Here is a 70,094-nt window from a genome sequence, read left to right as displayed (position 1 = left end):
CATAGAGGAGAAACTGGCGGAGACAAAGAAGGTGAGAATGCCCAGCAGGACCTCTGGGGGCCCCCTTACCCTCAGCTTAATGATGAGACCTAATGGAAGGGGTGTGTCTCTGAGATTCCTATTCATCCTTTTAGTCTCAGCTCATGCGCACCTCCTCCAGGAAGCCTGCCCTGATCCCCCTAGCTTTGGGGTCTCCCCATTGCTTCCCTAATGCCCTGTGATTTCTGTCAGTGCCCTTACAACATCCACTTACAGGTTTTCGTCCCCATTTGTGAGCTCCTCGAACATAGGGGCCATGGCTTTGTCATCTTTGCATCACCAATGCCAGGTACATAATTGTTGCTCAACAACATAAAGATGCCTCCTCCAAGAAGTCTCCTGTGATTGCCCTATGACAGGTTCAGTGCTTCTTTCTGTGCTCCCAAAAATTGTGGTTATGCCTTTAAAAATAAGGCAAGTCATTTATGGAGAAGTAATATATACAAATAGTTATGGATAAAGATGGTTGGATATAGACACAGAGCAAAGTGGTTCAGAGGAGAGGCTGGGAGTCTGACTGCCTGGGCATGAATCCCAGGTCCACCACTTGTGACTGTGACCTTGGGCATGGTACTAATCTCTAGTGCCTCAGTTTCTTCATCTATATAGTAAAGGTGGTTAGTATTTCTTGCCTCATAGGGTTTTTATGAGGATGAAGTGGGTGAGTAGAAGAAAAGCACTTAGAACCTGGTCTCACATAGAGCGAGTAGTTCTTGTCCCACTATGTGTGGATTTCTCCCCAGGTGTGGACCCTCTGAGGACAGGGACCGAACTTCTCATCTGTGTGTTGATGGTGCTGGATGGACAGATGGGCCTGCATGGGGCTATCTCAGCAGTCCTGGCCGCTGCTCTCACACTGAAAGTCCCAAATGGGCACACAAGGTGACAGGACCAGCACTCTTCACCCAACATTGACGAAGAATCTGCTTGGGACCAGATCTGGGATCCTGACCCTTCCCAGAGAGGCTCACAGCTTTGAGGGGGAGTGACATGCCCATGAGAGGAGCCTTACCCCCGTGGCTTGGGTCTGGCCAGTGTGTCCCATGGGGTCTACCCGAACAGGGTCTGCCAGGCCTGAGCATTGCGGAGGCAGAGGGACCAGTGCAGCAGAGGCCTGCGCAGCAGCTGACTCAGGCATCCAGGGCCATCACCAAGCAAACAGCAAAAGGAACATGCTCTAGGGTGCCAAGGGCTGGGGCTGGATGGAGTGGACGCCAGAGGAGGCTGATATCCTCCTCTGTATTTTAGGCTGTACGTCCTAAAACACTTCCTAAAACATGAGGAAGTGCAAAGGGGGTAAGGATTTGCTGGTTGGCTAACCAAGCTACTCCAGAATTTTTCAAAATTTCCTTGTGTTTGGGGAGGGGGCCTGGGAATCTCTGTCGTTGACAAGACCCTAGATAAGTCTCATGAACAGGAGGCTCTCCTCGACCAGGGGCTGACTGTGAACTCACCTTCCCCAGCACCCTCAGGTCCCTCTGAGTCTCCGCTCCATGCACACCCAGCCCAGCAGCAACCACTCCAGAACAACCAGTCACTCCAGAACAATCTCCCTGGTGGAGCCTGGAGCATATCCGTCCATATTGCAGCAGGGGGAGGCCTCCCAGGCCAGCCTGGGCTGTGGGATAATTTGATATTCAAATCCTGGCAAAGACCTGCTTCAAATTGCTACAAATTAAGCTGATTTTGTCCCTCCGAATGAGAGATTTGCTCCTGTGGATCAAGCCTTCCAGCGACTTGATGAGGTCAGGATTAGAGCAGAGACAGGGAGAAAAGCTTGAGGCTAGAGGGCTGGAGGCCTGGAGGGCTGGAGGGCTGGAGGGCTGGAGGGCTGGAGGGAGGGGGAGCCCAGGTCCTTTGTGTCTCTCACTGACCCTAAAGTCAGGGAAGCTTTCCAGGGTCTCAAAGATCAGCTCTCAGTGGTGGCAGGGCCTGGGGGGCCCCGATGGGCCCACCGCAACCCCCTGCTCCTGGAGAGTCCAGCCTGTACCTTTCCCAAACCTGTTGGTGCACCTCATCAAATCTTTCCAAGCCCCTACGAGCCTGGGCGCTGCTGGTCAGCCCATTTCACAGGTGGTGAGTTGAGGCCCCACCAGCCAAAGATAGCCTGGACTCAACCACTGCCACCAACTTGCTGTGTGACCTTGACTGAGCAAGGGGCCCCTCTGAGCTTCCTGGTAGGGATTATTGACAACACACGCACAGCCAGGCACAGGGCAAGCACGTCATTAAAAATTGGCCAGGTTCCTACCCACCCAGCAAGCACTCCAGAAATATCGGCCAAGGTTACTACCCAAGCCCTGAAGCTAGAAGGCGACAGGACAGGGATTGGACCCTGGGCCCCAGGGGGTAGGTCCCTGCCTTCTCCTGGAGGTCTGTGCCGGCTCCCGACTTTCCCCCTCCTGACAGGCCCCCTCCCTGGCAGAACCTCATTTCCATCTGTTTTGTCAAGGCCTGTACTGTATATATTGCAGCCATTTCGAATTGCGCCATTAAAGATTTTATGCTGGAGACGTTAAAATTAAAAAGATCTATGTGCAAAGAGTCACAACAAGTTTAATCAACTTGATTTAATAGAAAACAGCAAATGGAATTTATGATGCTCCGAAAGACAAGGAAATTTTTTTCCCAACAAAAATAATAAAAAGCACTTTGTAGAAAACAGAAAGTGGAGTGGGGTGGGGGCTCCCCATCGGAGAGTTATCAGAACCTAATCCATGGCGAACTGCCCCAGCCAGGGCTGTTCGCCCACTAATCCCAGCTGCCATTAAAATATTAAAGATAAATCTAATCGTCTCTTTATCCAAAATAAGCGACTTTTGTGTGGGGAGAAAACATCTAACCCTTTGGGAGGAGAATTAGTCCTAATGCATCAAATGGAATTCGGTCCAGGCTGGGGCAAAATAGGGTTTAGAGGCAAATGAGATGGTAATAGAAGTAAAACCCAGAATAACAAATTAAAAACCCTCATTTACACAAATTAAAAGGGCTCACAAAGGGCTGGAAGCCCAGCCCTCCTCTCTTCCCCATCCCGTGGTCTCACCTGTCCAGCCCATCACCCACCCGCCAGCCCAGGAGAGGACCCGGGGCCTCACCTCCTCTCAACTTGTGCCTCCTGCCTTTCTGCAGACTCCCCCCAAGCCCAAGCGGGCTCCTCGAGGCTCCAGCTGAGCCTTCAGGCATCTCCCCACACCCCCTGCATGGGCTCTGGGGTCGGAACTGGGTTCCTGTTCCAGGGCCGTCCCTCACTACAATGAGCTCTTGGTTTCTTAAACTCCCTGGGCCCCTGCTAATGTCATGGGAAAGTGGGGATAATACTAGCCCCCACCTTCCCACAGCCGCTCTCTCGGCCTTGACCCCATTGCTGTTCCAGATCAACGAGATGACATCAGGACAGCCCCTGGCTCAGTGCCTGATCCATGGTGACCACTCAATGGCAAGCTCTGGTTAAGTTTCCCCTCAAGGTTCCCCAGGCTGTTCGGCCACTAAGGGACCCTGGGGGAGTCAGGCCTCTGTCCCTGGGAGGAAGGAAAGCTTAGCAATGACTCAGCCAGGGAAGCAGAGACGGGCAGACAGCAGCCATTTTAACTAAATACATGGGGTCACCCTCTGAGTTGTCATTCAAGAGGGCTGAGGCTACCCCAGATCTTTAGACTTCCCTCTGAGCAGGCCCCTGTCCCTAAGGTTGCCCGGGGTTGGCCTTGTGGCACCCCCTTCATAATGGGATTTCAGGGGTTCTGACACATGCCCTCCTCCCACCTGGGAACCCCACCCCACCTTCAGGTCTAGGTCTGACTCCCCCACCCCCCACATTAAAAGCAAACTCTCGACCTCAGTGGCTGGATGCTTATCAAAAGAGACACAACCCCCCAGCAGGGTTGAGAACTCCTCCATGAGCCATCGCAGGTTGAAGGGAACAGACAAGTGTGACAAACCCCTTCCTGAGGGCCTGTTTGGGCTGCAGCAGGGAGAGGGCGGAGAGGGGACCCTGCCCCACTGATCTCTCCCCCTACCCCAGGGGGGCTGGAATACACCTCTGCCCGCCCCCAGCCTTCTTAGCAAATCCGCTTGAACAGGAAACTCATGTTGACAGCATTTTATTATGGGATAGTAAGTGGAATTGGATTGCGGGGCTAAACCTTTCCCTGGCTGGCTTTCTGTGTTCAGTTGGCCTCTTCTCCCGCTGTGCCCACCACAGTCCCCCCTCGCTCCAGGGAGTGCTAGGAGGGGGTCTATCTTCCCACCTTCTACACCTCCCTGCTCCCTGACCCTTGGATTAGGCAAGAGGAGATTGGGGGGAGCTGGAGGATATTCCTGGCTGTGTGGGAGTGGGTGACCTTCTCCCCAAGATGACTGAAGGGAAAGGGAAAAAGGGAAAGGGAAAGAGAACGGGAAAGGGAAAGAGAACGGGAAAGGGAAAGGGAAAGGGAAAGGGAAAGGGAAAGGGAAAGGGAAAGGGAAAGGGAAAGGGAAAGGGAAAGGGAAAGGGAAAGGGAAAGGGAAAGGGAAAGGGAAAGGGAAAGGGAAAGGGAAAGAGGTGTGCTGGGTGGGGTGGGACTTTTCCAGAGGTGACCTAACCCTGAGGTTTGATGGGGAAGTGTGGAAAGGAGACATCACAGAAGGGGTGCAGGGGCCCACTGCTGTAAGCTAGCTTAGGACTTGGGGAAGAGGGTGGATTCTCAGTATAACACGTGGTTCTGGATTAGCAAACAGTAAGGAACCATTATACAGGGTTGTTGTAGGATTAGAGTAAATATAACATTTGTGAGCGCCGACCATGTGCCAGCACCGGGAGCCAGAGCGCAGTGAAGGACAGCCTCCAGCTGAGGCCTCCTCCAGATCCTAGGACTGTTTTCCCCAGCTTTATTGAGATATGACTGACACATAACATTGCGTCAGTTTAAGGTGTACAACGTGTTGATTTGATATATTTATAAATTGCAAAATGATTACACCATAGTATCAGCTACCAACTCCATCCCTCCACATAGTTGCTATTTCTTTTTTGTGGTGAGAACACTTAAGATCTACTCCCTTAGCAACTTTCAAATATATGATACAGTTTTATGACTTATAATCACCCACTGCAGTGGGGGTGGCTAGAGCCTGGTCATTTGTGTCCAATTCAAGGCTGCTTCATGGGCAGTCTTTGCTCCAGAGCTCCCTAAATTGGCTGAGACTGTCAGGTCTGCATTGTGGTCTGACTGCCTGTCCAGTCCCTCTTCCTCCCCTTTGACCTGTCCCAGCCATTACCCACCCTCAAATAAATCACTTGTACCCCTAACTCTGCCTCGGCACCTGCTTCCCTACAGTACTCGAGCCGACACAGTCTTATTGCCACACAACCTAATTCACTTGCGGATCAACTACTCGCCTCCGAATTCACTAACTGCTTGACCATAGCCATACTGTGACTTGGTTTCCTCACCTGTAAAAAACCCAAAAACACCCATCTCATAGGATTTTTGTAGGTATTGAATAAGAATCCATGTACAGGGCTGAGCAAAATGCCTGGCACATAGTGAGCACTCAATAAATGTTAACCGAGGTTGCCAGAGGTGTTGTAAATTTCAATAAATAAATGCTAGCTACATATGAATGATACATAGGAAAATACCAAGTCAACAGATATAAATCTCAGGTAAATCTTAAAAGACTGAAGAGTGAGAAAGGTGGGCAGATGAGTTGTAATTGTGGACAAGTATAGAGTAGAAAAAATGATGGCCTGGCCGGGCGTGGCTCAGCGGTTGAGCATTGACCTGGGATCCAGGAGATCGAGGTTCGATTCCCGGTCAGGGCACATGCCCAGGCTGCAGGCTCAATTCCCAATGACTCTCTCATCATTGATGTTTCTGTCTCTCTCGCTCCCTCTCCTTTCCTCTCTCTGAAATAAAGATATATTTAAAAAAAAAAAAAGATGAAAGCTTGCAAATGAAATGGCCTATATATTGAGTCATCATTTGTAACCAGGAAAAAACAACCCCCAAAACCCACCAGATGTCTGTATAATCCTTCACCATTTTCTAAACACTTTCATGCATATTTTTCTCTGTGAGCTTTCCAAGAAAGCCATGACAGGCATCCCCACCCCCATTTTACAAGTAAAAGAACCAAGGAGGCACAGAGAAGCTAAAAGACTCACCCCACAGCACACAAGTAGGAGCTGGAGGCGGGAACAGAGCCTTGTCTGCACTCTCCCTGGGCAGGGAAGGCTAGGCGCCGTGGAAAAGCACCTAAAAGTAAAACAAAGGGCTTCCCTGCAGCAAAGGCAAGGCAGGTGGTACCTAGACCATGACAAAAACTGTTCTAAAGGCCACCACAGAAGACATGGGAGAAGGTTATCTAGATGGCAGGAAAAGAAGATGAAGTGAGCACCACAGTCTATGAGGTCGGAGAGGAGAGACAGAGTCAAGGGACTTCCACCTGTCAGGACTTGGGGATACCCCAGACCTCTGCTGTGACAGCAAGCCCTTCAGTTTCCCCCAGGTCAAAACATTTGACTTCAAATGCCTCTCCGTGGTATCAGTGAGGAATTACTTCTGATCTCTAGTAACAGGAGCCAGAGATCGGTGGTTTAAACACTGGTGGAAAATGGAAAGCTATGTCTTCCTGCATAAAAAAAGCTCCAGGGCTGAGAAGGTGGCTCGGGGTCTTCACGCCCCTAGACTACTATTCTTCACTCTGTCTCCTAATCTTGACTTTCATCTTCAAGGCCACCAAATAGTCCAAAACAGCTGCTGAAGCATTGGCCATTACGCTGTGTTCCAGGCAGGAAGCTGGAGGAAAGGCGGAATGAGCAAAGGGGTATGTACTAAATGTCTCAAGATGCCTGCTCATATCCATTGGCTAGAACTTGGGGATAAATCAGATCTCTGCTATGATCCCTTTATCAAAAGGACCCTCTTAGCTGCAAAGGAGGTTGGGCAATGTAGTTTTTTATTTCTGGAAATCACCACTCTAAATAAAATTATTGTTCTGATACTAAGGAAGAATAGAATGGAAATTGAGTGGGTAACCATCCGCCTCAGCCATATCCATAGGTCCAGAATTTATAAAGAGATCTCTCTCACCTTGGCCGGTTTGGCTCAGTGGCTAGAGTGTTGGCCCTCAGACTGAAGGGTCCCAGGTTTGATTCTGGCCAAGGGCATGTACCTCAGTTGCAGGCTCTGCCCCAGTCAGGGCAAGTGCAGGAGGCAGCTAATCGATGTGTCCCTCTCACATCAATGTTTTTCTCTCTCTCGCTCTCTCCCTTCCCCTCTCTCTGAAAAGCAATGGAAAAAATATTCTTGGGTCAGGATTAAATAAAGAGAGACAGAGATCTCTCTCCAAAGACCTTTTCTTTATAACTCCATACTAATCATAGCTCAAATTTGGCCCAAATTATATTATTAAGGGAAATTAAGGTTCCTGGGTTGGACTGCTATGGAGAGTAGTGTTATGTGCTATACTCATATCTTGTAATAGCTCATTTCTGGGTTATAAACAATTCTGTCTGGTTTGACCCAAAAATGAAATTACTAAAAGATACTGGGTAGCTCAGAGATCCTCCAGGAGTTCTGGAGACCAAAACCAGTGCCCAAAAGCTCATCACAGTACCGGTCTGGTGAAACTACTGTGGTTACTGTCACTTCCACAGGACCCTAGGTGCTGGAGCTGCTGCCACCAAATCTGGGCAAGAAATTCTGCTGCTTAACCTGTCATCCTGCAACTTAGTCCTGTGCAACCACTGCAGCTACCAGAGGAGACATTCCCACGGTTCTTGTTTCTTGTGTCACCGGCTCCTGATTCAAAGTCCAGGATGGTTGCTTCTGATTGGTGGAGTCCAGGTCACATGGGCATGTTCTAGCTGCCAGGGAAGCTGGGGAGGCATTTCCAGTTTCCTTGCTGAATCAGGGCTCTGTCTTCCACTAGGACTCATAAGTTGGGGAATTCTCCCAGATAGGAATCAGGTCCAGAGTTGGACAACCCTCAAAATAATGAAAATAATGTCTATTATAGGACTTAGTAGATGTTGTTTCATGTAAACCTTGCAATTCATTTTATACATGAAAAAATAAAGCTCAGAGAAGTTAAATGACTTGCCCAAGGTCACGCAACTAGTAGGGGCCAAGCTGCCCACCTCAGAGGAGCAGTAAGGAACGCTGATGGTGCTTCTTCACCTCCACCCCTTTCCTTTCCTTGACAGGTGGCAGCATTGTCATGGTTCCCTTGCTCCCACCCGCCTCCTGAGTCTCTGGTAAAGCCACACTCTAGGACATATGCCGATTGCCTCCCTCTTGCAGGCCTCCTCCAGGCCCTCCTGCCCATCCACCATTTATACAGCTGAATATTAACGGCTGCTGCAGGCCGCTCCATTGATCATCTGGACCTCCTTGGATCCAAACCTCACCCCTGATTTTGATAAACAGACGGAGGCTGAACTTCCAGGCACAGGGAGAGAGAGAGGCCATGGAGGCCCTTGAGCCAGGCTTCCTGCAGATCCCACAGGAGAAGTCTTGGGCCTGATGTGGAGGATGCTGGGACTCTATGAGAACAAATAAGTGACCTTCAGAGAGATATCTAAGCTTCAAGCTCTCTGAACTTGAAGAATTTTACTCTGTTTTGGGAGAGCACTTTTTGCTTTCAAATTTCTTTTATATTATCCCAAATCCATTTTCTTCTCTCCATCTCCACTAAACCAAGCACTGCCGTCTCTGGCCTGGACCACACAGCCGCCTCCTGACTGGCCTCCCCATTTCACAACTGCCAGAAGCTTCTGTTCAGGTTAGAAATAACAGCCAAAGTCCTTACCCTGGCTCACGAGGCCCCACTGAGCTCCTCTGTCTTTAGCTCCCCCTCTAGCCTTCCTCACCTCCTCCTTACTCCTCAGAAACACCTACCTGGCTCCCCCCAGGAAGTGGACACCTGCTGTCCCCCTAATTCCACCACCTGCCCCAGCCTCCCACATGGCTGGCTTCTCACCACTCAGGTCTCTGCCCAGATGTTGACTCCCCAGAAAGTCCTTCTTGTCCTGCATCCCAAAGCGGCCCCTCCCGCAGTCAGTCTGCAACCCCTCGCTCTGCTTATATTTGGCCGCCTTAAACCATCTTGCTTGTTGATTTGTCTGTTAACTGTCTCCCACAACCAGAATTTAAATTTCATGAGAACGGGCTTTGCTTTCTTTTACCCCATAGTACTCCCACCTACAGTATCTGCTCATAGTCAGTGCTCAATGCATACTTTTTAAAAATATATATATTTATTGATTTCAGGCAGAGGAAGGGAGAGATGGAAACATCAATGATGAGAGAGTCATTGATCGGCTGCCTCCTGCACGCCCCCCACTGGGGATCGAGCCTGCAACCCCAGCATGTGCCCTGAGCAGGAATCAAACCGGGATCTCCTGGATCATAGTTCAATGCTTAACCGCTGAGCCACACTGCCTGGGCTCAATACATACTTGTTGAAGCTACTTGACTGAGCTGTCTTGCAACAGTCCTGTGGGATAAAACAGAGCCAACACCCTCCACAGAAATCAGGGCTGTGGTCACTCCCACCACCTGAACTGCAGGGACACCGAGACACAGCCAGAGGCATGCAGCAAGCTGACAATGGAGCAAGTCCTCTGAGGCTGCTGTTCTCCATTGTTCCTGCCCACAGGTGAACACCGGGGAAGAGACAAGAACAACCCATGTGGGATGTTTTTCTTTTTCTTTGAGAGGCTAAGGAAGGGTTGTGGGCAGCTGAAACCTGGTGGGTGGTGTTTTGCTGGGATGAGATTCTGGGGTACCTACAGGTGGCACCTGGAAGGTGTCTGACAGGAGACAGGGACTCTACAAGGCTCGGAGGCAATGCCAAGAGTCTGTTCTTCCTTTCCCACTCACTTAGGCCTTCTAAGGAAAGTCCACAGGGTAGAGATTATTCCTTGGAGAATTAGGAGATGGAAACAGGCCCAGGAGTTTGAGGTCAGATGTTTATAGCAGCCCTGGGTTTGGGGGAGTCAGCAGCCTTGCCCTCAGCAGCCTTCACAACCCCTCTGGTGACCTTTCCTTTCCTCCCTCCCCATTCTAATGGGACAGGATGGTAGCTCAAGCATTGTGGGGCATCATTTGCCTCTATTTCCAAACAGGAGGAGCAGGACCTCTGTGAGTCTCTTTGGAGATTCTCAAGATAAGATTTACTCTTAAGGGATTACCCCCAAATACACAGGAGCATTAAAAAGAGTGAAACACAGTCATGGGTGACAGATTCATAATGCAATTATTTTTAAAAATATATGTTTTTATTGATTTCAAAGAGAGAGGAAGGGAGAGGGGAGAGAGAGACAGAAACATCAGTGATGAGAGTCACTGATCGGCTGCCTCCTACACGCCCCCTACTGGGGATCAAGCGCACAACCCGGGCATGTGCCCTGACTGGGAATCGAACCGTGACCTCCTGGTTCATAGGTTGATGCTCAACCACCCAGCCACGTGGGCAGGGCCACAATGCAATTATTGATTCAAATACAGATCCTTTCTCTTCCTTGCATGTTTCGCCCCTCTCCCTCCAAAAATTGCTGTTGATGGCTGGATAGTGACTCAGGGAGACAGCTATAGGGGAGAGTGACTTGGCTGCAGCTGATGCTAAAAATGGCCAGCACCAAGGCAAAAGCCAGAGGTGGCATCCTCCCTCATCCCTAGTCTTCCTCCCTGAGCCTTATTTGTAACAAGGGGGACGGAACTCTTGGCTTGTTGAAGTTGAATGAATTAAATGTGATAAGGGGTCTGACACCCATTCATAATAGTAGTAAGAGCTATGACGTGTTGAGTCCCCAAGGCCAGACACCATGCTAAGTGCTTTACAAACATCACCTCCTTCAATCATGGGCCCACACCCCACGAAGGCCAGGACTAGGTCTGTCTTGTTTCCCACCATATCAGTAGTCCTGGGTATCCTGCACAATGGTAATAATTTCCAATGCTCACAGGACCCTTTTTTCACACACTCATGTTATAGCCTATTACCACATTCAGCCCTGTATACTTCTAATCGTCATGACAATTTTAAGGGATAGTTACTACCACTATCCCTATTTTATGGATGAGGAAACTGAGGCACAGAAGACAGAGAGAGGTTGGGTAATTTTCCCAAAGTCACCAAGCAAGTGATAGCACAGGAGTCTGAACCCAGCCAGTCTGACTCTAGAGTCCATGCCCTTGACCCTTACACTAAATCAGGGGGTCAGGTGATGCTCACAAGCCTAGTGTCAGGCTGATTTATAGGCAAAGCAATTGAAGCTAAAAGAGCAGTTGAATGATTGGCTCAAAGCCACAGAGCTGTTAGGTGGCAGACCCAGGATTTGGATCCAGTGTGACCAAGCTGGATGCCTCTGAAAGAGTACACTTCACTTCCCCCCCACCTCAGCCCAAGCTCTGGGGCCAGCCCTTTCCTACAGGGATCCTCCCAGAGTCCACAAATGTCTTGAGTCTAGGACTGCACTGTCAGGCAGCTGTGGAGGAGCAGCAGTGACACCCCAAAACTCAGAGATAGCCCCCAGGCCAGGAGTCCAGTTCTGAGGGTGGGGCTGGCTGTGGACTGATGCTGGGCCCTCCTTCCACCTGTAGCCCTGGCAAGAGAGTCTCAGAGGGCCTGGGGTTGATGCCATCCCCCACTTCCTAGGGCAGGATGGTGACTGTCTTCCTGGGAGAGGAAACTGGCAGCTTCAGACATGGGGTTTGGTCAAGAGATTTTTTATCTTCATCTCCTGGCAAGAGCCGAGCTTCCATCACTCACACACTTGTTTTCCATCACTCACGTCCTTGCCCGTCGGCTGGCATCTGGCTCATCGTGGATGTCCTGTGATAAGTCAGGGGCATGACAGATGCCATTAACATAACATCTCCATTCATCCTTCCAGGATAGGCTGGCATGGAGAGGAGGCCGAGAGAGGGATGGACAAAAGGAGAACAGCTTTTGACATCAGGCTCGTCTGAGGTTGAGTCTGGCCTCTGCTGCTTTACTAGCTACGTAGCTTGGGACAAGTTACCGAACCTCGATGAGAACCCAAGTGTCCACATCTGTAAAATGGAGATAGAAATATAAAAATTCTTATCTGGAACCAAAGCCACTGCTTTGCACAACTCCAGGGAGCACCATTCGTGTTGATGTCTATGTGAGTGGTGCCGCATGGAACCCAACTCCATAGGCCACAAGATGAAAGATGCCTTGAGATTGCATATCCCCAAGTCTGCACCTGGCAAATAAGAATAGCTATCTTTCAGATGTGGAGCCAAGGTGCTAACAGGGTTCTTGTGAGGACCAGCAATTATGCCATGCAAAGGGGCTGGGGCCTCATCAGTGCACAGTAGACATGGCATTATTATTGGAGAAGTAGGCAGCCCCTGGAGTGAACAGTACACTTCTCCCAGGTACCTCCTGCACTGAGAGATGCCCCTGCCTAATTCTGGCTCATGTGTGGACCAGGTGGGAATGAGTAGAGGCCCAACTCACAATTGCCTTGTTAGCAAGACCTCAATGTCCACGTCCTGTAGGCTCTCCTCTTACCTCTCAGTTTGGCCCCATAGTAACCACATAGAGCATTAGACTCCTTGGCAGAGGTCAGGGATAGTTAGAGGGTTTCACTCTATTGGGATTTGTAGCTGACTGATCAAGAAATCCTGAATGGAATCTGTTCCCCAGCCTGGTTTTTCCAATCTCTGCCTAAAGCAACTGACCCTGTCTTTATGTCTCCTCATAGGGTGTCTTTATTAAAAATCTGCCGGCCCAGCTGCTGTTGCTCAGTGGTTGAGCATCAACCTATGATCCAGGAGATTGTGGTTCGATTCCCTGTCAGGACACATGCCCGGGTTGCATGCTTGATCCCCAGTGGGGGGCTTGCATGCAGGAGCCAGCCGATCAATGACTCTCATCATTGATGTTTCTCTCTCTCTCTCTCTCTCTCTCCCCCTCTCCCTTCCTCTCTCTCTGAAATCAATAAATATATCTTTAAAAAAACCCACAAACCTGCTGTATGGGCACATTCTCCTTCCCAGGATCAACCCCCCCCCCGCCTCCCCACCCCCTTTCTTTCCCCACAGGCACGCATCTCCTAAACTCTAAAGGGCCTGCCCTAGCCAGTTTGGCTCTGAAGTTAGAGCATCGGCCCTCAGATTGAAAGGTCTCAGGCTCAGTTGGAGGCGACCAATTGATGTGTCTCTCTCACATGGTGTTTCTCTCTGAAAAGCAATGGGCAGTGGCAGTTCATCCCAGGCAAACCCCCTGAACCTGTCCCCAAGGCCCCCTTTTCTCCGACTTCTTAGTGAGCCAAAGCAGACCAGCCTAGGCTCGTTTTCCCAGCCCTTCCTTGTTTCACTGTCCCCAACTTTAATAAATGTCCTCTAAAATTCACCTGGACTCCTGTTGTGGAATTTTTCCTGCACGAAGTCAAGAGCCCCTTGGAGAAATGCCTGGTACCTCACTTGGTCACATGGCTCATGGCGGTCTCTCCAGGTCTGTCTACATGACTGCCTCCTGAAGTGAGACTCCACGGCAAAATGGTGACACTGCGGGAATTCCAGCCCAGCCCCACTTTGGAAGAATCAGCCAATGGCCTCTCTACTCCAGTCTCAAATCCTTGTCTCCCTTAGACCAGGCAGAAAGAGACACTTCCATACCCTGATGTAGGCAGGGACTATGGCCATTACCAGCAGGAAACAGTTACTAAAGACACCGTCCTCCCTCATCAGCCCTAAAAGATTTCAGGGATGGGGGAATGAGACAGGCCAGTAAGCCAGGACCAGTGGAACAGGGAAACTGAGGCGGATAGTTACCCAGCAGTTCAAAGCCACCTAGTAAATCCCATCTTTCCTAAACCAAGGACACTTAAAAGTAAATGGTTTGCACTTCTCCTCCCCAGCCAGAGGGTAAATAACTTAAATCACCCTACTCAGGAGACAGCAGAAATCCAATTAGTGCCATTTGCCAACCACACCCAAGGACAGATGAAGTTGAGGGAATAAACCTCATTTTGGTAAATCAGCATAAAGCTGATGAATATTCTATTGAGATCCTTCCCCCTAAGTCCTCCCCTAAACACCCAGCCTTTAAAAGTCCTCAAAATGAGGTCCAGCGCCCACTCTGCCTCCCAGGAGCAGGCCCGCACCTCTCCAACCCCCTTCTTTCCCCACAGGCACGCATCTCCTAAACTCTAAGGGACCCCACGAGGCTTACAGCCGGGCAGCATGGCAGTGGCAGTTCATCTGGGCAAACCCCCTGAACCAGTCCCCAAGGCCCCCTTTTCTCTGACTGCTTAGTGAGCCAAAGCAGACCAGCCCAGGCTCATTTCCCCAGCCCTTCCTTACTTCACTGTCCCTAGCTTTAATAAACATCCTCTAAAATTAAACACACACACAAACAAAAAAACCCTGCTATATGTTTGGCACAGTGGAGATGGGAGTACCAAGGTAGGTAAGACATTCTCCAGCCCCAAGGTCACAGAAAAGTTAACTGAGTTAGCTGAGGTGGTACAGTGCAGGGACTCAGGGGCCGATGGGGTGTGTGTGTGTGTGTGTGTGTGTGTGTGTGTGTGTGTGTGGAATCACCTTCACTTGATGCTTGGGCCCAAGGGGACCATGCTCCGCAGAGCCTCAAGCAGGAAACCAGTAGCTCCAGCGCCCACCTTTGGAATTCAGGCTTCTCTCTTCTTTCCAGGTGAGGGCCCGTCCTGCCTAAAGCAGTTGTTGCCTCCCTGCCTCTCAGCTGGCCCAGTTGGCTGCAATTCTGCAGCTTCCAACACAGGAGCTAGTCAAGAGATTTCCATCAACTGGAGACAGAAGCTCACCTTTTAATTGCCTCTCACACCCTCCCCCTCCTTCTCCATCCACATCAACAATTCGATGCTTTTATTCTGGTTGCTCAGTGAACTCTAAGATATAGCAGACCCCTTGCCTTGTCTATCTGACTGACTGCAGAGCCCCTAGTTCCTAGACCTGATAAGGTGCTCAGTACATGTTAGTTGAATGAATGGATAAAAGAATAAGTGAAATCCTCCCATGGAAGTTGGGCACACTTCATGCTTACTCTAGGAAGATGTTCAGACATCCATGGTTCTCCAAAAGAAGTCACCACTGCTCCTTCTTTCCTACCAGGGACCCTTGTTCCTGACCCCGTTAGCATTCAGTTACTCACTGGGCCAGCATTTATTGAGGAGCCCGTCTGAACTAGAGTACCTGAGATTAGCCTTGAGCTTTCTTCACTCCCTGGCCCCTTCTTTTCTCACACAGGGTGCTTGACCCTCCCTTGTTCTTCCTTCCACACCCGGGTCCCATATTTGGGCTTTCTTTGGCCCTGCCAACCTGCAAAAGAGTTGAGGGAGGGTGGAGGGCTAACGTCTGCCCTCAGCGCATCTTCCCACCCCACCCTAGGGACATGTTCCCGCCAGGCTCTGGCCAGAATCCAAGCCACCCTACCTCCTGGAACAGCCGGGAACCTTGCTGTCTGAGCGCAGACCCTGGGATCCCTGCCCCGGGGCGTCCTGCCCCCGGCGCCCCGGCCCGGGTGCTGCCCGCGGCGGGAGCTGCCAGCTTTTTGGAATTCCTAATCGCTCCTGGCCCCCGTGATTGGCTGCTCAGCTCTGACCCCACTTGGGCTGCCGCCTGGTTGGATAAAAGGGGAATCTCCTTGGGGCTCCAGAGCATTAGACACCGGAGGGGGCACCTGGGACCAACTTCGCCAAGCGGGGAGCCCGGCGGGGGGGTGGGGGGAGCTAAAGACCTGCGGCCTCGGCCCCTCCGAAGAGCCGGGAGATGACGGGAAAAGCCGGGGAAGCGCTGAGCAAGCCCAAATGCGAGACGGTGGCCAAGGGTACCTCGGGGAGCGCCCCGGCCAGGTGCACCGGGTTCGGCATTCAGGAGATCCTGGGCTTGAACAAGGAGCCCCCCAGCTCCCACCCGCGGGCTGCCCTCGACGGCCTGGCCTCCGGGCACTTGCTGGCGGCGCGCTCCGTGCTCAGCCCCGCAGGAGTGGGCAGCATGGGGCTGCTGGGGCCCGGGGGGCTCCCCAGCTTCTACGCGCAGCCCACCTTCCTGGAAGTGCTGTCCGACCCTCAGAGCGTCCACTTGCAGCCGCTGGGCAGAGCGTCGGGGCCGCTGGACACCAGCCAGACGGCCAGCTCGGGTAGGTGAGGCCAACGCTGCGCCGCGACCCGGTTCGCGGGGAGAGCCGGCGCCCACCGTCGCTCGCGCTTGCACCGCAAGGCCTCCTCTGGGCGCAAAAGTTTGTGCCAGGCCGAGGGTGGCATCCCGGCCTGGACCCGCGCGCCCCGGGCAAGGGCCGGAGGGTGCCCCGGGCGCCGCCGGGTTTCGGCCCCCGCGCTCGGGCCGCCGCGCCGTTTTCTCGCCCCTGCCTGGTCCCGGCTCGCGCGGCGCCCGGTTGGGGCCACACTGGAAACCGGGCTTGGGGTGCCAGAGCCCAGGGGGAGCCCCAGCTCCTCTGCTCCGCGGCGGCCTCCGCCTCCCGGACCACCCGCCTCCTGGAGCCCGATTCCACTCCGCGCGGGCGGCCCGGGAACGGGCGCCAGCTCCAGCCCCAGCCCAGGTGCCCAAAGTTGTCTCTTCCTCTCTCCTTTTCGCCATCCAAACTCCCCGCTTTGGTCAGTTAGGGTTTTGGGGTTTTTTTTCACCCCAGAGCTTGGACAACCGGGCCACCGAGGCGGCTGAATCGGCCGCCACCCGACCCCCCGCGCGCCACGGTGCCTCGGTCCCGGCGCGTCGCGGTCGCGGGCCCCTGGTGGCCCCGCCGCGCCCTCCCCAGGCCCACTTCCCGGCCCCGCGCTCGGGCCTCCGGCTCCCGTTGGTGCTCCGCAATTCCCCCGGTTTTTCGTTACCGGTTTATTTATTTTTATTTGGAAGGGCAACGAAAAGAGGCGCGTTGCAGCGTCTCCAGTCTCGAGCGGAGGCTCATTGTGCGGAGACTGAGAGGGGGGCTGTGCCGAGGGGCCCCCCAGCCCTGCCCGGCGCCCGGCGCCCAGCCCCCCGCGCCACTCCCTGGGGCCAATTTTTAGTCCCAGGGCGACGGCGCTGCAGGCGCAGGTCGGGGCGTGGAGCCTGGAGCGCCCCGGGGGTCCCCGCGACACCCCGGAGCCGCCTCACCCCCCGCCATCCCTGTCCCTCGGCGCCGGGCCTTTGCCTCTCTTACAACGAAATCCGCTCAGAACCTCCCGACCAGGGCGCGGTGGGCCGGCCTGCGGGGCTCCCCGGGAGGCCGGGGTGGCGCCCGGGAGGGCTCGGGGCGCCGGTGTTCCCGAGCCCTGCCCAGCGCGCCCCGCATTCTGCCGCATGTGCCTCCGTCCGCTTTTCAGATTCTGAAGATGTTTCCTCCAGCGACCGAAAAATGTCCAAATCAGCTTTAAACCAGACCAAGAAACGGAAGAAGCGGCGACACCGGTAAGGCCCCCGGGGCTCTCTGTTACCTCTCCGGCTCCCCCAACCCTGCCGTCCCCTGTTTGGGGGTCGGGTCGGGACCGTTCTTGCCGCCTCGGGGTCTGAGAGCCGCGGCGGCGCCCGGCCGGGGAGCGGGCGTTCCTGGGAAGCTCCCCGGGCCCTGGCGTCCGGCTGCCGGGCAAGCGGCACCGCTTTAGGCTTCCCCACCGTCGGGAGAAAGGAGAGGCCCGGCCGGGAGCCCAGAGCCGGGGAGGGGCGGGCACCCCAGGTGCCTTCCCCGAGCCGCACGGGGGAGCCGCGCCCGCCTCGCGCCGCAGCCGGTCCCCCGCGCTCCGCCCTGGCCCCCTTTCCGCCCCCGCGCCCTGTGCCGACGACGCGCCACCTTTCCGCTCCCACCGGCCCCGAACCTCGAGCGTGATGATCTGCGCTGATGGAAATTTTTCGTTAGGCTCCTGCTCTTTGTGTGGCCCTGAGAAGGTAGCTTCCCTTCGGCGAGCCTCGGTTTCCTCGTCTGTAAAATGGGGAGAGACGGGGGAGTGTGTGGACTGGATGACCCACCAGCCCTAGCCGCAGCGGACGGGGCTGCACTGGGGTACAGGCTAAAGAGAGTGTTTGTTTTTTTAAAAAATATATGTCTTTAAATAAGCATTACTTGCACAAAGTTAAAATTCAATCCATTCGAAAACATAGATCCTGGAAAGTAATCCCCTCACCCCGGACCCGCAGCCCTCGGGCATCAGCGCCTCTGCGCCGCCGGTTCCTTGTGTAAATTTACCAGAAGCGTTTCAAGGAAATAAAGGAGCAAGAACCAAAAACCTGCCTGACTTTCTGCGAGTGCTGCTTCCAGGCGCTGTCCCTGCGCTCCCCCGGCTCTGTCCCCCCAAACCTCTCTCCGCCCGGGCCCAGGTGGGGTGTCCGCAGGGTGCCACTGGCTCTGGGGACATTTCACCCCCGGAGGTCTGCCCCTCCCGCTTGCCCCCCTTGATCTCCTTTGCCCCAACTTGTTCTCAGCCCCTTTGTACCCTTTTTCTGGGCACTTTTCTGGGGTTCCCTCTTCCCTAGCCCTTGGAAACCCCACTACTGACCCCCGCCTTTGAAACGGGGTCTCCCTGACCTCTCAGACCCCAACAGGCTCCCCCTTGGAGGCGGGTGAACTTTGACTTGGTTTCTCAACGACCTCGTTGGTTCCCTTCAGGCAGCCGTTTGTTTTTGTTTAGTTTGTTTTATTTTAAACAGAAACATTTTTTTAGTCCTGGTCCTGGGTCATTTTTACATTCATTTCCCCAACGAATATTCATTAAAACACCTCTTATGCACCCATCTCATGCTGGTCCCAGGGTGGGTGATCCTGCCAGCTTCTGAGTCCAGGGACCAGGCCACAAGGGAGAACAACTGCTTCTGCATTGGTGCCAGCAGGGGTGGGGAGTGGGGCGTCCCAAGAAGAAGAGCCCTGGGGAAAGCACGCCCCAAATCCTGTGAGCCCCAACAGTGTTTCTGCATCAGGACACCTGCCCATGTGGCACTTGGAGCTGGCTGACCCATAGCCCGGAGTCCATGCTTATGGTTCCTGACTCTGTCCTCACCCGACACCCTCTCCACCAGGGGAACTTTTGGGAGCTTTGGTGGGTTCCCAGGGAGACCAGACAACAACCAGTCACCTGCCAGTTTCTGGCTATTTTTGGTTCATGAAAGAAGCAGATTTTTGGAGCTAGGAGAATGGCTACTGATTGTCGGTGCAGTTTTTAATTAGTAAAAAAAAAAAAAAAGAAAGGTATTTTCCTCAGCTTCTCTCATTTGGGGATTTCAGAAAAGAGAGCCTGGAATCTGGTGATGAGAGATGGGCATCGTTTGATTTCCCAGAAACAGACCAGGCGTAGCAGAGGCTGGAGAGGGGAGAGAAGGTGGGCCGGCAGCCTTGGGATCTCAGAGGTTCCTCTTCTCTTTACCCGGAAAGCTCAGACGGGAAACGGGGGAACCTGAAAGGTCTGGGCTTCTGTAAAAAGCCAGGAGCAGGTTTTCTGGGTCACACTGCGGGAGCGCAGGGAGGCTCCCTGGGGAGCATGTGAGCATGAACTCGGGGAAGGGCTCTGAGATGGGAATGAGGGGAACTTTGGGGGCTCTGAGGCTTTGCTTTGGTTTTGGAATTCGGGCTCTGAGCTCTCCTGAGCAGAGGCTGGCACTCCAACGACCTGGCGCCGGCAGCTCCTCTCGGCTCCGGCCACAGCGCCTACGCGCTTCGGTTTCCCTCGTTTTGAAACGGATTTGCACCTTCTGATGGTTTATTTTGATGATTTGTGTGGGGACCCTTCAGTAAGTGGCCGGAGAGAAATAGAAAGCAGCAGTTCTTCAAAATTCTAAAGAAATAGCTTAGTTTACATAAACATTTCATCCCCTGCCCCCAAGAGAAGAGGAGAGACGATTTGGAACCAAACCAGTCATTTCCTATAAAGAGCAGAATCCTTCTTCCTCACAGTCCCCCGCAGCATGCCCCAAGATATTAGAGAAAACACAGCACTAGGATCGCCGGAGCTTAACTTGGTACTTTTTCTTTGTTGGGTGAGGGTGGTGGCCGCAGTGAGGGACCTAAACCCCCCGGCTGGTCCCAGGGTCCAAATCCCAGCGGCTCAAGCATATTTATACGCTGAGTTTGTGGAACCTGGACTTTCTTGCCCATTGGCTTGTTGATGAGGGAGCGAGATAAAGGAACTTGGTGAAATTAAGGTCTGAAAAGGGAAGAATTTGTAAGTGTGTTTGTTCAAGAAAGGAGGTCCATGAACCCCCTAATATTGGATGTGACATTTTATGTACTGGAGCACATTCATTTGCGGATTTTCCTAGGGCGAGAGCAATCTAGCTTTTACCAGATTCTTAAAGCAGTTTGACCCAAAATAGGTCAATGTGAACTGCTCCGTGAGGGTGGGGGGCTGTGGAGGTAGATTCTCTCAGGGTGACCTGAATGGAGCCCCCCCACTGTGCACTCCCACCCTTACCCCTCCCCCCCTGCTTGTGCGTTGGGATGGTTGGGAGGTGGCCCTTTCCTTCTGAGCTCGGGAAGGGACGGCCTGCATTCCCGGTCACATCCCCCATCCCTGCAACTCCCAGGGCAGCTTTAGGGAGCTGGTGGATCTGGGCAGGTGAGGAGGGGGGAGTGTCGGGGTGGGTTGAAGGGTTGAGAAATTCAGTTCTCAGTTGCACAAACACTGGGGTTGCAGCTGCATTTGGTCTTTGAGTGAGTCTCAGAACTTCGAGTGCAATTTAAAAGATCAGCTCTGTCTGTGAGTGGGTCCCAGTGGGGCTGAGGCACTTACTCACCTGGTGCACCCCTCGCCCTGTTCTGGGAGGAGGAAGAGGGGCTTTCTACAGTGTTCCAAAATTTCTATCCTAATATCCTTTCCCCAAAACACTTCCAGAAAGATTCCTGTAATGAAATGCCTCCGAGGGCTGAAATAATGCCCCCCACCTCCAGGAGGGTAGTGTGGGCCCTTGGCCTTGAATGAAGAGGCGTCCAGAGGGTTAAGCTATGAGTGTGTGTGAACACGTGTGCACGTGTGTGTGCGCGTGTGAGAGTGTGTGTATGTGAGTGTGTGAGGGAGTCTGTGCCTGTTGTGCCGAGCCCCTGGGTTTGGGGTCTATCCAAGAGGCAAGGGGAAGGGCCATTCTGTCCTATCTGGGACAGGCTTGTTCCATTTCCAGTGTCCTGAGTGTCTGGTTTTGTTCCCCTCAGGACAATCTTTACCTCCTATCAGCTAGAGGAGCTGGAGAAGGCATTCAACGAGGCCCACTACCCAGACGTCTATGCCCGGGAGATGCTGGCCATGAAAACGGAGCTGCCAGAAGACAGGATACAGGTAACAGAGCCCCGAGTCCTTCTGTCTCCCATTTTCTCCACTCTTGGGAACATCACAGCCCAGGGTCCCAGATACCCATCTCCCACCCCCTTGCATGAGCACCTGCTTGCTTGTGATCAAGTTCTCATGAGGAACAGATCGGTATTTGCTGACCACCCACCATGGGAGGTGGGCACTGCGGGGGCAGAGACTTAGCAGATGTGGCCTGGCCCCCTGTTCCAGACTGCAGCTTCCTGAGGAGTATTTCATACAGACTCTGAGGGCCCTGTGGTGGGAGAAGGCATTTGGGTGGGTCCTGGGTTCTGAGCAGGGTCTCTGTTGTAGCAGCTGTCCCCTCCTTCCAGCTGTCTGCTCCAAGGCCAGAGGTGGCCCCAGGCCTTTCTGGGTACCTGGGGTTAGGAGAGAGTGGCTCCTAGCCCCACCCGCAGTCTGTTTCCCTTCCCTCTGCTCCCCTCCTTATGAAGAAGTGGTTTTGCTTCCCTTCCTATCCCCCCCACCCCCCATCTATCCACCTGAGGCTCCTTCCTCTTCTCACAACCAACCAGCTGGCCCTGCCCTGAGCTCCTGCTCCTTCATTTTTCCCGGGTCTGGCCCAGAATGTGGCTGGGGACTGTGCTTGCAGGCGTGGCTTATTAGGCCCGCCCCCTCTCCTGGAGAGGTTTGTCACTACCAGCCACTGATCTGGACTGAGATGTCCTCAGCTGTGCTGGGTGCAGGGCCTCCTTTCATCAACAACAGGATCTTTTCAAGACCAGAACCCCTGCACGTCCCCCCCCCCCCCCCAAGCTGGGCAGGAGTGGAGCTGCTTAACCATTTCTCTGGGAGAAGATGAAGTCTGATGATTTCTAGACCGGGCGCATGAGGAGGAAGAGTGAGTGGGGTGGGAGGAACATTTCCAAGAGGTTTGGATTTGCCTTAGCTGAACTGCAACCTTCCAAGCAAGCTGTTCCCATCACCTGGGGCGGCCAGAGCAGTTCACTGCTGAGGCAGGAGCCCTGACTTCCTGAAATCCCTTCTGCTGGCGTCCCTCCCAGTCATAGTCCCCGTGTCCCCAGGTGTGATATGTGTTGGGGGCGGGGGTGGGAACCACATACAGGGTGCGGGGGTGGCTCTGCTCGCTCCCTGGAGAGCCAGGGAAGGGAATGAGGCATGAGCTGCTTTTCCAGAAGAGCCTTTCTCCCCCTTGGAAACCTATTTGGAATTTCGGTCAATGGCTTTAGGCGTTGACACCAACAATAAGCTCAATTATTCATAATCTGGTGATCTGTTTGGTGCATTTATCGTGGTGACCTGGATCCATTGCCCCCCACCCAGTGGGGTAAGGCTGGGTGTTGATTCTGAGTCTCGTGTGTGTTGTGTGGCGTGTGTGTGCGTGTAAGCCAAGGCCTAACTCAGTCAATGTGTGGGGTTAACCTCTGCCTGGCCTTCATTAGCACAAAGTTGGCTATTACAAGCGTCTGGGTGGGTGGGGAGCTGATAAACTCTCCCTGTCGGTAGGCCCCACATTTGCACTATGGACCAGAAGGAAGGCCAGCTTGTCTCTTGCACTGGGTTGTCCTACACCCTGTCTGGCTGTGGTGGTGGTGGGTGGAGTGTTTGTAACTGTGTTGCTATAAGTGCTTCAGCAGGTGATGCTGAGCTTCTTTAAGTTCCCTGGGGGCATCTATGGGCTGGCGTCTGAAGCCACCAGGACCAGCAAGGAGGAGCTGGGTCGAGGAGTAATGTGATTGCCCTGGGACTGTGAGGACTGGCTATGGAATGTGTGCATATGGGCGAACTGAGGCAAGACTCTCTTCAAGTCTTTGAGCACTGCATGGTTCTTTGGTGAAATGCTGCCCCCAGAAGGTGTTTGTAAGCTGTCAAGTAGTCCTGCTGCCAAATGTTTACCATGTGGCTTGGGAAGGCTCTCAGCATGTATTAGCATGTGTCCAATCACAGTTAAAATTTACAGAGCAGTTTCCGTGCGCCAGGTGTTCTAAATATGTGATGTGTGCAGAAGAGGCAGGGAGGTGTGGTGGTTAGGGGCACCCACTCTGCAACCAGACTGCCCGGTGGGCATCCTGGCTTCACCAGTTACCAGCTGAGTGACTGTGGACAAGTTACTTTGCCCCGTAGAGCCTCCAATTTCTCATCTGTGAAATGGGGGTGATAGTGGCACCTGCAGATGCGGTGAGCCATATGTGTGATGTGTTGTTCCAGGCTATGCCTGGCACATGCCCAGTGCTCACTCTGTTTCAGCTCTGATCTCATTAAATCCTGGTGACAACTGGTGGAGACTGTTAGCCTCCGTTTATTACTGAGGAGACTGAGGCGGAGAAACTCGCCAAATCCACACAGCTAATGAGTGGGGGACACAGGGACCCAGGTCTGCATCTAAAGCCCCCATGTTCACCAACTGCCTCGTGGGTCTGAAGCCTGTGCTTTGACCTGAAGCTAGGGAAAAAGATGGCCTGAGGCCAGGTGGGGGCCTTTTGTGTAAAAATAACCAATATTTATTGAGCACCACGTACTATTCTTAAACAACAACAACAACAACCCCCGCCCCCAAACTCACTCCTAAACATTTACTTCAATGGGGTGAAACATGAGTCTCCCTCCCCACTGCCCCCCAGCAGCCCCTCTGGTGGTAACCAGTTTTCTTTGTTTCTTTATAGAAATAGTTTATGTATGTTCCCAAGGAATCAGAACACCCAATGAGCTAGGTACTATTACTATTCCCATTTTACAGATGGGGAACCTGAGGCACAGCAGCCAGACTACAGACCTGAGTCCCTTTAGGCTCCAGAATACTGGCTTCACTACTGCCACCCTTCCAATCATTTCCTCTCAGCATGTTTAGGTCGGAACGATGCTTCTAAAGATGGAAAACTACCTCTCTGGAGCCAGTCCCCTCCCCTCCCCCAGCTTTCAGTGGGAGGCCTTTGTGTGTGTGTAAGGGGGTGGCATGGGGGTAGTTATTAGAGGCTCCAGGTCTGAAGTTAGATGTTCTCAAGGTGGGATGGAAAAGTTATTGACTGGATGCCAGTGGTTCGGATCTTTGTTCTGGCTCTGACACCCACCAGGCTCAGCAGAAGCCAGGTCACTTGCATCTCTGTTACCTCATCTGTAAAAAAGGAGAGGGGATCCCTGCCAGGGAGGGGACTTCTCAGGATCACCTTCCTCACCAGATCCCTGGGCTGCCATTGGTGGAATGGGGGAGCATGACAGGTGGAGTTTAGCAGTCCCCTGTTGACAACTGGGACACACCCTCTTTGGGCCAACCCAAGTAAACCCCTGGGTGTGTCTGAGGTCTACTATCTAATGTCTAATGAGAACCCAGTGTGGATGTGAAAAGTCATATACACCTACTTCCAATCTTTTTATTTGGTTTTAACTTTTTTATTGCTGACACTATTGCAGATGTCCCCCATTTTCTCCCATTTGCCCACCTCCACCCAGCACCCCCCCCTTGACCCTCACCACACTGTCTGTGTTTATGGGTTATGCATAAATGTTCTTCAGCTAACCCCTTCGCCTTCCTTTTTTCACTCCTCCCCACCCTCCTCCCCTCTGACATTTGTCAGTCTGCTCCATGCCTCCAGGCCTCTGGTTCTATTTTGTTCATCAGTTTGTTTGGTTCATTAGAGTCCACATATTAGTGAGATCATATGGTATTTGTCTTTCTCTGCCTGGCTTATTTCACTCAGCATAATAATTTCCAGGTCCATCCATGCTGTCGCAAAGGGTAAGAGATCCTTCTTTTTTACAGCCAAGTAGTATTCCATGGTGTGAATGTCCCACAGCTTTTCTGTCCACTCCTCTACTGATGGGCACTTGGGCTCTTCCAGATCTTAGCTATTGTGAATTGTGCTGCAATGAACATAGGGGTGCATAAGTTCTTTTCTGATTGGTGTTTCGGGGTTCTTAGGATATATTCCCAGAAGTGGGGTCACTGGGTTAAATGGCAGCTCCATTTTTAATTTTTTGAGGAAACTCCACACTGCTTTCCATAGTGGCTGCCCCAGTCTGCATTCCCACGCCTACTTCCAATCTTTGTTTCCTTGCCAGCAAGCCAAGCTCTGAGCCTCAAATTGCTCATTTGTAAGATAATAATATTTCCCAAAATGCTAACTTAATAAAAGCATTGTTGTTACTGGCAGTAATAAGTAATTACCATTGTCCCAGATATTAAGTGCTTTCCGTGCCTTGTTTCAGTGAACCCTCACAACAGACAGATGAATTAGATGCTCTTCTTACCCCATTTTCTGGGTGTGGAATATGAGGGGCTGAGAGGTGAAATAAGTAGTAGACTGGGTTCAAACCCTGTACTCAACTACTATCACTGAGAGCACATGAGGGAAACACAAATGTCTGTCTACATAGCCCGGAATGACCAATGCCACCAGTGGTGATGAAGGCCAGCCCCCTCTGTGATGGCCCATTTCCTCTGCCTTAGGGCTTGGGCGGCAAGCAGTTCCCTGCTCTACAGCTCTCTGGGTTGGGGTGAAGGGATAGGTGTATTGCTGGAGAAAGGAGATCCCGAGGCTCCACATCAGAATATCAGACTCAGACATGCAGTCCCCTTTATGTCTCCAAAAACTGCTGGGATTGGCATTCTGGAAGCCTCTGCCAGACATCAGCTCTGGGGAAGAGGAAATGGGTTTTCAGACTGACTTTATTTCCTCTACGAGGCCACTGGTTCCAAGAATGATAAGATCAGGTATATATGTACATTCACTTGTTTGTTTACTGTATTCTTTTTTAATGTTTTTATTGATTTCAGAGAGAGGAAGGGAAAGGGAAGGAGAGAGAGAGAGAAACATCAATGGTGAGAGAGGGTCACTGATCTGCTGCCTCCTGCACACCCCTTGCTGGGGATCGAGCTGGCAACCTGGCATGTGCCCTGACCGGGAATCAAACTGCGATCTCCTGGATCATAAGTCGATGCTCAGCCACTGAGCCACGCTGGCCAGGCTGTTTACTGTATTCTTTTTGGACAAAAGTCCTACTTATTTTAATGCCTACAAGACAGAGATGTGGACATGCAAAGTGAACCGAGCCCACATCTCACCCCTAGTCTTCGCAGCTTGGTGTGTATGGACAGCAAAGTTTGGAGCCTCTGACTGACATGGTTTGATTCTGCCTTTTTAAAAAGTGGTCCTTGCCCAAGGGGAGGGAATGAAGTTTTGGGAAATTATGTTCCAGAAGTTAGAAGAAAGGCGCCCAGTTGCAGTGTGTCTCAGCCTGGGACATTTATTCAAATTACAGCTGCTTTAAAATTTTTTCATTTTATTTTTCAATTACAGTTGACATTTAATATAATACTAGTTTCAGGTATACAGCATAGTGGTTAGTCATTTATGTAACTTACAAAGTGACCCCCCCATAAGTCTTGCACCCACCTGACACCACATATAATTACTACAGTATTATTGACTATATCCCCTAAACTGTACAAATTGGCAGTTACAAAACAGTCACAGAGCATCTTTTGAAAATAACCACACAGGGCTCCCACACCCAGCAATTCTGTTTTAACTGTTTCTGTGTAGAGCCTTTGCATCTGGATGTTTTTAAAGCTCTGCAGGTGATTGTGTGCAACCAGTGCAAAAACACTGGGTCAGAGGCTCAGGAAAGGAGTTTCTCAGTTTTGAGTGGGTTAATATGACTGGGAGAAAGTGGTTTTGGGGTGACAAGATGGGATGTGGAACAAGGTGATCTGTCAGGTGTGCAGGGAGGGATGCTGCCTGGGGCTCCCAGGAATAGAGGGCAGAGCTGCCCCCTAGCGGACATCAGGAGCTGCAGCAAGGCCAGGCTTCCCTGGGCCTGTAGCTGGGACTGGAAGGGGTGAGCTGAAATATGGTGTCAGAAGTGCTGAGTGGATATGGAGTGTGAAGTCGTTAAATCACGCCAGCAATGAGCCCAAATTAATCAGCTTCCAGCTAGAGGAGAGGAAACAAGCTGAGTGAATGCGATGGAAGCTGCCGCATGGCTGACAAAGCCAGGGCTGATGGCAGGGGACAAGATTAGAGGGCTGGGGCTGGGGTAGTCAGGTGACCAGAATGTGCAAAAAGCATCCCATTGTGTGAGATGCTTCTCTAGGGGGGGCAATCCCTGAAGGTATGCAGAAGGTTTCCTGGGAGATCTTTGAGGGAAGGAGCCCTGGACAGGTTGTCCGGTGGAGATACAGGGACTGGAACTTTGCCAGACAGGAGCCGTTTGATGACAACACCACTCATGCTGGTTACCCACAGACAAGAGGAAGGGCTGACAGGTTACCTGAACTGCCTGGTGTGTGTCCTTGTAGCAGAAGAGCTCCCATTTGGCAAGAAGCCCTTCCCCAGGTCCAGTCCATCCTTGGAGGCCAGGGTCTCAGGGCCCTCTCTGTCAGCTGTGGAGGAACCTGCCAGAGCAGCTGCTGACAGCCAGAGGCATCCTGCCTGGGCTTACTCAGAGTTGCTGCAGCATCACCTTTGAGGGGAAATGCACCAGGTAACCAGGCTCTTTCCGGAGCTGGAAGATCATCTCAACTCATTTTTGCTGGGGACTCAAAACCTGGTGATCCTTGGTGCCACTTTTGAGTCCCTTTTCAGGAGCTCAGAGCCCTCAAGTGTAAGGCAGGGCTTTGGTCCTTGCCGGCTCCTTGAGGGAGGTTCTCCTGAAGAGTTGCAACCCAACTGCCATGGAGAGTAGCAGTCTTTTCTAGAAAGTGAGCAGCCAAGCAAGTGAGTGGGAGAGGGATTGAAGGACTGTTTTGGGCCTGTCGGAACCAAGATACCAAGTAGGAAAAAGGGTCCGAATGCTTTAAAGGAATCTCAAAGGTGAGAGATGGGAGGACCTGGCTTTATGTGAAAAGTGTTACTATTTGCTGGAGAGCAAAGCCTCATCTCAGTGCACATTTACTACAGAATTCACCCAGCATCCAGCCAAAGTATTTTAGTTCTTACTATGGACCAGGCATTTCCCATGCACTATTTTGTTTAATTTTTACAAGTCTGGGAGTAAGTGATATCACAGACAGATGAGGAACTGGAAGTCAGAAAGGTTAAGAAATGCAGCCAATATCACAAATACTGCTGGAGGCAGAGCAGGGATCTCCAGCCTTGTTTTCTAGCGCCTGATTACAGTGAGTGCTGGGCCTTGCCTGGTGTTCTCTTGCATGTGTGCCTCAAGGGCTTGGAATACCTTGGAAAGGTGGGGAGAGTTGCAGGGACATTTGTTTGGATGCCTAGTGGGGAAACTAGAGACTATCTGTATTAAAATCTTGTAGCCTGAAGGTTAGTTCTATCCCCCCTCACCCATCCCCAGTTGTTGTTCTTACTACCTGTCAGTCCATCCTTACTAAAGGCATGTGGAGGAGGCCAGAGGGGCAGGTAATGCCACTGATTAACCTGCCCCCTGGGCAGAGTCTCCCACTGATTTTTCTACACCTCCACTGAAACAATAAGTAGCATTTACTGAGCACCTTCTGTGTGACAAGTACTGCTTTTAGGCACTTTCACTTATTTCATTAATCCTCAGAATGACCCTGAAAAGCAGGTATTCTTATTTTATGTCTGAAGAGACTGAGATGAGAGAAGGCAAGTAACTTGCCCAAGACCGCACAGCAATTTTTGTCAGAGCTGGGAATTCCAGTTCAGGACTGGCTGACTTCAGTGCTTCTTGCAAACTTTTAAGTTGCATTAACATATGCTGGTTGCTTCCAGGAAGGGAAGAGAAAGGCAAATATGAAGAGTGGTTAGGGTTAATTCTAACTCCTTGTCACTTCCCTCCAAGGCACCATCGCCACAGCTTCCCTGCCAGTTGTCTGAAAAAGAAATTGTTTTGGCTGTCCAGGTTTCCTCCATAAATTGGAGCAGCATCTGGTCTTTGCAGAGAGCCAGGCATTCCAGGAGCTCATAACCGAGGGTCCGGATGACTCCTGGTTTGAGCAACCAGCTGGCACCAGCTCCCCTGGGAGTGTGTAGGCAAAGTCTGATCTCCAGACCAGTTATTCATTTCCCCAAATTAGGAGGCCCAGGAAAATGGTTATTCTTTTTTTTTTTTTTAATATTTTTTATTGATTTCAGAGAGAGGAAGAAAGAGGAAAAGATAGAGACATTCCTTCGGCTGCCTCCTGCACGGCCCTACTGGGGATGGAGCCCTCAACCCCGGCATGTGCCCTGACTAGGAATCAAACTGCGACCTCCTGGTACTTGGGATGTGCCTCAACCAACTAAGCCACACCAGCTGGGTGGAAAATTGTTCTTTTTAGAGGCCCCGGATATGATCTGAAACCCAAGTCTGCACCCCCTTTTTTAGTAATGATGCTGTTTTCATTTGTGAGCTCACTCCCATCTCAGGCCTGATGCTCGTGGAATCCTGGGAAAGCCAGGGCAATGCGCCTTCCCAGGCACCCACACTGGGGAGGGAGTCAATGCCTTTGTATATTCCACAGTCCCTTCTCCTGAATCCATAAATGCAAAATGTGCTGGAAATGAACAGTTTTGTCTGAAGTTTGGAATTGAAACTCATTAGTGGCAAAAAACAAAATGGACCTTATTTGTCTCTTAGTGTGAATATGTATAGGTTTTGCTGCAGAAATCAAAGCTGATGGGTTTGCTTATGGTGGTAGTGCTGCTGCTGCTGCAGGGTGTTACATAACACATGGCATATGCATCACCATTTCTAAAATCCAAAACATTCCGGAGTCTGGCCTGGAAGATTCCAGTTAAGGGGTGTGGCCTTGTTCTTTTATAAGGCGCTGTGTTCAAGCAGGAAGGTCATCTCCTGACCAGAAAGCAGATGCCTTACTTAGATTCATAAAGCGCCTTCCCAAGCTTCTGTGGTCAGAGGAGGTCCCTGAATTCCACCATTCATTCTTTGCTGTCTTCTGAGAGGTGGATGGAACCAGAAGTAGCTTATCCCTGTATATAGATTAGTCATTTTAGGTTCCTGCCCTTGGTAGGTGTCACTCAGGGCCCTTTGAGTCAGGACCAGGGGGAGGCCTGCACATTGCTTCCCAGTCCCCCCAGGGGGGCCAGAGCAGGAACAGCAGGTGCCAAACCCCGTGGAATCAAAGGTGTGTCCTACCCCGGGTGGGCCAGGGATGGTTTTTTTCTTTTCTTTTTTAATTATATTTTTTTGATTTCAGAGAGAGGAAGGGAGAGGGGAAAAAAGAAAAGGGAGAGAGAGAAACATCATTGAGATTGTCGTCATTGATCGGCCGCCTCCTGAACACCCCCTACTGGGGATGGAGCCCACAACCCAGGCATGCGCCCTGACCGAGAATCCAACAGTGATCTCCGGGATCCTAGGTCGGCGCTCAACCGCTGAGCCACGCCCAGCTGGGCAGAAATCGTTTTTCTAATGGAGTTGACCCATGTCGGGGTGAAGAGGCCCGGTGGGAGGGGGGCGCGTTGGAGGCCGGGTCTTTTCCATTTTCAGAGTTTCCGGTTACTTACAAATGCAGAAATGCCAAAACATGGTTAGACACATTTGGAACTTAAAGCTGTGCGTGGACGGTGCAGTCTCTCTGCAATTCCACACCGCGGGCCTGTGACTGCTGAGCTGTTTGGGGGCGGCGGGGATGCGAGGCGAGGCGGCCGGGGCGCCCCCTACCGGATGCGCTCAGCCGCAGACTCCCGCCTGCCGCGGGCCGTCGGGGCGCTCGTTCCGCCACCTGGCGGCGGCGGCGGGAACGGCGGGGGCGCAGCGACTCGGCCCCCCCCCCCCCCGGGCCCGGCGGCCGAGGCAGCAAAGGGTTAAGCTGTCAGCGGCGCGATGTTAAACAGGTGTCAAAGGCTCCCCATATATCTGCAGATTGAAATCAAATTCTTTGCCGTATAAAAAGATAAATTACCCAGGCGCTGCCGCGCGTCCCACTCATCACGCCAGCGCCAGACGGCAAGCAATTTTTTTTTTAAATGTGCTAACGACCTAATCAAGCAATCAAGTCTGAGAAGATTGCAGAGTGACCGGGGCAGCCATCTGCCGGCGAGCCCGCATTCATTTCCCGCGCCCGCGCGGGGCGGAGCCGGGCAGGGAGCTGCCGGGGGAAGTGGGGGAAAAATCCTAAACAAATTAACACCCAATTTTCCCCGTCTAATTAGTTAAATGAGAAGCGCTCGGGGTCCCCGGGGAGGGGGAGCGGCTCGCGGCGCGGCCCTCGCTGCCTCCCCAGCATTAATTAGTGCGGGTCAATGCCGCGGCTCCCGGGAGAGCGGCCGCTTTAATTTCCCGTGATATTTCAGAGCCTGAGGCCCATCGATTCAAACTGAAATTAACTTATTTTTCAATCAGCCCAGGGCTGCCCCTGGGGGTGACTCTTCTTTTGCCGCCTCCTGAATAGAGCTGGAGCAATTTTTCATCAAAAGCTGAAACCTCGGCTGCCGAGGCGGGGAGGGGCCCGGCGGGGAGGGGGCCCGCGGCCGAGGCGAGGGAATGGGGAGCGCAGAGGAAACTAATGGGTTTCTGACGCCCGCCTCTGCCCTCCCCTCTTCTCCCCACCTCCCGGGCTCCTGGCCGCCCTGGGGGGACGGAGCCCACGGGGCTGTGGAGGAGCAAGAGGGGCTCGGGGCCCGGGGTCCTCCAGCGCCCGCGCTCCCCGAGCCTCCAGCTACCGAGGGGCTGCCGCTGTCCCCATCCTGGCTCTGGCTCCTGCCGGCTGCTGGGAGCCTCAGGATGCTGCTTTGGGAGACCAAGAACCCCCCCTCCCCCCAGCTGCTCCACTCGGGGCTGGAGAGCTCCAGACACCCCCAGGGCAACTACCTGCCCCCATTCAGACCTTGCACCAGTTTGGGGACCAGAAAAAACCTTCCCTAGAGTGCCCCCCACAACACTTTCCTAAGTCCCCATTCCCATTTGCTTCTCACACCACCGAGAATTTTGTCTTTCTTCCTTGACTGAGGGATGGCTGCCCAATTCCCTCAAGTATCATTAGAGCTAAGTCCCTAACTGTGGAGAGGAGGTGAACCGAGGGCCCTGCGCAGGGCGGGGCTCAGGACAGGACACAGGGGGAGCTGATGGGCCTTCTGGGAACATCCCCAGCTCTGCTTAGTTCCCAAACTTCATGATACATGAATGAAATGCCCTTTGCTCCGAGTCCACACTCACCTGGAAGCCTTCCTGAGACTTCTCTAGTCTCTGGAGTTCCAGGCGAGCGGGAGCTCTGAAAGCTGCTGGTCTGTCCCTGGAAAGGAATTTGTCCCTCTCTGCATCAGAAAAGAGATTCTGTTTATACCCTAAAGGTGTGAGTACAAGAGAGCTACCAGGGTCGGGCTTCTCAGCTGCAAACAGGACACACTGGGAACTGCTCACCTGCCAGATCTTGTCCTAGAGGTGTCCTGATCCCACTAAAAAAAAAAAAAAAAAAAAAAAAAAAAGACCCATTTCACCCATCATACTCTCACAGGACTTGGTCCTCATTCTGGTGGATACCCCTGAGTACCATGGGGTAGGTGAGCTGGAGTAAGGACACCCACCTGGAGAAAGCAGCAGTCACAAGAATATGGGGCCACTGGCCATGGAAGGGGTGGGGACCTTAACTCCAGATACACATGGGGGTAAAGGCCAGGCCCAGTGCCTCTCAGAGCACACCCCTGACCTGTTCATCTACACCCGCAGGTCTGGTTCCAGAACCGCAGAGCCAAGTGGAGGAAGCGAGAGAAGTGCTGGGGCCGGAGCAGCGTCATGGCGGAGTACGGGCTCTATGGGGCCATGGTGCGGCACTCCATCCCCCTGCCCGAGTCCATCCTCAAGTCCGCCAAGGATGGCATCATGGACTCCTGTGCCCCATGGCTGCTCGGTAAGAGTCTGCACCCTCCTTGGGGCTGGCCCCTGTGGCAAGTAGAGTGGGCTCCCCTGAGGAAGGGACAGAGCCCTGGAGCAAAGGGACCAGGCCACAGCAGCCTAGCAGAAGGCAGGCCCTCCAAAGCAGGCCTCCCTGGCTCCCTTGGGGGGCTCTGAGGGCTGGCTGGGCCTGGGGCTTGGCGTCTATTCCCTTGCGCCCACCTACGGTGCCTAGGACTTCCATCCTGGACAGGTCCTGACTGTGGGTTCTTCTGTCCTGCCAGGAGGTTGTAACTGTTGCCCCAGGGTCTTCTTTCCTTGCGGGAGGTGAGCTTGTGATGAATGAAACTGCCCCTCTTGGGGGCCTAGGTCACTTTGGCCACCATGCTGGCTTTGCCCAAAGGACTTTTCCCCCCTAAATCTCTCCACCTGCCATCTTCCCCCACCTGTCATCTGGGCCCATGTCCATAGCAGCACCAGCCTATTTTTGGTTCTAAGATCTGGGATCCCGGGAGGGAGGGAGGGCGGGCAAGCGCTGTGCCGGGGAAGGGACGGAAGGCTGCCAGGGGCAGGCGCCCAGGGCTTGGCTGGGGGAAGCCCTGCGCAGCCTCCCGCCCCGCCCCGGCCGCGCGACTGCGGTGTGTGAAGTAAGGCTTTCTGCTTGTCCTTAATTCTGGCCTCTCTCTATCTTTGCCGTTTTCAGTTCAAGATGGCTTTCCCAGGCGCTTTTCTAAACCCGAATACCAACACTTCTTTTTAGGAATGCACAAAAAGTCGCTGGAGGCAGCGGCCGAGGGGAGGAAGCCCGAGGTGGAGCGCCAGGCCCTGGCCAAGCTGGACCAGGCGGAGCAGGAGGAGCGGGGCCCCGACCCGCCCGCGGCCATGTCGCAGGAGGAACTGAGGGAGAACAGCATCGCGGCGCTCCGAGCCCGGGCTCAGGAGCACAGCACCAAGGTGCTGGGGACTGTGTCCGCGCCCAACAGCCTGGCCCGGGATGCCGAGGAGCCCGAGGAGGAGGCGCCCATGGACGAAGACCGGCCGGGGGAGAAGCCGAGTCCAAGGCAGCTGGAGGACGTGGCCTAGGTCCCGGGTGCGCTGCCCCCGGAGCCCCAGGACTGCTCTTCTAGGGCCTGTGGCGCTGGGAGGTGTCCTCCGAGGCAGGGCCCAGCCTGGCCTTGGCCACCCTTTCCCTGCCCCGTGGCCCTCCATGGCCCCCGGGCGACTTCACACACTCAGTCTGGCCAAGGCCTTGGGCCATGCTGATGTCCCCCGCCTAGTCTGACCTCGTCAGCAGCTTCCTCAGCCCAACAGCCCTGCCTCAGAAGCCTCAATGTTGCTCAGAAGCACCCCCTCAAGCTGCTTTCACTCAGTCCCTCGGTGACTGTCATGGTCCAGATCGGCCCCTCACTGTTCTCTTGCTCTAGAGCCCTCTTCCCAGCTCTAACCCCTATGGATTCTGCTCCCCCAGACCCAAAGCCCATTGCCTGCCACGGCCGCGTCAGGGGTTGAGGACCTGCACTCCAGGACCAATGTCCTGACCACCCCGGTCCTCAGCCAAATTCTGCTGCTCTCAGCCTGTCCCTTCCCTTGGGCCTGGGCCTCCATGTGAATGTACTGCCCTGCAGGCCCAGGAACAACCTCTGCTCCACCCCATCAATGGGGCCGAGTCCAGATTAAACTTGGGAAGTCAGCCTGGGCCCTTTGGCCACCCTCCATCTCATGCCAGCCATGGTCACCCTCCGGTACCTGCCCTCTCCACACCCTGCCTGCCCCACCCTTCCTCCCAGCACAGGTGCCAGCCACACACGTGACGATGTACAACACCTGTAGTGAGTCCAGGGCCTGTGCCCTGCAGCCAGGGGCACCTCTCACCAACGCTGTGGCTCTCTGCACTGTTGGGAGGCAAACCCTCTCTAGGGCCCTTTGGGCTGTGTTCTAAAATAGCCCGACTCCCCTGATGTGCTGCCTGTGACCCTAGCTTGCTGTGCAAGGCACCCTTCCCCTAGAGCTTCTCACAAATTACTGGTTCGCATGTGCCCTGCCTTGGAGCAACCCAATCCAGCTGGTAAATGAACACCTGGGAAGCCACAGACCTTGACCCAACTTCATCCAGGTTGTCCTTGGGAGGCCAAGCCTGGAGTGGGCCTGGGGCCATATATAGTCATTGTCACAAGAAGGGTGTGAGAACAGGCTTGAAGGAAAGGGAGGAGCCAGTGTTAAACCCCAGCTAAGCAATAGGCACACACACCTTCATGCCAGGTGTATGCCGTGGTGCATGTCCACCGGAATGTCAGTCACTGTTGGAGTAGAGGGCTGGGAGCTTTCTGTCTGCTGAAGAGAGGACCTGTCCCTCCACCCCCAGGCCAGGTACATGTCCCCCTTGCCCCATGGCATTTCTTTACCATCCCACCCACTTCTGCAGGGAATACTTCGTGAGAGAAAGGCCTGAGACAGTGAACTGGGATTTTAATTCCCCATCAAAAGTTGATTTCTTTATTCCATTCATGGAACTTCCCCCCCAGTTCTTCTTGTCTTTGTCCCCTGTTGGTTTGAAGTCTTAGACTGTAGCCCTGGTGTGTAAATAATGTACATAGAGTGAGAAGAAAGAATCTTGATATTGAGGTGTTTGAAATATGGAACTGTAACAACTTCTAGGTATTCTAAACCTGTGATTTCTGTGCCATTTTCTGTAAAGATACAAGTAAGAATAAAACTGACGAAAAACAGCAGGGGAGGGAGCCAGGAGTCCTCCCTGGGTGTGTCTGTGTAGCATAAAAAGCAAATCCATTAAGTCATTTTTAAATCAGAATTGCTAGGTTCCTCTTTTAAAATTACTCCAACTGTAGAGGCACCGTGGCCTGCCTTTCTCCACTGGGCTGACATTTGTCACCTTCCAATGACATTTATCACTCTGATATGGGACCCTCCTCCATTGCAGGCACACCTAAAATACCCCAGCCCTTGAGCCCTTAAGTTATTACCTATGAATCCCTCGTGTTCTCCACAAAATAGGTTACACTGACCCCTCTGGTACTTACAAACAACCCTATTTCATTCACACCTCAGGTGATGCCCACAGCTCACCTTGGCCCCCAAGAATCGGGACTCCCTTTTGTGTACACATGTGCACTTGATATCTTACATCACAACATTAATTACACAACAAATGGAAAAGCAATGGTATCTAGAACTGAAAGTCAGACAAACGTTTGCTAAATCCGTCAAAAAGAAGGGAGTAAATGAGAAAAGCCGAGGAAGACTGCGTGAGATTGTCTGCAGGCAGCTGGGGCCTACCTGCTTGATGTGGGGGATGGAGGTGCAGGCGAGAGAGCAGGAAACAGAATGGAGAGGTTGTACTTGAGCTGTTGGCTCAAGAAGTCTCATGATAATTTCAAATTGGCTCAGATGTGGAACTTACTGCCGCCTTCTGGACTAGGAAGGCCCTTCCCTCACTCTGCCCACCCCAACATTTAAGCTTCAAGGCCCCTCCTCCAGGAAGGGCGTCGATCCTGCTTAGTCACAGCAGGTGGGACAGTCCTCCATCAAGGCATCTATGCACTGTGCTGTAATTTCTTACTTACGAGTCTGTCTTCCCCACAAGACCAGTCTCTGCAACGGTAGGGATTGCATCTTACTTTTTACCTCCACACCCACAAAGGGCTTGACACCCAATCCACTGTGGAATGAATGAATTGTCTTAGTCTAAATAATCCATTCATCCAATGATTTTAAAACATTTAGGGAGCATCTGTGTATCAGCCAGTGGACAAGACATTGGGGGTAGAATGGTGGGCAAAGCTGTCCTATTTGGAGGGAAAGATAGAATTCAAGTAATCAAAGAAAAATACAAAATTGCAAATGTTCTAAGGTGTTGGAGGTGTGAGATAAGAGGCAATGAAACCATAACCTGGACGTGGGTCAAGGTATACAACCCCTGAGCCTCTCTCTCCTGTGTTTAAATCAGAGTAACATCTGCTCAACCTGTCCCATTGTTACAAGGTCCCACATGAACACAAGGGAAGGGCAGCCACACCAAGGATGTTTCAAGCCTGGGGTGTGTTCCTGGCAACTGCCCCATCCTCAGATCTGGGGGACAACTGGGATACTCAGAGGCTTGGGAGCTGCCAGAAATCCTCCTGGACAATCCCCCAGGGAATTGACCCTGGGAAGAGAAGTGCAGCTCTCTGCAGAGGGACATGATGCAAACAGGCCTACAGGGAATCAAGGAGGGGAGAGGCTGGGACACTGCACAGTGAAGAAACTGAACAGGAAAGGAGGGGCCTAGACAGCAGGGCCCAACAGGGCAGAATGAAGGGAATCTCGCTAGGTGCTGACTGTACCCCCCTGGAGGGCTTCTCAAGATCCTAGTGCCTGGAAGGGAGATTTTAATCCAGGCTCCACAGGCCCAACAGGCTGTGTGCACCAAGAGCAAGAGTGTAAAAGGGCAAGGAGCCCTGATTGATGAGGGCTGCTGGAGCTGCTAAGTAGGCCTGGCAAGGACGGATGAGGAGTCTGGCAAGAGGAGGCAGGGATGAGGGTCGGGGAGCTCCTGAGGCCCAGTCCTGTGGCCTGAAAGTAGGGCCATGACCTGAGGGATCTCTAGGACCTAGTCCATCCAGCCTCCTGTCTCTGGTTTCCCCAGCTCACTGGGCGCCTGGGAGTCTTCCTCCTGCTCCCCGGAGAGCTGCAGTGGCCGCAGACTCCCCCAGGATGTGGCGGTGTGCCACCCCTCCTGGTTACCACACTAATGTAAGAAGTTACTCAGGGGAAACTGGCAGAGGGTTTCCTGGAACTCTCTATACTATCTTCACCATTGTTCTACACACCTGAAATTGTTATAAAGTTTATTAAAAAAACTAGTTTGCTTTCTAGAGGGAAAACAACAGAGGGCTTCTTTGGATTGGAACTTTGATGCTCCTTTCCCTCTCTTACCCCAGGGCTCTGTTTGCTGAGTGTCGCAGTTCAAGACTCCAAAGATCACCCAGAACCCAAGTTCCACCTCTGGGAGCTGAGTCTGGGTCAAGAGCCACTGGCCTCAACTGGTTCTATCTCCTGCTGCACCATTCTTCTTTAGGTCTCTCTTGTCCCCTCCTCCTGCCTGGCTGCTCCTCAACTCAGGCAGCAATGAAGTCTCTGCTCAGTCACAGCTGAGCAGGCCCAGCAGTGATCTGCTCCATTAATTTCTCTCAGATCAGTCCCTCCCAATGCCAACTCTTCTCAGTGGCTCTCAGCTCCCTCCCCTCCCTGACTCCTCACCTGAGCCAGAGGCCCCTTCTGATTTACCTCCATGGCTCTGCTCCCAGTATGCACTTCAGGGAGTCTGTCACAGGAAGGGGTCAGGGTCAGGGACAAGGTGGCCCTCTGATTGTGCATTTTCCAATTTCTCCTTGCTCAAATCTACCTTGTTTGTTGCATTTGCTGACTCATGCTATATTGTCTGCTTGTTTTGTAAGTTAATGTGACAGCTTTTCTTTTTTTTCTGTGAGAATACTTGGATTGCTTAAGTATTTTTTCCAGTCCTTACCTTGGGCCTGGTCTTCTGTCCCTGTATGGACATTTAAAATGCAAGCTCCAGTCCGACCAGGTGTGGCTCAGCAGTTGAGCATTGACCTAGCTAGGATCCAGATCACAATTTGATTCCATCAGGGCACATGCCCAGGTTTCAGGTTTGATCCCCAGTAGGGGGCGTGCAGGAGGCAGCCAATCAATGACTATCATCATTGATGTTTCTCTCTCTCCCCCTTTCCCTTCCTCTCTCTGAAATCAATAGACATATTTTAAAAAATAAAAAAATAAAATGCATGCTCCACCATGGCTGGTGTGACTAGTTGGCTGGAGCAGTCTTGTGCACAAAAGGGTTTTGGGTTTGAATGTCAATCATGGTACATACCTGAGTTACAAGTTCGATCCCCAGGTGGGGGTACATACTGGAGGTGACCGATTGAGGTTTCTCTCTTGCATCATTTCTCTCTCCCCCACCCTCTCTCTAAAAATCAATACATACTCTCAGGTGAGGATTAAATAAATAAAATGAAGCTCCTAGTCTGCAGTCACCTGCTAACCCCACTCCCATCACTGCTCTGGCTCTCATGCCTGGGATTTCCCTTCTGGTTTCCTAGTTCAGTTATGCATGAAACTTGTTTTTATTATATTCTAGTCATCTCTAGGTGATCTTAATGAGATTTTCTTCACCAGCCTAGTCTACCATTTTCCCAGAAGTTCCAAGGCCCTTTGTCGACTGTAAGGGGCTGAAAAATCTGAATAATGTGATTACCTCTGAAGATTCCCCACTGCCCCACCCAGTTCCCTGTGGGAACACATCCCCCAGTTCTGACATCAGGCTATCTGCTTGGATTTGTTTCACTTGGTTCTTATCAACCCCCTCCTACCACTGACATCTTCCTCTCCAATTGTCCTCTTTATTCAAAAATGTCAAGAAAGCAGTGGAGGAGTGATAAGTGACTGCATTTGGTTAGGCAGAGAAACCAAGGAAAGGCTACATTTTCTTCCAGCCTTTTGTTCCTGCTGGTTGCAGTGTTGGCTGGAAGAACGCGAGCTCTCCCGAGGGCATGCAGCCCATCTACCTGGTATGACAGTCAGGTGGCAGTGGGGAAAGACTTATTCTTTCAGTAGTTACTTTTTTTTAATTGTCAATTTTGAATTAATTGTGACCTTTTAATTTTAAACTACTACACTGCCTTATTATTCTCTTCATATATATTACTGCTTTTCTAAGCCATCTGAGGGCAAGCTGAGGACACGATGTCCCATTACTCCATAATACTTCAGTATGTATTTCCTTAAAATGAGGATACTTACCAACATAACTTCTATACACCAATGGAGTCAAGACACTGACAGTGATTTAATGCTTTCATCTAGTCCACAGAATTGATCATTCCAATAATGTCCTTTATAAATGGTGGATCCAATCCAGGAACCACACTGAATTTAGTTGCTAAGTCTCTATAGTTTCCTCCAATCTGGAACAGTCCAGTCAGTCTTTCCTTGCCTTCCATAATTCTGTCATTTTTGAAGAATTCAGGCCTTTTTTTAAACTTTATTTTTTGAAATCCTCACCCGAGGATATTTTTCCCCTTGCTTTTCAGAGGGAGTGGAAAGGACAGAGAGAAACATTGATGTGAGAGGGACACATCAATTGGTTGCCTCCCACATGCACCCCAACCAGGACCGGGATTGAGCCTGCAACTGAGGTACATGCCCTTGGCTGGAACTGAACCCGAGACCCTTCAGTCCGCAGGCTGACGCTCTAACCACTGAGCCAAACCAGCTAGGGCTTAACTTTATTTTTACTGTTGACACTATACAGATGTCCCCAAGGCCAGTTTCTTTATAGAAAGTCCTCAATTTGAGTTTGTCTGGTATTTCCTCTTTAGTTTGTATTAAACCTACTCATGAGGCAATATCAGACAGACTCAGCACATCCCCTTCACAGCTCTACTTACCCTCCTTCCCCCCTTCAATGGGGGGGGGTATGTAAAAGAGGAGATATGGTGAGCTAACTGCTCACGCATCAGCTTTGAACCTCAGTTGTGCATGTTCAGCTACATGGGGGCCTAGGACAGGCTGCACGCCTGCCCTCTGGAACGCAGTGTCAATGGGAAGATACGACCACAAATGGTGAGCAGAGAGTGAGGCAGCATCTTGGTGCACAAGCTACAAACTCAGGGACCCCAACCAGGTATGTGCCCTTGACTGGGAATCGACCCTGGAACCCTCTAGTGTGCAGGCAGATGCTCCAACCACTGAGCCATGCAGGCCAGGGCCAGACTGCTCCCATATCTGTTATTTACTGTGTGCCAGCACTGTGCACACACCCAGCAGACACAATCACTCCCTGCCCTCATGGAGTTTACACTCCAGTGGGCAAAGGGGCCAGAGGAGACAGATGTCAGCTCCCCTGAAGGGGAGATCTGGTCAGATGTTTATGGAGAGTGCCTTAGGACTGAGGATCTTTGCTACCTGGTGACCAGGCCTGCTACGGCCTGAACAGCCAGAGGTTTGGGGATGGAAAGGGGCCGGTCTCTGAATGGGCAGTGTCCCTGCAGAGGAACTGTAGGAGGGTGTGGAAGGAAAGGCCAGGGCTCTGACTCTGCTGCCTGCCCATCTACCCCTAGTGCCATCTCTTTCATCCTGGGCACCTGGCTGGACCAGTACCTGAAGATTCCTTTCAGCCTCCAGACTTTCCCTGCCTGAAACAGCGGATGGCCTTCATGCATTTAAACTTGCCTGGCTTGGCCCTGAAGTAGTGTCTACTTCTCCAGAGCCAGCTCCAGTGCCAGCTCTTACACCAGCTCCAGCTGTAGACCTACAGCCAGAGCCAACTCTAGAGCTAGAACAAGTTCCAGTACCAGCTTCAAAGCTATAGCCAGCCCCAGCCCTAAGGCCAGCTCCAGTGCTAGCTCTATCACCGGATCCAGAGCTACAGCCAGCTCTAGCGCCTGCTACAGAGCTACATTCAACTTCAGCGCCATCTCCAGAGCTAGTCAGCAGCAAAGCTAGAGTCTGTACCAGCATCAGCCCTAGTTTTAGCTCTAGAGCTAAAAACAGCTACTGTACCTACTCCAGCACCAGCTCTGGAGCTAAAGCCAGATCCAACACTAGCTCTAGCACCTGCCCCCAAGCTAGAGCCATACTGAGCGTCAGCTTCAGCACTAGAAGCACTCCAGCACCAGAGCCAGAGCTGGAAAATGCTCTAGGATTAGAGCCAGCTCCAGAGCTAGAGCCAATACCAACACTAGCCATAGCACCAGTTCCAGAGTCAGAGCCGATGGTATGTCCAAAGCTAGTACCAGCTCCAGCCCCAGCTCTAACCATCAGTCAGGGCTACAGCTTGCTTCAGAGGTAGAGCCAGATCTTAGATATCTCTAGCAACCAGCTACAGGGCCACACCCAGCTATACTTTCAGCTCCAGAACCAGTGCCAGTTATAGATCTAGAGCCAATGCCAGCTCGAGTTGGAAGTGACTGTAGCACCAAATCCAGCACTAAAGCCAGTGCCAGGTCCACAGCTAGCTGTCAGTTCTAGCACCAGAGTCAGAGCTAGAACCAGCTCTAGGGTTTCATTTAGCTATGTGAGCATATTTAAGACAGCTAATTTAAAGTCTTTGTCTTGTAAGTCAAACACCTGGGCTTCCTCAGGGATAGTTTCTTTCAATCTTTTCCCCTTTGAATGGATCATAATCCTGTTTTTTGGTTTGCTTGCTGAAAATTGGACATTTAAATATTATAATATGGTAACTATGAAAATCAGTTTCTTCCCCTTCCCCAGAGTTGCTGTTTTTTTGTTTTTGTTTTAATTATTATCATAGTCATGTTTGTTTGGTCACATTCCAAAAATATTTTACCAAAGACTGTCATCCTTGTCATGTGTAGTCACTTGAAATCTGTTCTAGCTAGTATTTTGACAGAGATTTCCTTGAATACCAGGGACTGGAAACAAACAAAACCCCCAATTTCTGCCAGTCTTTACAGACTGGCTCTGTGCTAGAGTACTCCTTTAACACAGCCAAGCAGTTTACAACTGCCTTAGCCTACGGCGACTGAGACTAGAGACCAGCCAGAGAGGAAAGTTTAGGTTCTTCTCAGACCTTTTCTGAACATGCACCCTGTCCTGGCCATGTATGTGGCTTTCTAGATTCCCTAGTACACACAGTCATGCTCTCTGACCTGGCCTTCCTGAACACATTGGTTTAGCACAACTATAGGGTGGAGCTGAGTAAGAACAGTGCCAAGGCCTACATGCCAGTCAAGCCAGGTGGGGTGAGACTTCAGTTACTCAGGGCAGCATTTCCCCAAGTCTTAGACTCACAAACCACATCTGGGATCATTTTCAGTGGTACCATGAAGGCATTAAATAACCTCAAGTCTTTCTCCCCCCATTGATTTTTAGAGGGAGTGGAGGGGGGTGGGGAGAGAGAGAGAAACATTGATGTGAGAGTCACATCGATTTGTTGCCTCCCACATGCACCCCCAACCCAAGCTGGGGATGGAACCTGAAACCCAGGTACATCAAATTGAGCCTGCAACCTTTTGGTGCATGGGGTGACGCTCTAACCACACCAGCCAGGGCTAAATAACCTTAAGTCTTATAGTGAGAAAATTGCTACCCTTGCAGTTCCCATTCCATCTTTCTAATTTTCTGAAGGAGAAATATCTCAGTTGGGTGCTAGTAGGTCTAACTCCTATAATATCCCTTAAACTCCTTTCGTACAGATGGCAAGGCTCAGGCTCAGGCTCAGTCTCTGTAGGCCAGAGTCAGAGCCAGAACCTATTTGGTTTTCACTGGATTCACTTTTACAGTTACTTTTTCTTTATATCAAGTGTAAACTTTCTTTTAAAAATGCATTCAAATTTAAAAGTGAGCTAATTTTAAAAATATTAAGTAATTAACAGTACAAGTACAGAGATCTGGCAAAAATCAGGAAGGTGATAATCTGAAACTGAATTTTGGGAAATAGAATACTGTTTTAGAATAAGGACTTTGGGTTAGTAATTGTCCACCTCGTGCTTTTGTGATTCTGGGGTTTTGTCTGTTCAGCTGGTGGTTGTTCCCCAATACAGATTATTTTTGAAAAATCTCAACCTTATTTTTTGAGGAGTAAGACATAGAAAACAAAACCAAAACCACCAGAAAGTGCCCTAAAAGTTAGTGGCTCAGGTACAACTGGCAAATGGAAAAGGGGTGATATGGAATAAAGTGAAAAACCTGGAACAGAAGATGCCAGTATGGTGGAGAGTGCTGCTCCCCTCTGTAGGCTCTCAAATACACGTCTGCAAATTCAGTTAAAAAGGTCATCTTATAATGGAGAAGAAAGAGAAAGGGAGAAAGCTGCAGATATTTTCAATGTTTATCTTTTATATAAAAAAAGAAGTTATAAAATCTAAATAACTGATTCAAGTTAAAAATCTGTTGTTGCAAAATTTAACCAATTAAAAAGATTTCTGGGTCTCTTGACTCCAAGTCCAATATTCTTTCCATGTTGACCATTTCTTACAGAACCATCACTTTCAGGTTTTTCTTTAGAAAACAAATCTGAAGCAATCTGTAAGTGAATAACTGGCACTTCAAACGTATGGCGCTCGGGTTGAGGTAGCAGGAGGCCTGGCAGGACTGAGCACCCCATGGAGGCTACATCTAGGTGAGTCCACTGCTGCCAGCGCTCCCTGCAAAGAATCTGTGAGGTGAACCTGGAGCCCTTGGGTGTCTCCTGGGGACAGCCAACCTGCCCTGAGCTTGGCTCTCCTTTCGGTGGCCAGCCACATCCTTGGCTTCACTCCACTTTGATTCTGGTCAGTTCCCATCTTCCTTCTCCACAGAGTTTCAGAACCAAGGAGTGAAACTACAAGAGATCACCACCACGCAGATATCAGGCTGCCCTGGCCCTGACAACAGGAGGCCACCGACCCCCCTACCCTCTTCTCTGCTACCCCTACTGCCCATTTTGAGGGGCCTCTGGCCCAGCCATTGGGTTCTCCTCCTCTTTAGTCATTCTGTGAGCACAGGTACCTTCTCGAGGCTGCGCCGATGTCCCACGCTGACAAATGTTATGCCCAGCTGCTGGCCGATGCGGTAGAGCTCACTCTCCACCTCCTCGGTCAGGGCACTGGTGGCTTCATCAAGCACTGAGGGCAGAACCCAGTGGGAAGAGATGGGATGGAGAATGGCCTCTGCCTGCCTCTGCTTCTCCTTCAATCCACACTTGCTTCCGGCTGGGACCCGAGGGGAGGCTGAAAGCTGCTCTGACTTATGGGAAACCAGCCTTAGACAGGACTGGCCAAAAGAGCAGAAGCCAAGCTCTACCTCAAAACCACTCAGCTTCCTATAGATCAGTACCAGACACTGCCTGAGGCAACTCAATCCAGGGAATCCTGGTTCCCCCAAGGATGTCAGTCTTTGGAAAAGTCCACACCTGCCATCCCTCTGCCAGGCATAGCTAGGAGGATGCCCATTCCTGGATGGCAGACCATAAAATCACAAGCCTTCTCAAGGTGGCTCCAGTTGCTGCAATGGCAGAAAGCTTATTGCAACACATCCAGAGCCACTCTGAGAATGCCCAGCACTAGAGATGTCCAGCCAGGCACAGGTGTGCTCTCCTACAATACCAACACTGCCCAGGTGGGCATGAACACACGCTCCTACACCTGTGGGCACACACACTTACAAGGGAGACCTCACCTGCGTACTTAGGCTGCAGGTAGAAGAGCCGGGCAAAAGACAGCCTCTGCATCTCTCCGGGGGACAGAACATCATACCTGAGGAAAGGGAATGAGAGGACCACTGGAGGAAGGAGAATATAGTTTGGCCTTTGCCTACAATGGGTCTGGGCAGGAAAAGGTTCTCACTGCAGAGAGGCTGGCCCAGGACAGATGGATGTCATATCCCCTTGCAACCATAGCCCTGCTGCCCACACAAGGTGAGGCCAAAACTCTGCTCGCAAGGGCATGAAACCTGGACTTCGGGGTCAGGAGCCTTTCTATCCCTTCCGTGGACCGCTGGAACCTACTGTCCAGGAAAAATGGCTCTGGAGCACCCCAACCCCCTCTTCTTACCAGTTCCAATCGACCAGGTGGTCCAGCCCCTCTGTCCTTGCCACCAAGTCAGACTGTAACACACCCAGAGGAAATGATGTCCATAAAGTGCACATCCCTGCTTCCTGAGGAACCTCCCCACCCCCAGTCCCCACCACACACATACCCGAGACAGACCTACAAACCCCGGCGGCGTGCCAAGGTGGGGGCTGTAGGAGCAGTCTGCCAGGGACAGAGAGGAATACCCTATCAACCACACTGTTTAGATGTATTGGAGCATGGTGATAAGAAAAAGCATGCTGTCTTGTAATAAGTTTTATTGTTTTAAAATTCACTAGTGTGTGTCCCCTTTTTGCCTGTACCTGGCCAACAGTGCCCTCAGCAACTTTATTGTCCGTCTCCTTAGCGCAGGCTCATGCTTCCAGTCCTGGGCTCAGGGCTAGGTCAGTGCTACCAGGTGGGCTTGGACCTCAGGCTCCCTGCCCTCACTTACCAGGCCTGCCAACTCCAAGAACCGCATGATCCTCTCATCATCAGTAGAACCTGCAAGACAGATGGGCCTTCTTCAAAGTCAGCTCCTTCTGGGCAACCAGAATAAATGAGGCACATCATGGCTAGGGGAGGGGGACTCAGAATCTTGGCTGAGGCTCTGAAGTGACAGGCTACAGACCTAATAAGGGCAGGGCCAGGTGAAGGAAGCAATCACTTCCCTTCCTCTAGCGGGTACTCTCCTCCAGGAGGGGAAGACAAAACAAGATGAGGTCAGGGTACAGGCCCCAAGACAGTAAACAGTTGAACCTAGCAGCCTGGGGGGGGACACTCTCCCAAACGGCACAACTGAGTAGGAACAACTGAGGTGGGAGGACATGCCTCAAGGAGGCTCAGCTCACCTGAGTCAGGGTAGATCTCCTTCAGGGGGTATATCACCTGATAAAACAAAAAACACACTGGTATAGAACAAGGGCCAAGGTGGGGCTGCACATGGCCCACCCTCCCTCAGCCCCAGCCCCAGGAACCGCCAGAGGCCAGGCTCCTATCCATCTGGGCAGAGTAAGGAACACCCTGGCCAAGGGTCCAGTGAGAGAGGCCAGGCCAGCAGACTGTGGGGCAGGGTCACTGCAACCTCCACATGTGTGTCTGGAAGGAGTCTGTGAGTTTGAGGGCAGGGCCCCCAGAATCCAATCTTGGTGTTCAATAAATGCTGTGATCTTTTGCTTGCAGCCCCCACAGGTTAACCTGCTCCAGGAGTTGCTCTGAGTATGTGGCCCAGTCCACGGATATGAATAAAATATTCCTAGAGCCAGGGAGTTCCCAGGCACAGGCCATTTTATTACCCTACCTTCTGCCCCGTATCTGAGGGGTGAGGGCTGAGACCTGTCATACTGCCAGAGGTCCCAGCTGGGGGTTGGGGGTGAGGAGTGGGCCCCAGGCTGACCTGTTCCCGAAGGGTGCCATCGGTGAAGAATGGCTTTTGTGGCAGGAACAGCACCCCATGGGGTCCAAAGTCCATTAGCATCTGCACTGAGCCTGCAGAGCCCATAAAACCTCCATTATGAGATCACCCACAGAAGGTAATTGCTTCTCACTCCATTGCCCCAACAAAAAAGGCTGGATTACACACACACATGCATGCACAAAAAAGGCTGGATTACATACACACACGCATACACGTACACGCACACATACACACACACTCACTACCAGGCCAAGGCTGGCTCAGGGACAGGGAGGCTGGTTCTCACCCCGTGTACTTGCCCAGAGGCCACCCAGAACCCGGAGCAAGGAGGTCTTGCCGGTGCCTGTGTTGCCTGTGATGAGCAGGCTCTGCCCCTCTGAGATCTTTAGGCTCAGATCCTTGATTAAGGGTTTGTTAGAGGAGGGTGCAGAGATGTAGACCCGCTCAAGGAGAAAAGCCATGTCTGTTGACTCTGTTGCTGGCCATCCTGGGGCCCTGAGGTTAGAGAAGGGAAGGAGTATGGAGAAGATCATGTCAGTATTGCCAGGGGGAAGCTCTTCTTCTTGGGGATGTCACCTCTGGATTGGGGTTATGGGCTGAATTGTGTCCTCAGAATCACATGCTAAACTCCTAACCCTCAGTACCCCAGAATGTAACCACATTTGGAGATGGTTTCTTTAAAGGGGTGATTACATTAAAACAAGGCCGTTCAGGTAAGAACCTAATCCAATATGACTGGTGTCCTTTAGGAAGAGGGAGAGATGCCAGGAGTGTGCATGCAGAAAGAAGGCCATGTGAGGACTCAGTGAGGACATAGCCATCTGAGGACACAGCCACCTGCAAGCCCAGGAGGCAGGCCCCAGGAGAAACCTGCATATACCTTGATCTGAGGACTTTTAGACTCCAGACTAGGAAAAAAATAAATGACTGTTGCTTAAGCCACCCAGTCTGGGATATTGTTATGGCAGCTGGAGCAGACTAACACCGAGGGGCACCAGCTTTGTGCCAGCCAGGCTTGGCAAAGCCCCACACATGACTGATGTTAGTCAGTCTTAAAATTCATGAATCACAGATATTATCTCCATTTGGCAGTGAGGAAACTGAGTCAGGTGGCTAAGGAACTTGCTATAGAGTCAAGCGAGGATAACGCCCAATTCTCTCTCTCCCAGTCAGTCATGAGTGCCAGAACAGCAACACCAATTACAAATGTTTGCAACATGCCAGGCACAAGACACAGATTTCTTTATTTGTGCAAAAACAACCCTGCTGCCCAGCTTGGAAAGGGCAGGGCTCTTCGGTGAACCCCAGCAGGGCAATTCCAGAGCCTGCATTCTCAACCAATGCACACACTGCCAGCCTAGTACTCACCTGTGTGAGTCCCACTCACTCTCGTCCAGGATCTCACTGTCCTGTGACTTCAGGGACATGTCCAACAGGGTCTCCTGAAGCTCCCCGATCCTGGGCAAGAAGTGAAAACCTGAGGCAGGGGCTTGGGGGCCCAGATAAAGGTAAGAATCCTTTTTCTCTCACACCCCCTAGGATCTGGGGAGATTTCTATTCCTTTTCTCATTCAGCCACTTCTCCCAGTACACACACTATGTTCAGGAACTAGAGGTGTGGGATGCAGCCTCACCTGTGTGTGTAACCAGCCACATCTGAGAAAGTGGTGGAGAGGTCGATGAGCCGGGTGAAGCAGCTGATGAGGTAAATGCACACGAATGCATTCTGGATGGAACGGGGAGCAGTGAGCACAGGCCTTGACTCCCAGGCCCTGCGCACTGGGCCAAGGCGGGGACAGCATGAGGGGTCACCATGAGGAATTCTCACCTTGCTGACCAGGGTGCTGAGCTCTGTGGGGCTCAGGTCTCCGTAAACACCACTGAAAATGGGGATTGCGATCACAACATAACTCAGGATGCTGCCCAGATAGTCAAACATGTTGACACCAACTGTAGAAGACATATTGCGTGAGATCCTGGAATATTTCTGTGCTCTGAGGGGAGAGGAAAGCCAAGCGGGGCCAAGTTATTCCCTGGATCCTAATGCTCCTGAGGACACACACAGCAAAGGCAGTGGATCCCCCTGGTTAACCCTTCATCGGAGCAAATGTATTAGCACAGAGAGAAAGAGGGGAGGGGAGGGGAGGGGAGAGAAAGGAACTATCCCAGTCCTGTGGTTCCTGCCTCCCCGCGTTCCCTCCACCTACTGTACAGCCAGAGCTCCTTGGATATCAGCTCCCTCTGGGTCTGAAGGAGTCTCTGCAGCCTGCGGTCTGTCCTCATGTGCTCCACATGCCCAGCTCTGATGAGAAAGGTGGGATGTCCACGGGGCCTAGAGAGCCTTGGCCAGGCTGAGGACCCTCTGTTCCTCATCACACCCTCTTTTAGGGACCAAGCCCATCCAAATGACCTTCACCCCTGACCCTAACACTAGCACCCATTCATTGCTTCACTCATTCAACATGGTATTGTCTGCAGAAAGAACATGAACTCCAGGGAGCAGCCACTAGGTGGCAGGCTCTGTGCTAGTCAGCCAGTGTGATAAAGAGGTGCTAAAACAGTCCCCTCCTGGAGAAGCAGCTCCCAGTTCTGGGGGTAGGCAGGTGCTCTGCATTCTTCACCTGGAACATGGAAAGTGTTACACAGAGTATCTTCAGGCTATGGCAACAAACATGCTTGACCACTAAGGAAGCCTGGGAAGGCTCTCAGGAGGAGGTGACTTGGGGCTTCAAGGATAGGCAGAAATTCTCCAGGCAGAAAAGGTGGGGTGGATAGAGGGGGCATTTCAGATTTTGCATAAAGATGAACAGAGAGGCTACAAAAGTTTTGCTTTCCCCAGAGCCCAGAGCTTCATGAGCAGAGGCTGTAGAATCCAAAAACTTAGCACAGATCCAGGCCTACCCACCACACAACCAAACCCCAGCTCAGTACTAGTGTCACTGACGCCCCCAGGTGGCGGAATCAGCAAACTGCCAGAGACTGGCAGAAGAGCAAAAGGTCCCAGGGCTCTTGGATTCAGGTGATCCAAGACTAGCTCCCGCTCCTTAGACACAAACCTCTGGGGCCTGCCTGCCCTATCAGTCCAAGCAATGATTCCAGAGGCCTCAAGCGAGGCAGCACAGGGCCTTCCCTGGCCCTGAGGGAAGAAATGGGATTTCACAATGCTGCTCTCAGGAGACCAAACACAGCATCACTAGGACAGCGCTTGTGGGGAGGACTCCTGCTCTCCTGAGGCTCCCATTCCCTCCTATGCTTTGCATGTTAGGCAATGGCAGAAAGCCATTTTATAGACAGAAAAAGAGAGGCAGAGGCAAGACAATAAAGCATTCACTCATTTCTTTCTTGGAACAAATTTAGGCCCCATGCTAGGCCACCAAGAGGAACAAATCCCTGGACCTAAGGATGAGGCAGACAAAGACAGTGAGATACTGGGAGAGGCTCACAGCCCAGTGTAAGGACGTTTGGTCCTAGGGCCTGGTGATGGTGGGAATGCTGTACATTCAACTTTCCTTCTCTGCCACCTCCACTAGCAGCTCTGATGAGGCAGAGGGGAACTACTCCCACTAGACTCACCTGAAAAAAGCAGCAGGCTCAGCATTCACACGGATCTGCATATGCTTGAACCTGCGCAGACCAAAGGAAAACGTGTGCTGACAATGGACAGTACTGACCCCTCCTTTTGGAGGCCTGGATCAAGACCTCCAGACAAAGGGGAGTCCAGCTGCACCTCGAGAGGGTATCCCAGACCTAGGCAGGGTGGCAGGAGCCCTGAAGACAGGGTGGCCCTTTGCCTATCTCCAAAGAGGACAGGTGCTCACAGCACCTCCTCTTCCCAGGGCTGGGCCTGAAGGAAGCCACAAAGCACAGAGTAGGGGATGAATCCATCTGCTCATATGAAACAGGGTGGTTAAAACAGAAGCACATGAGAAGGCCAAGAGATGACGATCATGGTCAACCAGACACATGAGTGCTTCTCGTGTGCATAATCTCATTAAGCCTCACGATTCTCTGGTAAGGAACAGTACCATCCCTGTTAGGATGGGAAACCCAGTTCAAAGAGGTTAAAGGCTCAGCCAAGAGCACATGGCTAGTAACTAGCATATCTGGGATTTGAACTTAGGCAGCCTTACTCCAGATCCCATTCCTTACCCATTATGCCCAGCCCTCAAACCTCAAACACGGGAGACACACCTGAAATCCCCCTCCAGCTTTTCTTGCTGCACCAGCTTTGCCACAATGGGCCCCATCAACATTTTGTTCACCACGGTTCCCAGGATGAAATACCCGAAGATGTTCACGGGCCCGAGCCAGCCTGTGCTGCAAGCCAGAGGGAGGGATGGTGGGGTGCCACATATTCCCGCAGGCCTCAGCCCTGACTCCCGCCCCTTCAGGCAGCCCCTGTTCAAACTCAGCAGCCCTGCGAGGCCTCAGCTCCCATGTCATGTCATCTAGTACCTGGTCTATGCTGTTGGAGCACCAGATCCCTGTGACACTGAGGACAGGGCCCCAAGCATGTGAGATAAGACTGGAATGTAGGTGGGAGGAAGGGAAGACAAGCCTCTTTTGGACCCTGACCTAAGAGAACTTAGGTGTGTGACTGAGGGACACCTGGGAGGAGAGGAGGAAGGACTCTGGCAAGGGAGGCTTCACCTTTGGAAGCACTGATAGGTGTAGTAGCCGAGGGTGAAGGGAGAGATGATCAGCTGGCTGGCCATGCTGCTGAGCTGCCGGCAGAAGCGCTCCACGTCCTGGCTAATGCGCTGGTCCCTGGAACCAACAACACAGAGTAACTGGACCCAGACAAGGTCTGGTTTTCCAGGGAAAACGAGACCCTCAGGACTCCTGAACAGAATTCTGAAGAGTTGCTTCTTATGGTGCCTCAGTTTACTCCTCAGAAAAAATAACAACTGAAAGGTCCGGCACCCAGGGGTCCTGATCCAGTTCTAAGGGTAGCTAAACTGAGTTTCTGGATGATCAGGGAAGCTATCTCATTTCTCTCACTCCTCCCAATTTCTTTTACAAGCTTGAGCCTGTCCCCATTTTAGCTATCTGGTGGTGGAAGCTTCCATAGGTTGAGCCATAGAGAAGAGGCCTAGGAAAGAGTTAAGCAGCAATAGCAGCCTCCCAAAAATCTTTGCTGAGAAAAGATCACCTCAGGCAACAAAGTGCTTGGGAGGGTGGTGAGTGGGGAGGGAACGAGTATAAGGAGACTTCGTATGTTCCATCGCACCGCCAGGGCCACAATGACTCCTATTTCCAATGAGACATGACCTTGGGCAAGTCACGTGCATTCTCTGGGCCTTGGTTTCCTCACCTATAAAATCACAATAGATAACTTACACTGTAAGGCTTGCTATGTGCTAGGCACTGACTATGGGCATTACATGAATATCATTTTTGACCCTCACTATATTCTTTGAGATAGGGACTATCATTATCTTCATTTTACAGAAAGGGAACCAGGGGCTTAGTGTACTTAAGGCCTATAAACTGGGAAGTGACAATATAAAAATTTAAATCCTAGACTGAGCCCCAGACAGTTTTTTACTGCTGAAAATCCGAGAGCTGGTTTTCTAGATTTTTCTAGCAAGGCCACTCTCTTCAAAGGGAACCTGATTTGGAAGCCCAGGATATGAAATAGACAAAAGGGCTCCTATTTTTAGCTCCCTGTTCTCAGCCCTGCAGCCTCTCCAGGCCTCCTCTGCTGAGCACCCTTCCCCCATGGCTCTCATCAACATTTGCAGATAACTAGATAATCTCCAAAGGATCTGCCACACAAACTCTCCAAGGCTGATCCAGGTAGACAGAACCATGCAGAGGATAGCAGGACTGAGAGGGGAGGCCTACGGGTTATCCACGTCATCCCGCAGCACGTTGAGGGTGTAGTACACACGGCCTCGGAAGTAGAGGTGGTGGAGATGCTCGGTGAGGTCCTTCCTCCAACTCACATACAGCAGGTTGCAGATGAACTGGTCAAAGCTCTTCAGCTGTGCAGTGGGGGAGGCAAGGAAAGGGAAGGAAAGGGATGGCTTCCTGCAAGTCTCAGCTCAAAGCTATGGGCTGGCAGAAAGCATCTGCTGAACAGTCCAGCGTACTCCAATCACTCTGTCCACTCAGCACTTCTGCTTGTTTAAAGTCACAAGTCATGAGGCTTTTCCCTTCCTCACTCACCCATGTGTTCATTCCTTCACCAAACAGTGAAGGGCTTCCCAAGGCATGGCCCTTGAGTCCCTTTCTACATTATACTGCCTGAATCTGAGAGTGGATGAGCTTCCAGAGATTGGAAACAATATTTTCTATTCCATTTATGTTCTTACTTTTCTGTCCCCAAACATGGAACGGGGTTCTGTATACATAGGTGCTTACTGACCAAAGATACATCAAAAGCGCCAAATATGATGAGAAATGGCTTCCCCAAGAACCAAGAAAACAAGCAGTGCAGAGCCCTGATTCTCTTCATTCCCCATTTATGGAGCATCTGCGTGCTAAGCATGAGGGAAGTAACAATGAGCTCAGTGTAGCCAGGAAGCAGACAACTACAGGGTGTAAGGAGTGTTGCTGCAGAGGTAAGCTCAATGTATTAAGTACGTAGAGAACAGGACAGAGTTTGGTGGAGAAAACAGAGGAGAAAGTTGAGGAGGACTTGACGGTGACAACGGGAATCTTGAAAAGTGAGCAGGTATTAACCAAGGGAGAGAGGGGTGGGGGAAGGAGGCCATTCTGCAAGAAACAGCAGGTGCAAAAGCTGGGAGGTGTGACACGAGCCAGCTGAGTCACAGCCTCAGGCCCAGAGAGGAAGAGCAGCTCTGGCTGCTGATCCCAGGTTTTGAATTGCACTGCACTTCCTGAAGCAAGAGTTCTGGGAACGAAAAGAACAATGATAATTTCCCCTAAATGCCGAGTTAAACCAGAGCCTCCTGGCCTAGTCCTGGGAGCTTGAAACACTGGAGGAATTGGTCCCAGTGGGCCAACAGCAAGATCAATGCCCTACCTAGGGTTCTGACCTCAAGTTCCTAGAAAAGGGAGGGGACACCCACCCAAAGCTTGATTCCTGCTTCCTAGTGACTAAGTCCCACTGGGCATTCCACTAACACTAGGCTGGAAAGGAAGAGACACACAGGAAGAAGACCTTACCATGGAGTTGAGAACGATCAGCACGACAGCCAGGAATGTCAGGGTCTTAAACCCATCCAAGTCTTTGTTTCCCAAGACACCATAGTATTGACTGGGGATCAAGCCAACCTGGTAGATCACCAGTTGTTCTGGGGGGGGAGAGGAATCAGAAATCAGTGATGAGGGGTGTGAAAAGGAGGAGGAAGACTTCCTCTTGAGTCCTTACCTCATCAATATCCCACAGAGAAGGAAAGGGACCCAAAACCAGGACCTCCCCCCCCCCCCCCCCATGTAGCCTGGACTCACTCACTCACCCAGGAGGGTCACAAACAAAAGGGTCAGGAACATCAAGGCATTCTGTGATGAGCAAGAGGGAAACAAAACCTTTTGTATCTGCAGGAACCTCTGGAGAAACTGCAGATCTACCCTGGGCCTGAAGAAAAGAAGGAGAAGCAGAGAGAAACCTAAGAGGGCAGTTGAGCCTTAGAGAGCAGATACCAAGCTTAGCTACATTGTTCTGGGGTTGGGGAGTGGGGGTAGGGGGTGCTCAATGTTCAAGCCACGCAGATGGCAGACTGGGAACAGACCAGGGATAGAAAGGAATTTAAGTTGAATAATGCTATAAAAGGTTATTTACCCCAAAATCTACAGTAAAAAAAAACATAGTTAATGAAGAAATTTTAGCCACATTCTCTTCATGGTCACAAACAAGACAAGGAAGCCAACTCCATCAAGGATTTTAAGGTCCTGGCTGAAGGAATAAAGCAGGAAAAAGAAATGAGGTAGAAGGATTGAAAGAGAAGAGATTAAATTGTCATGATTTGCAGGTGAGTGATCATTTACAAAGGAAACACAAGCAAATAACAAGACAAAATGTTGCTAATAAAAAGTTAACATACAAATATCAATAGTATTCTATACCAACAATCACCAACTGGAAAATGTAAAGAAAATGTCATTTACAAAAGTAAGAAAAGTATAGAAAAACTATAAACTATTCAGGGATTTACTTTAAAAAAAGAATGTATAAGATATTTTGGAGGAAAAACAAAAAACTCTATTAAAGGATGTGAAATAAGACTTAAGTAGAGCTGGCAGGACTTAACATTATAAAAGACCTCATTTCTAACAAAAGTAGCCTATAAATTCAATATACCAATCAAAAGCAGGACTTCTCTGAGAAATTTATATGGAAATAAAGGTCCATGAATAGCTTAGGACAACTGTGAAGAATGGGAAAGCAGGAGGAAAAGGCCCAAATCATCAGTTTATTACGACATATCATATATTACAGGGCTGGAGTAATAACAAAGTGTTATTAATACAGGGACAAAAAAAAGCAATGGGGGGGAAAAAAAGCAATGGGAGAGAGACTAAAAAATAAAAAATAGACCTATGTTTACACAGGCTCATCATAGAGGTTACAGTACAAGAAAGGATGTTCATATTAATAGTTGCCAACACTTACTAAACATGTACTATGTGCCCAGTACTGTTCTACACATTTTACATCTATAAATTCATTTCATTGTCACAACCCTAAAAGATGGAGACTGTCGTATTTTACGGATGAGGACCTGAGGCAAAAGAGGTTAAGTAACTTCCCCTGTCACCCAGCTGGTAAGCGGCAGCCTTAGGGTTTGAACACAGGCAGCCTGGCTCCAAGAATCTGTGCTCTTAACTATGTTACACAGCTACTCTAATTTTTATTATTAATTCATTACTTATTAGTTGAAAATGGTGCGGAAAATTTAGGTCATTGCTTCAAATCATTTACAAAAATAAACTTTAAAAACTCCAAATGGACTAAAAATCTAAATGTGAAAAGTAACGTTAGCATTTAGTTAATATAAGGAAATGTGGAATATCTTAATGAAGATATAGTAGGAAGGCAATTCTTAAATAAGACTCCAAAACCACAAACTATAAAGGGGAAAACAAATGGATTTAACTTAGAATTAAACATTTTTGTTCAATACAATGCCATAGATTAAGTTAAAGAATTGGAGAAGGTATTTGCACAGTGTAAAACCAACAAGGAATTAAAATCCAGGGCATACGAGGAATTCCTGCAAGTTAGAAAAACAGGAAATCCATAGAAAAATGGAAAAAAGATGTAGGCAATTCAGAAAAAGGGAAACCCAAATGCTTAATACATGAAAGTTAACACAGTGGGATAACACCTTACACTGGATAAACATTAGAAAAGCAAACAGTATCAAACATTGGGGGCTTGGGGATGGGGAATATGGGGAAACAGGGACCTTTACTCAATGCCATCGGGAAGCATAACCTGGTGTGACCATTAAAGAGAACAATTTAGCACAATAGGTATGATCTAGCAGCCTACCCTGGCGTGGATAATTTAGAGAAAAATCACACAAAGAGACAAGTGCCAGTATGGTTTGTGGTGGTTAAAAACTGGAAGCAGACCCTGGCCGGGTAGCTCAGTTGGTTAGAAGAGCGTCCGGATATGCCAAGGTTGTGGGTTTGATCCCTGATCTGGGCACATACAAGAAGCAACCAATGAATGCATAAATAAGTGGAACAACAAATCGATTTTTTCTCTCTCTCTATCCCTCCCTCTCTCTCTAAAATCAATTTTTTAAAAATTGGAAGCAATATAAGTGTCCATCACTAGGGGAATGCATAAGTAAAATGGGATCTAATGCACACAGGGTATACTCAGGGGTGAAAACTAGGTTACTACAGCACATATGACCTCAAAAACACAATATTGGGTAAAAAAAGTTTTCAAAAAATCAAAGCATATTATCATTTATATGAATTCAAAATCACTATTTTTCAAGGTAACACATACGCAAACTTACATAAGGTGGACACTCTTCTAAAATACACGAGTGTACGTCTGAGAAGGGGAGGGAAATGGGTGAGACTACTGGGAGGGATGATAAGACACGAGGACAGTGGGCCACAGCGCAGCGCGCCAAGAACTGAGCAGGACAAGCAACTCAACTCTGGGCTCTTGGGGTGAAAAAAAGGCAGGGAAGGAGGAAAGTGGCAGCTCCGAGGAGGAGGGTCCCCGGGCGCAGGACAGGGCAGAAGTTCCCGCGAAGCTGGAGGGCGGCTTCGGATCGGAGCGGAGGGCGGGCGCCCTTTCCGAACGAAGCCCCTCTGTCGCCCGGGCGGCGGCTCTTCAAGCGCCGCGAGGAGAGCGGAATTGAGCGGAGCCCCTTCCCCACAGCCCAGAGCAGGACGCCCCGAGGCCCGACCCTCCTCCCCAGCCGCGCCGCTCACCTGGCGCCAGCCCTGGGCGCGAGCCCCCTCACCGCCATGACCCAGACGCCGACCAACCCCGGAGCCCGGCTGCCCCGGAGTCGGCTCGGGCGGAGTGGGAGGAGCTCGCAGCCCGCGGGAGCGGGGCGGGGCGTCGACGACCATAGATACGGGCGGGTAGAGAGGAAGGCTCTGGGCAAGGCGGCCGCTCCCGGAAGCGGCCGATTTCTCTGAAAGAACCAAAGAGTGCTGAGCATTACATTCTGTCCACCCGGCGCCTAGAGCGCCCCCTTCTGGATGGTGGAGGTTTACCCTTTGACCAGAGGTAGGCGAGAAATATGGCTTAAGTATTTTATGACAAGTACTTTAGACTCTGAATAAAGTATATATTTCATACATTCTCCCAAAGAAGCCGTAGTGATCTTTCAACAACATAAATCATATTTCTGATTGCAGTTAGAATGAAATTCAAACGTTTTCATGTCGTGTGATCTGGTCCTCCCCTTGGTCTGCATTAAATGGGCGGCCACTGTTTCCACTCATGGTCTTTGCAATTGCAGTTGTCTATCCCTGGATCACTCTTCCTCCAGGCCCGAAGCTTTGCATGACTGGCTCTCTCACTAGTGCAGTAGTCATCTGCTCACCCTACCTAGAATATGTTGTCGAGCTCCATCATTCCCTATTACAGTACACTTTTATTTTCTTGATAATATTTATCACTGAAATTATCTTGTTTCCTTGCTTATTGTTTGTCTTCCTCTATAAGAATAAACGTAATTTGAGTGAAGTTTGACTATGGGTTACTCATTGCTGTATTCCTAGTACCTAGTGTCGACCCCCAAGAAAGAAAATACTTACCAAGAAGGGCTCTTGGTGGATCATTGGGCTAAAAAATTAAACACGCACGCAAAGCCACAAGAAAAATCAATGCCTAGCAGCTGTTGCTAAACAGGGGCTTCTCAATGCAAGCCACACTTGAGGAAGAAGCCTGCACTAAACTGCCTAACACTTGCACAGAACTGCTGGTCTGCACTGTGTTCCTGCTAAATGAGCCTTCTCTTATAAAGTAGTTCCTTTAATTGTATTTCAATCAGAGCTGTGCAGCTATATCCTTATTAGCATCTCCACTGACTAATCAGAGCAGCTCCATTCCAACAAATCAAGACAGTGCTTTTTGGACCAATCAAAGGATGAGGATTTGGAATCCTCATTTGCAGGGGCAGGGACTTCTCTCTATATAAATAAGTCCGCAGGGCTGGAGCTGAAACATCATGGAACCAGAGCAGACCAGAGCAGACCTTAGCAGAGCTGCAACATTGCAGAGGTGTTTCATAATTGAACTGTAACACTACTGAGCTGTTCCACAGCCATGCTGTCATGTTGTTTGCACTGAATAAAGTCAGCTATTTCACCACACTCCGAATTGGGGATTCCTTTTGGCATTGAATTGGTGCCAAGGACCATCAATTGACGTTAGGATACTGCTATTATATAGTAAGTGCTTAATAAATATTTGTTAAATGTTAAAGAATGAAATGCTTATCAACTGACTGATTACAGTACTCAAAGGGAGGTGGGAAATGGTTCAAGAAAACAAGCAGCAAGATCTCACAGGTCCCTAAGTTTGAATCTGGATGTACCTTCTCATCTTCCTTCAGTTCTTATTGTCAGTTGTGCGCCAAACACTCAACAAGACACCTGTATCACCTGTCTTCACGGTGCTGGCTGTCTGAGAAGGCCAACTAGCTGACAATTACAATTGTCTTTATGAAGTGCCGTGACAAAGGTACCATGTAGCAGGGTTTCTCAGCCTTGGCACTATTGACTTTTGGGGCCTGATAATTCTTTGTTGGGGGAGTGGGGAACAGATAATCTGCCAGGAATTAGAAGAGGCTATGGGGTCAAGGATGGAAAGATATTACAGCACATTTGTAGGCTGAAGGGAAGATCTGTTGTGTACTTCCATTGCATACATACTACATCTCAGGAGCTACATTAGGCATTTTATATGGATTATTTAATTTAACCTGTATAGCAAACCAATAAGGTAGATAATAGTTATTCTCATTTAACAGAAGACAAAATTGAGGCATGGAGATCAGTTGGTTACACAGCCATGGTCATATGGCTAGTGAGTGGGGGAACGTGGATGTAACTGGGACGTCTGGCTCTGGAGCCCGTGCTCTCACTTTCTTCTTCATCTGAATCCATCTCATTGCAAATTGTAACTACCAGCTAAATTTATATATTATCATTTGTCCCTCCCTTCAGAGGAAAACAAAATTATGGACTCTATAAGACTCAGCTGAAGCTAATCTAGAATTTGTATCTGACTGCTCCCACCCCCGCCCCCTCTCTTCCAGAGCAAACCTCTATCACCGTCTCTATTACGCTGCTGTCCAACGCACAGCCATGGTAACGGGCCTGTCCTTCTCAGCCTCCTGCTCCACACAGGCAGAAGGCGTGTCTCACTCATCTTTCTATCCCTGGCAGGACAGGCCTTCAAATAATAAATATTTGTCAAGGGGTTAAATGGATGGATAATTGAATGAATGCAAAGAGTTACTAGGAATATTGGAAGCCACAAGACAGCTGGATAGGGATATCTAAATTTACAAGCTGGATACATACAAAATTGCTCTCAAAATTCAGAGTGCAAAGGAATCCTTGAGGAGTGGGGGTTAGAGGGTGAGGGTTCTTGTTAAGAAGCCTCCAACCTCAGAAATCTAAGTTAGTACAAGAAGTTTCTTCCCTTTCCAAAGAATTCCATGCAAGAACTCCATGGTCTTACCACTAGAAGGCCGGGGGAATCAGAACACTTGGATTCTAATCCACATTTCCCTGGGTAGGGATGCCAGATAAAATATTACATGCAATATTTGAGATACGCTATACTAAAAATTACTCTTTTTATGAAATTCAAGTTTAACTGGGGTGCTGTATGTTTATTTGCTCAATCTGTCAGCCTTCCAGCTGGATGACCTTGGCCCAGATACTTCATAACTCCTTGGAGCTACACTCCTTATCTATAAAGTGGAGAAATTTGAGCTTTGCTGATTGTCATGAGGATTAAATAAGATCTTCATCATAAAGTGCTTCACCATCAAATGGCACATGCTAAGTGCCCAATAAATGAGCTAGTAGAATTCATAGCATTTATTTTAATTTCTTTCTCTCCTAGAGCATGAAAATATAATCCATCAAATTAGATTTATGTACAGCTTCTCAGAAATGCATAACTTAAATGGTCAGTTAATGTGAATCTGGGTAGCTGGCTGGGCTGGTGAGGTATAGAGAGCATGAGTCAGTCCTGGACCCCAAAGAGAAGGTTAATGGAGGACATCCAAATTCTCTTTCAGCTGCTCATTTCTTAGCCAGGTCTTGGAATTTCCCCAGATCAGCAAACCAGTAAAAGAAGGATGTGATTCTTGCAGAAGCCAGTAGGGCGTGTGTGTGCGCGCACACATTTTGGGTAGAACTGGGGTACTCCAGGATCTGGCCAAACGGGATCAGCTGTGGATTCTCCCTTTTATTTAGAGAACAGTAGAGGGCCTAAGAAAGCCCTGGTCCAAGGGAAAGTCTTTGAGGCCCCCCAAACCTCCAAGTAAATCAGCTTATACAGAACCAGCCTCTTTGGGCAGATTTGGGTATACACTGTGTAGAAAGAAAAAGACAAGATGTCTGTTGAAAGATACCAAAAGCCAAAAGCTAGAGACAGACCAAGAGAAAACGTTTGCAAGTTGTATAACAAGGAATTCCAGAATGTATAAAGATGTCCTGCCAATCATAAAACCAAAGACAAAAACAAAACAAAACTAAACTAAAAGAAAAATGGATGACAGCTATGAACAGGCAAATCACATAAAAAATACTAATGGCCAATAAACATATGCAAAACAGATTAATCTAGCAACACTGCAGGGAGTTCCTGCTTTATTTTCCTATGCTTATTAAGGGGAGTAGCCTAATATCTCCTGAGCACCTATTTGTGCCAGGCATTCTGCTAAGAGCTTTCCAAACATTAGCTCAGCATATCATCTGTACAAAACTTGAGAAGTAGGAAAAATTCCCATTTTACCTACAGAAAACTGTGGCTCAGAAAAGTTAGTAACACGGTTGGAATTCACTCATCTGGGAAGAGCAGAGCAGGGTTGGAACCCAGGTCTGCATGGTTCCAAGTACTTCCTCTCCCCACACTGGTTTTTCTAGGACTTCAGCCCAAGCAACAACATCTACTGCTTGAATATGGTTCTTTGGAGAAGACCCTGGAAGCTGTGAACCCCAAGCAGCCAAAGAGGACTGGAACCAAACATAAGAACAAGCAGACAGAAACCTCAGAAAATCAATCGACCTTGGTAGCAGGCCTGGGGAAGCAGCGTGCTTTGGCAGAGTGTGGAAAGCAGGGATTTGGAGCCAGCAGAGATGGGCATTCAGAAGGGCTTTGGGGGGCGGGGAACCAGTTCACAGCCACCTTCTAAGCAGAATGGGGTCTGGCTGCCCTGAAGGTTCACAGCTTTAGAGGCTGGAACCCAAGGAATTTGTTTGTCAAACAAAACTGCACGCTGAGTTGCAATTCCCATTTCTAAACTTTCCTGGCCGAAGTCCGCAACTCTCTCCCCCTTTCTCACACCTGCTGGCAGCAGGGGCTCCAATGAAAGGACAAGTTCCACAGATTCTTGCCCCTTCCCCCACCTTTTACAAAGCCAAGCGCTGGGACAAAAGGCGCCCAGGGTCTGGGGCTCCTTCCTCCAGCTCCTGCCAGCTTCAGTGAGCGCCAGACAGCTGGAGCCGAGCTCCACACCACACCATTTACATTTTTTACAGCCCCCCTCCCACTGCACTCTCTCCCTCACGGCCAAGGCCTGGACTCTGATAGTTCAATGGAGGTTGAGGGTAGGTGCCCGTGACACAGGTAGACAGACAGCCAGGGCAGCAGAAATACCCACAGGTACTGGCCCTTCGTCCAGAACAATACCTCCCACCCACCTAGTAGCAGCAACTGGAAGTTGCTTCCTTGGTCTTTGTGATTCTGATTCCAGGCCCCACACAGTGGCTGCCCGGTAGGAAACTGGTCCCTATCTTTCCTGGATGGCTCCCTAACCCACTGATACATGCAACTACTATTTATTGAGCACCTACTGTGTGCAAGGGACAGTGCTAAATGCCTTTGCATCTGTTTCCTCATTTTATTCTCTTAACAACCCCAGGTGAAGTAAGTATGAAACCCATTACCCAGATGAGGAAAGAAGCTCAGAGAGAAGAGGCTCACCCCAGGTCTCCACACAGTCAGCTGGCAATGAGGATGTGAACCCAGGACCCCCCCACAACCCCTGGTGAGTCTTGAGGACTGAACAGGCAGCTCCTTCCTCAAACTCTTGCACAGTTCCCTTGTCCCTGTGGTTTCCCTGTTTACCAACTGGCTCCCAAACTGGACAGGCCATCATCATCCTGACCTTTCAGATCCTCAGACTGGCCCCACCTGGGCTCCGCATGCCCTCCTCGGCAGCCTGCTGCAGAAACCTACATTTGGTTTCAAATATTAATTCAGCAGGGCAGCCCAGGAAAAGGGACAGTGGTTCCTGTGAGAAGCTCTGTCCAGATTCAAGCCTGGCTCGGATTTGGTGTTCCCTGACCCTCCTCCATCCCTTGCAGGCCCTGCCAGCCCCTGAGGACTGTGCTGAGCTTCAAACATAATGAGTGCTTGCTGATTCTAACCGCACGTCCACATTGGCCTCGAAAAGCACTTTCAACTTCTTAGGTTTTGGGCCAACACATCAAAAGGCACCCTGTGGAGAAGCAGGAAAACTCTGTACCTGGCCACCTCCAGCTTTAGAGAGAAAAGCCCAGATAAAGCCACAGAGATGGTCATAGTTCCAGTCAGCCCAGCCAGCCCTTGACCTCAAAGGGTTCAGGGGATCTGGTCCCTTCAAGGGCTCAGAAGCCACTTCGGCCACAAGAATTCCATGCACGTGTCCAACAGATGACAATACAAAGTGCTTCCTTTGTTTATTTACCAAAATGCAAAAATAAATACATAAGTATGTAAGTACATAAGTATGTAAGTACATATCTACATATTGTGTTCTTTAAGCAATTCCACTTCATGACTCTTACAGAAATGTTTTCATGTGTGCAAGTGCGCCCCCTGCACATTGTTTGTAATAGTGAGAAACTGGAAACAACCTAAATGTCCAATTGCAAGGGATTGCTTATACATCATTGTACATCCCTACAATAAAATATTCCGCAGCCACCAAAAGGTGCGAGGTAATTTTATGTGTACTGACAAGGAAAGAGAGCCATGGCATATTGTTGAGTGAAGAGAACAAATAGAAGAACAGTATATAGGTGTCATTTCATTTTTGTTTAAAAAATGTATTTCTCGCCCTGGCCAGTGTGGCTTGGAGCCCGTGCACTGGCGGGTTGCAGGTTTGATTCCGGGTCAAGGGCACGCACCTAGGCTGCAGGTTCCATCCCTGGCCACAGTAGGGGCACATGCGGGAGGCAACCAATCCATGTGTCTCTCTCACATCAATATTTCTCTCTCTCTCTCCCCCCACCTCCCTCCCATCCACTCTCTCTAAAAGTCAATGGAAAAAATATTCTTGGGTAAAGATTAACAAACAAACAAACAAACGAACAAAAAAGCATTTCTTAAGGCAGATAGATAATTCTTTTTTCTTTTTAAAGAAATATCTTTATTGATTTCAGAGAGAGAAAGGGAGAGAGAGAGAGAAAGAAACATCAATGATGAGAGTCATTGATCAGCTGCCTCCCACACGCCCCCCGACTGGAGATCGAGCCTGCAACCCGGGCATGTGCCCTGACTGGGAACTGAAATGCGATCTCCTGGATCCTAGGTCGATGCTCAACTGCTGAGTCACTCCCAGCCGGGCGGTAATTCTTTTTTGATAATTTTTTAACCCTAGAACTCAGGGCAGTAGTTCTCACCTTAACTGCACATTAGAATACCTGGAAATTTAAATAAACCCAGAGGCCCAGGCCACACTCCAAACCAATTATATCATAATCTCTTGGGGCAGGAAAAAGCATTTTTTTTTAAGCTCCCCTGGTGATTCCAGTGTGCAGCCAATGTGGGAAACAACCTTAAAGAAACAGAAGCAAGGAAAGGTTGATTCCGAAAGGAAATGAGGTTGTAAACTCTATTCCCAATGAAATTAAACATATATTACCTGCCCTGCTCTTTTGGAAAAAGAAAGGTCTGAGGCCCAGCTGGTGTGGCTCAGCGGTTGAGCATCGACCTAGGATCCAGGAGATCGTGGTTCGATTCTGGGTCAGGGCACATGCCCGGGTTGTGGCCTTGATCCCCAGTGGGGGGTGTGCAGGGGGCTGCCAATCAATGACTCTCTCATCACTGATGTTTCTAGCTCTCTCTCCCTCTCCTTTCCTCTCTCTGAAATCAATAAAGATCTATTTAAAAAAAAGAAAAAGAAAGAAAGGTCTGAGGTAGCCTGAAATTATCACTAGACTGTAAGCACTGAGGTAGTTGACATATAGCCCTTAGTGATACCAACTTTCTGATGGCATCTACAGTACTCTAGAAGTTGATCACTTGACTTCAGGAGATCAAGTCTTCAAGGGCAGAATATAGAGAAACAGTCCCTGTTGCTGCACATTCTGAAGGACATGGGCTGCCACCCTGCTAGGAAACGGGGAACACAAATAAAGCTCTTTGCATGGTCTTGTGGCAGAGGTGCTCCAAAAGCAGTAGATTACTCATTTCTAAGTGGATGAGCTCAGAGATGATCTCAGTGTCTGCTGAGTACCGGACATATGGACGTGACATCCTGTCATCCTCCCAAACACTGAGGCAAACGTTGATATCCCCATTTTATAGATGAGGAATCGGGGGCTCACCTGGGTTAGCATCTTTGTCAGAAACAAGAATTAAAAGCTAGTTCTGTCCAACTTCAAATTCTGTACTCCTCTTACCACACTGTCACTTCTTAGGGACATTTGGGGCCGAGAGTTATCTGTAATGTTAGGCCCCTCATGTTCAGACTCACTCTGAACTTCCAAAGGAAGGGAGTGTGTAGCTTAAGTTATCTGGGATCTCTGTGCCTAGAGATGATAACACATCTTAAAAGATTGTGCCCACATGTGGTTCAGGAAGGCCTGAAGTTGAAGCCAACCATGAAAGAAAAGGAAAATTTTATCTCTGAGCCTAAGGGGAAAGGGTAGGGGCTTTGGGCCTTTGTTCTGTACTGAAGATAGATCAGGGCAGAAGACCTCTCCCATCTCCTACCATTCACTCCTCCTTCAAAGCAGCTACTGCATACTGGTTTTCACACCCATGTTTCCTGGCCTGGCGGGCAAGTTTATCTCCCCACCTCGGAGGCTTTGGTCCTGCTCTTGTTTTTCTTTTTTTCTTGTTTTTCACTTCCCTTAAAAAAGGAAGGTGCCCTTGGGCATTGTCCTGTTGTCTCTCCCTACCCCCTCTTCATACCACTTGAATCAAATAATCAAAAACAGGGATTTATTGAGCACTCACTGTTCCCAGCAGTGTAGGTAGCATGTCGGTCCTGGGTCCTGGACAGTCTGTCTTGCATCATCCATTACTCTCACCACCTGGAATCCCTGCTCCATCACCCTTGTCTCCTGGGCAGTGTGGCTTCCATGCCACCTTCTCCAGGAAGCCTTCCTGGATCTCAGCTGCTCTGTGTCCTCATGGCACTTGGATATCTCTACTGCATGGCTTCCTATGTTCTGTACTTGAGTTATAGCTTGTGTGAACATTTCCTTGAAGGCAAAACCAATCTTTTCTTTATTTTTTTATTCTTCATGCACCCGACACAGTGCCTGGCAGAGTAAATAAATATTTATATGGTTGTTTGTTTCTATTTTTTCCAAAAAAGGATTTGAAGCACATTACTAAAATGCATAGAGTAGCAGAGATGAGGCTGAAGAAAAGCAAGGTAAGGAAATCATAGAATGAGATACAATAACAATGACAACATAAATAATATTTGAGTGTGTACTTATATGCCAAGTACTGTACTAATTGTTTTACCTGCATTATCTCATTTATATCTCTAGAATCATCCTATGAGGTAATTACTATTAAAATTATCATTTTAGCCCTGGCCGAGTAGCTCAGTTGGTTAGAGCACTGACCCAACGCGCCAAGGTTGCGGGTTCGATCCCCAGTCAGGGTACATACAAGAATCAACCAATGAATGCATAAATAAGTAGAAGAGCAAATCAATGTCTGTCTGTCTGTCTGTCTATCTCTCCCTTGCTCTCTCTAAAAGTCAATAAATAAAAATTTTTAAAGCTTATTATTTTACATTTAAGGAAACTGAAGCACAGAGTTCACATTTATTATCTATATTCAGGTAGTAAGCGGGATTTGGACACAGGCAGTGTGGCTCCATAAGCTGTGCTCATAACCATAGCCCTCAGGATGCTAACCGCAGGCATTCTGCACACAGAGCTGAGTTATGAACATGGCTCTGAGGTTCCTCGCAGCCAAGGCCAAGAAGGAAAGGCATTCAATGACAGGAGTGATCATTTTCGTTAGTAACAATAAACCTATCGCCTGGAAGAAATGCAGTTTTTTGTAACCTTAAATGTGAAAGAACTCATAAAGAAGACACTGCTTTCCAAACTTCCATGGTTAATAATCCATGGGCGAAAATCGTTAAACTCCCCAATACAGGTATATTTGTTTATAAACTATACATACGCACTGATGAAATAATATATTATATACATTGTAATACACAAAAATAGAATGGAAAAGAATGAGAGAAAGTATAAATGCACACAGAAATTCTGCTGAGGGTCCTCTTGCATACTCTCTCTGGAAGATGCAGGTCCCTCCCAAGTTCCCTGGTACAGTGGGTGGTCCTGTGAGCTGGATCCTGGCGATAGATAACAGTAGCAGACTTCACATCACCGTTTCTCATAACGACCCTCAGCAGAGGACCAAAGCATGGCCCAGAATAAGCATTGCAGTGACAGCATTTCTAGAGGGACCAAAATAATGCACCTCCTGGGTTAACTGGTTTGAGCTAGTAATAACTACGTTAAAGGCTAACTAATATATTTTTAAATATTTTTTATTGAGTTTTAGACAGAGAGGAAGGGAGAGGGAGAGGGAGAGAGAAACAGCTACACAAGAGTGGAACATCGACCAGCTGTCTCCGGCATGCCCCCTACAGGGGTTCAAACCCACAACCCATAACCCGGGCATGTGCCCTGACCAGGAACCAAACTGGCAACCTTTTGGGCACAGGATGATCCCAACCAACTGAGCCCCACCAGCCAGGGCAAGGCTGACTAATATTAATTGGGACTTTTCTGAATGACAGTCACTGTACTAAATGCTTTACTTGCGTTACCTCATTAGTCCTTACCATAACCCTATGAGGTAACTATAATCATTATAATCACCATTGGTACAGATGAGGAAACTGAGTCTCAGGGAGGTTAATTGGTTCCTGGAATAGAGGGGGAGGGTTAAACTTATGTTTATTAGATTCTGAAGCTAGCTCTACAGCCTCAGAAATTTTGAATACAGATGGTCTTAAACAGTAGTTTCCCTCCTTTTACAAATCTTTTTTACTCACAAAAAGAATGCATTCTTGTGGTAAAAAATGCAAACAAAAGTGTCCAAAGTAAAGAAGCCTCCTCTTTCCACAAACCTGCTCACGGCTCAGCGGGGTACCCCCCTCCTGTTAGTTCGCTCCATTTAAAAGTCTCCCAGACTTCTTTCTACTGCTTGAACATGTGCACCGTATATACATTTCAATCAGATTTTTGCCAAAGTGGGGTCATAGATTTATTTAACCTGAATGTCCTTTCTAACTTGGCCATCTTTCCCAGTGGTTCATGCAGGTCTGCTCACATCTTAGGATCAGGTAAACTACAATTGACAACTTACTTTCTTCTCCAAAGAGTCTCTCTTGGTTTTCCCTTTGCTTCTTGTTTCCCTCCAGCTGGCTCTAAAAGGTGGTCCCTGTCCCTTCGCCCCTCCTTGGCCTCTTCTCTCTTCCACTCCCTTGGCTTCAGGGCTTATCTAACTAACAGCTTCCAGGCTTATTTCATTCTTTCCCTGGAACGCTGCAATGTTCTGTATTTGCAATTTGCTTTGCTGTCCATTTTAAGCCCATTCAAAACATCGCTGGGGAATGTATGTTTGTATTTGCTTGTACTTACAAAAAGAAACTCGGGAAGGAAACCAAGAAAAGTCGTCACCTGTGTGTGTGGTGCTGAGACGTGGAGGGAATTTGGGATAAACCGACCACGATCAAGGGCACCAGGCCTGAGGTTGAGAACAGAGCGGTTGGGAGACCCTGGGTTTGGCCTGTTGTGGTCTTGCCTCCTCTTTATGGATGAAATCGAGGTGACAGAAGAAATTCTATGAACTTAGGGGGGTGGGGGCCACAAACCCTTGAAACCCTGTTTGAGTGTCTGAGGCCTAGCTGATCCTGTTGGGGTACCTGTGCCTGTTTCCTTGGAGCAGGGGTGGGGGGTGGGGGTGGGGAAGGTGAGGAGGTGGGGGTGGGGCTGGGGGCGTGAGTGTGGGGGTGTGGGGGTGGGGTGTTAGTTATCCACTAGCTTTCCCTCCTCTCCTAAGTCCCTTGAGCCGCTGTGTGAAGCCCATCTCTCCAAAGGGACCTGGCAAAAGCCCTGCAAACAAAGTAGGCGTCAATCCGTGGGACAGGGGCTGTCTGCTCTCCGCCTAAGTGGGAATGCTGCTTGCAGGTAAGATCCCTTTCCTCGTGCTTCCACAAAATGACACTCCCGCTCCTCAAAAATAAAATTTAACCGTTCTATTATAAAACATTAAACACACCAACATTGACAGAATGGTGTAATGAACTACTCTGAGTGAATGGCAAAATGAACCCCTGAGATTCCATCATTATTGACATCTTGCCATATATTCTTTCCTCTTTTTCTCTTCCTCCGAGTTTTAAAAGGCAAATACCTGAGGTCCTATCATTTCATCCCTAAATCCACGTACATCTGAAAATTTAGGACATTTTCTTATTTTTACCACTTTTAACAAATTTAACATTAATTCTTTAGTAAATGCTTATACTCAGTTTATATTCAAATTTACCACAAAATTAAATGACTTTAAAGCCATAAATAATGCCTGATTGGAGTTGCAAATGAAAACAGAGAAGCCAGCATCAGTCTGACAGCCTCTCAGTACAGGTCTCTGAGAAATGCCAGTGCCCAGGAGTGAAGGCTCAACTAATACTTATTCCTCTCCTTGGTAATAACAAGCAACGGTAGCTCTTACTGAGTGCTTGCTGTGTACCCAGCTGGGCTGCGACCAGAGGAGAACGCATTAGCACTTCGTGTGTCTTCACAGCACTGAGCATAATGCCTACAGAGTAGATGATCAATTAATTGTGATTTGAATTGATAATCCTATCTCCTTGGTATTAAATATTTCTTCACAGTCAAGGAGTGGCATCCCTGTTTAATTCAGTCATTTAGCGAATACCACTACCCCCATTTTACAGATGAGGAAACGGAGAGTTAGATTCTTCTAAGAGAACTTAGTCGAGAGGCTGAGATTCCGCTCAGGTTGGTCTGGCTCCGGAGCCTGAGTGGTCATCTGTCTTTTGCTAATCCACGGGGTACCTTGGAGTAAAGGCCTGGATCCTGGGTAGAGGCAAAGGGGGTAAAAGAGGAGAGTGGAGGAGGGGGAAAGATGAAAATTG

General features: G+C 50.1%; 2 protein-coding genes across 9 annotated transcripts; one reads left to right on the top strand and one right to left on the bottom strand.

Moving 5' to 3' along the window:
- Positions 1–15,803: 15,803 nt before the first annotated feature.
- Positions 15,804–34,117, top strand: VSX2 (visual system homeobox 2). 2 transcript variants are annotated; one of them, XM_087813931.1, is made up of 5 exons: positions 15,804–16,173; positions 17,357–17,441; positions 21,163–21,286; positions 32,870–33,050; positions 33,795–34,117. In XM_087813931.1, exons 1-5 carry the CDS (start codon positions 15,804–15,806, stop codon positions 34,115–34,117), a joined length of 1,083 nt encoding a protein of 360 aa, XP_087670057.1. The 2 variants fall into 2 exon arrangements, with proteins under 2 accessions (XP_087670057.1, XP_087670054.1); XM_087813928.1 differs by having other exon boundaries at positions 33,738–34,117.
- Positions 34,118–43,892: 9,775 nt separating this feature from the next.
- On the bottom strand, positions 43,893–57,479 carry ABCD4 (ATP binding cassette subfamily D member 4). Of its 7 annotated transcripts, XM_016208198.2 has the most exons (19): positions 57,412–57,479; positions 54,468–54,586; positions 54,175–54,302; positions 52,888–53,027; positions 51,691–51,807; positions 51,232–51,357; positions 50,614–50,664; positions 49,248–49,342; positions 48,869–48,990; positions 48,675–48,766; positions 48,410–48,499; positions 47,328–47,536; positions 47,021–47,112; positions 46,476–46,512; positions 46,079–46,128; positions 45,607–45,659; positions 45,233–45,309; positions 44,564–44,679; positions 43,893–44,396 (listed from the first exon to the last, which is right to left on the bottom strand). In XM_016208198.2, the coding sequence occupies exons 1-19, from the start codon at positions 57,447–57,449 to the stop codon at positions 44,328–44,330; spliced, it is 1,821 nt and encodes a 606-aa protein (XP_016063684.2). In that variant the 5' UTR covers positions 57,450–57,479; the 3' UTR covers positions 43,893–44,327. The 7 variants fall into 7 exon arrangements, with proteins under 7 accessions (XP_016063684.2, XP_016063685.2, XP_016063687.2 ...); XM_016208199.2 differs by lacking the exon at positions 49,248–49,342 and having other exon boundaries at positions 48,869–49,034; XM_016208201.2 differs by lacking the exon at positions 51,232–51,357.
- Positions 57,480–70,094: the final 12,615 nt, after the last annotated feature.

The sequence above is a fragment of the Miniopterus natalensis genome, chromosome 1 (assembly GCF_054644295.1).
Source record: "Miniopterus natalensis isolate mMinNat1 chromosome 1, mMinNat1.hap1, whole genome shotgun sequence".
Classification (NCBI taxonomy): Eukaryota; Metazoa; Chordata; class Mammalia; order Chiroptera; family Miniopteridae; genus Miniopterus; species Miniopterus natalensis.
Note: the sequence above shows the minus strand (reverse complement) of the source record. Positions and strands in the feature narration are given on the sequence as shown.

Coding starts and splice junctions, on each gene's coding strand:
- VSX2 (XM_087813928.1), top strand. CDS start 15,804: ATGACGGGAAAAGCCGGGGAAGCGCTGAGCAAGCCCAAATGCGAGACG. Junction 17,442..21,162: donor CGGAAGAAGCGGCGACACCG/GTAAGGCCCCCG, acceptor TGTTCCCCTCAG/GACAATCTTTACCTCCTATC. Junction 21,287..32,869: donor TGCCAGAAGACAGGATACAG/GTAACAGAGCCC, acceptor CTACACCCGCAG/GTCTGGTTCCAGAACCGCAG.
- ABCD4 (XM_016208198.2), bottom strand. CDS start 57,449: ATGGCGGTGAGGGGGCTCGCGCCCAGGGCTGGCGCCAG. Junction 54,587..57,411: donor GCGCCCAGGGCTGGCGCCAG/GTGAGCGGCGCG, acceptor TCTTTTCTTCAG/GCCCAGGGTAGATCTGCAGT. Junction 46,513..47,020: donor ATGGCACCCTTCGGGAACAG/GTCAGCCTGGGG, acceptor TTGTTTTATCAG/GTGATATACCCCCTGAAGGA.